This window comes from Equus asinus, chromosome 27 (genome assembly GCF_041296235.1).
Source record: "Equus asinus isolate D_3611 breed Donkey chromosome 27, EquAss-T2T_v2, whole genome shotgun sequence".
Lineage (NCBI taxonomy): Eukaryota > Metazoa > Chordata > Mammalia > Perissodactyla > Equidae > Equus > Equus asinus.
Genome location: NC_091816.1, coordinates 44,930,702 through 45,002,790, shown reverse-complemented (window position 1 = coordinate 45,002,790; position 72,089 = coordinate 44,930,702).

Genomic DNA, 72,089 nt, shown 5'->3' with positions numbered 1-72,089 from the left:
TGACACGCCGGAACCACCTCGCGGACAGACCGGAACCACCTACCAGACATGCCTGAACCACCTGCCGAGCATGCCGGAACCACCTGCCGGACACGCCAAAATCACCTGCGGGCTAGGCCAGAACCACTTGTAGGACTCTCCTGGAGCACCTGCCGGGCATGCGGGAACCACCTCTCAGACGTGCCAGAACCACGCGCGGCACATGACGGAACCCATTACCGGACAGACCGGAACCACCTGCCGGACACGCCAGAATCACCTGCCAAGAACACCGGAACCACCTGAACAGCTCGCCAGAAACACCTGCCGGACATGCCAAAATCACCTGCCGGCTACACCAGAACCTCTTGCCGGACACTCCGGAATCACCTGCCAGACATGATGCAACCAAATGTCAGACGTGCCAGAACCACGTGCCAGAGACACCGGATGCAACTGCCGAGCATGCCGGAACCTCCTGCTCAACTCGCTGTAACCACCTGCCGGGGACGCCAAAATCACCTGTCAGCTAGGCCAGAACCACGTGGCGGACTCTATGGAATCACCCGCCGGGCATGCCGGAACCAGCTCTCAGACGTGCCAGAAGCACGTGCCGGACACGCCGGAACCACCTACTAGAGAGACCGGAACCACCTGCCAGACCCGCCTGAACCACCTGCTGAGTACGCTGGAACAACCTGCTCTACTCGCTGGAGCCACCTGCTGGACACGCCAAAATCACCTGATGGCTACGCCAGCACCACTCGGCAGACAAGCCAGAATCACCTGCAGGGTATGCCGGAACCACCTCTCAGACGTGCCAGAACCCCTTGTCGGACACTCCGGAATCACCTGTCAGGCATGCCGGAACCACCTCTCGAACGTGCCAGAATGACGTGCCAGAGACACCGGATGCACCTGCCGAGCACGCCGGAACCTCCTCTTCGACTCGCCGGAACCACCAGCCAGAGACGCCAAAATCCCCTGCCAGGTAGGCCAGAATCACATGGCGGACGCTCCGGAATCTCCCGCCGGGAAGGTAGGAACCACCTCTCAAACATACTGGAAGCACGTGCCGGACATGCCGGCACCACGTACTGGACAGACCAGAAACACCTGCCGGACCTGCCTGAACCACCTGCTGAGCACACCGGAACAACTTGCTCGACTCGCTGGAGCCACCTGCTGGACACCCCAAAATCACCAGCCAGCTATGCCAGAACCACTTGCCGTACACTCCGGAATCACCTGCTGGTTACACCAGAGCCACTTGGTGGACAATCCAGAATCACCTGCCGGACATGCCAGAACCACCTGTCACACATGCCGGAACCACGTGCCTGACACGCCGGAACCACCTCGCGGACAGACCGGAACCACCTACCAGACATGCCGGAACCACCTGCCGGACACGCCAAAATCACCTGCGGGCTAGGCCAGAACCACTTGTAGGACTCTCCTGGAGCACCTGCCGGGCATGCGGGAACCACCTCTCAGACGTGCCAGAACCACGTGCGGCACATGACGGAACCCATTACCGGACAGACCGGAACCACCTGCCGGACACGCCAGAATCACCTGCCAAGAACACCGGAACCACCTGAACAGCTCGCCAGAAACACCTGCCGGACATGCCAAAATCACCTGCCGGCTACACCAGAACCTCTTGCCGGACACTCCGGAATCACCTGCCAGACATGATGCAACCAAATGTCAGACGTGCCAGAACCACGTGCCAGAGACACCGGATGCAACTGCCGAGCATGCCGGAACCTCCTGCTCAACTCGCTGTAACCACCTGCCGGGGACGCCAAAATCACCTGTCAGCTAGGCCAGAACCACGTGGCGGACTCTATGGAATCACCCGCCGGGCATGCCGGAACCAGCTCTCAGACGTGCCAGAAGCACGTGCCGGACACGCCGGAACCACCTACTAGAGAGACCGGAACCACCTGCCAGACCCGCCTGAACCACCTGCTGAGTACGCTGGAACAACCTGCTCTACTCGCTGGAGCCACCTGCTGGACACGCCCAAAATCACCTGATGGCTACGCCAGCACCACTCGGCAGACAAGCCAGAATCACCTGCAGGGTATGCCGGAACCACCTCTCAGACGTGCCAGAACCCCTTGTCGGACACTCCGGAATCACCTGTCAGGCATGCCGGAACCACCTCTCGAACGTGCCAGAATGACGTGCCAGAGACACGGATGCACCTGCCGAGCACGCCGGAACCTCCTCTTCGACTCGCCGGAACCACCAGCCAGAGACGCCAAAATCCCCTGCCAGGTAGGCCAGAATCACATGGCGGACGCTCCGGAATCTCCCGCCGGGAAGGTAGGAACCACCTCTCAAACATACTGGAAGCACGTGCCGGACATGCCGGCACCACGTACTGGACAGACCAGAAACACCTGCCGGACCTGCCTGAACCACCTGCTGAGCACACCGGAACAACTTGCTCGACTCGCTGGAGCCACCTGCTGGACACCCCAAAATCACCAGCCAGCTATGCCAGAACCACTTGCCGTACACTCCGGAATCACCTGCTGGTTACACCAGAGCCACTTGGTGGACAATCCAGAATCACCTGCCGGACATGCCAGAACCACCTGTCACACATGCCTGGAACCACGTGCCTGACACGCCGAACCACCCTCGCGGACAGACCGGAACCACCTACCAGACATGCCGGAACCACCTGCCGGACACGCCAAAATCACCTGCGGGCTAGGCCAGAACCACTTGTAGGACTCTCCTGGAGCACCTGCCGGGCATGCGGGAACCACCTCTCAGACGTGCAGAACCACGTGCGGCACATGACGGAACCCATTACCGGACAGACCGGAACCACCTGCCGGACACGCCAGAATCACCTGCCAAGAACACCGGAACCACCTGAACAGCTCGCCAGAAACACCTGCCGGACATGCGGCAAACTGACGCACTTGAGTACAGTAGGAGACCAACAAAACCCCTCACATGACCACGCCACTTGAACCGTGCTGCCTTGCACCAGGAGGCGACACATCCCCCCGATGACCATGAACGGAGAGAAACCAACGAACACTTCGGAGAACGACGGGGCCCACACTCTGGGACACTGCTGACTGGCTACTGCGAGCTAACTGCACCTAACACCCCGCTGGACAACACTGCCTCACCGGTCGCCCTCCCCAAGGAAGTCAAGGGAAAGGGCGCTCTGTACACATGCAATTCAGAGAGAATGACTCAACCGAGCTACCCACTGCCCACACGCACCTCCAGGACCCACCGCTGAACCAAAACTCCCAACCGCGGCCTGGCCCACAACGAGCGCCTGACCAGCAACCACGAACAGTCGCCTGCTCGGCGACACCCATGCCCGGCGAGAGCTGACCTGCTGCACTGATCTGAGAGCGAACACTGGGGCCCAGGAACGGCGAGGCACACACTCCGCCACACTGGCATGGCACCCCCCCCGCCACCCCCACCCGACTGTGCACACTCACTTGCGGAAACAAACGAGATCTCCAGGAACGCCCATGACACGGACACAGAGCGTGCAGGGCGCCCGACTACCCAGCTGGACCGCCCAAGCCCCTGGGCCGTATGTCAGGCTCACGCCTGTGCTGACCCCATAACGAGTGGACCAGCACTGCCCCGGACCCGGCACAACAAAAACCACCCTGGTGGTACCATGCCCTCCTCCAAGGACATGGCTGAAACCGAACACTGACAGACCTGGGCAACTACGGGGGAGCGCCAACTCACTGCACGATCATCAGACTGACTATGGCGCGCTCGCCCCACTGGAAGCCCAGCCCCTGACCCGAGAACAGCTCGCCACTGACCCACAGGGACGACCCTGGACGCGGACCAGACCTCACCCAGAGGACTTGTCAGCGGCGCCCAAAGCCCGTTCGGATGCGAGGGCAAGAGCCGGGGACATCGCTGAACTGGGCGGGAGCCGTATGCTGCTAGACCGGATAACCTGCACCAGCCCTGTCCGGAGGACCAGAAAAGTCGCACTCGGGCTCACGCACGGCCCGACTCCTCAAACCTCCACACTGACCCCCCCACATGACGAGGAAGGTGAGGATCCGAAAAACACTGACATGGCTGTCCTGCCCCAACACATCTGCTGCCCACAAAGAAGGCACACACTTACAAACTGCCCCCACCACCTCGCTGTCCCACGCGAGCTGGACCTGATGTCTCATCACCTTGACACAACATCTGCACCTATCCAGACCAAGTTGTGAATACTGAAAAGCCACTGACTGACCGTACGGCCAACATGCCAACCCCCCTGTCTGGAATGAGCGATCTCCCTAACCACCGCCCACTGGGCTACTTGCTGAGACCAATGTGGTGCTCTGGCGTTCCGAGCACTGATGAACTGCAGACAGAATACCCCCAGCTCAGTGGAACCACCGGCGGGCCTACCACCATCCACTTACGCCCACCAATAGAAACCTGACTCCCGCAGAGGGAGCGCCCTGACAAACGCCATCCCCCCACTGCAGGCCCACAACAAACGGCTGCCACCCGCGGAGTTGCCCCTGCTCCAAAGGAGTAGGCCAACTGTACGGCGGGAAAGAGCGCACCAACAGCCACAGCCAGGTGCGACCCGAGGCGAACTCCATCTGGACGTCCGCCCTGAGACCGAAACACTACCACCCAATCAAAACGGGCTCTGGCTGGACCTTGGTGAAAACCCGCAGGGGCACTCTGCTCGCATGATCGGGACTGAATGGTGGACCTCTTGAGACAGAGACTGCCACAAAGCACACGCTAGGTGGCCCGTCTCTTCAGCAACACCTGTGGGACTGACTGGGCACAACCGGGCTATGACCACTCATGCCATCTGAACAGAGGCGCCCGCAACACCTGCCACCCTGTTCCACACACAGAGCACATCCCCTGCCGCATGCCCCCGTGCGCACAACACCACTGAACCCTGCGCAGGTGGCACTTACCCACACCACCAACACAGTGCACACCCCAAAAGCGTCTGGAGCCCTCCCCAGGTCAGAACCGCGATGACCGTGACTCAGGGACCGAAGCTGTGCACAACCCCCCAGGAAGAACATGAAAACCGCGAACGCTGCCACCACTGCGATGCGAACCTCCACTCACCCCTAGACAAGCGGCCGCCATGTGAACCGCGGGGACATACCTAACCCCTCACACCCTCCACGCGAAGGCTCGCCAACCTCCCGGCCCAAGCAGACCTGCTGGCAGAATGGGATCTCACCGGAAACTCACCTCCCACCCTCGGGACACCACCCGACACACGCCAAGGACTGGCCAACACAACGCACACAGGGCTCCGAGGTGGCCACCAGGAAGAAAGATGGGCACCGGTCGACACGACTGCGGCTCTCTGACACCTGAGGCATAGACGGCTACGCATGACGTCCCCTCCGCAAAACATGCACCACTGTGAACAGAACCCTGCCCGCTCCTCACTGACCTTGCAAGACGGGGCAAATCAGCTGGACAAACCACCTGGAACCCGGCAGTGTGAGGGAGCCACACCAATTGACACGACAGCGGACCGCCACTCCCCATGCCACCCTGACCCTCGCACCAAACAAGCGGGAGGACACGGGCGTGCGTAGGAGCCCATTTGTGGAGCCCTCCACTCGACTCACTGTACAAACGCAGAGATCTAAGCCAAGGTGCACTGGAGAGCAACCGCAACCCAGACCCCTTGCTGGCTGCGGGATCAAGGGAACACTATGAGAACCCACCCACCCCCAACACGAGCTGTGGAGATCTATTGAACCGCCCTGCTGACTCCACAATGGCTACCACTGCCACACTCTGACGCACGGACCACATGCTAACATGGTACAAAACGGGGCGCACCATACTGGTCCCCCCTCAACAACAGACAGAGGCACTAGCCCGGAGCAAGACACAAAGACCCACGACCCGCTAGGGCCAGCACCACCACACACCAGGGCCTCTGGCTGACCAACCCGCCACTGGACTGCAGCATATGCCAGTGCATCACCACATACCCCCCCGCTCACCCGCCGGTGGAACACACCATATCCCCACAGACATGCCACAAGACTACACGCCTGAGCGCCTGGAGCTGACACCCATGCCTTCTCTGCAGACGTGCCCACTGCACCAGCATGAGCCACTACGCTCCGTGCAGCCACCGACCACCATGGAGAAGACCACATGACTCCCCCGCTGGGCCTAAAGACCACACACGAGGGACCGATGAAACTGGGGACAATGAAGAACCAACACACTTGCACGCCGGCCACCCACTGAATCCCCACTGACGCCAAATTGGACTACAAACCCAACCAGGGAACCCAAGCCCGAACATGCCCCACACCGGTCCAATAACAGAACCCAGAAGCAGGCGCCACCCCTCTTCTGGACAACGCACCCAAACACAGTTCGATGAGACTGGCACCCACTGGTTCCAGCCACTGCTGGCTGACCCGCGTGGTTCTGCGAATGGGGCAACCGCCAAAACGGAGAGGTGATGGAACTTGCGCCCCCAGAATGACCCAGCCGCAGGCTGGGCCCACCTCCCCACACCCTACCATGCCTCGGGCAACTGACCGACCAAGCCTCTGCCTGGCATGGACAAGGCACCCTCTGCCCCGGGAACTATGCCGGGCCACACCACGAAGCTGACCTCAGTCAAGGCAATACTGCTGAACCCACTCCTGCCAAGAGAGGGCGCAAGTGCCCCACACTCGAACCGGGCACCGGATGAGCACACCAGGTGAGACGGCGAGTACACCTACCCCTGGCGGAACCCTGTGGGCAGCATGAGGGCACTGCACCAAAATACTCGCCAACCCGATCCGCGCCTGACAACCTAACTCGAACCCAACTGCTCAGCGCAAACCTGGGTGCGCGGGAATCCACGACAGACGCGACACATGCCTTGCCTGTGAGATCACACCGGGAGTCCCCGACAGCCGACCTGACGCCCCTATGCCAGGCATCCCTGACTCAAATGGACCACGCGAGCAGGCCTCCACGCACCCACCGAACCCACCTGCTCCCTTCCTGACACCAAAGGAAATGGTGACCCCAGCCGACAGCTGACGAAACGAATGCACCCTCTGGAGGGCGATCACGACAAACCTCGCTACTCTCAGAACGGAAGGGGAACTCAACGGTCGACTTGGAACTGACCTGGGCGGGGGGGCCCGGGTAAGCGACCCGCCGACTGGAAGAAGATACTGCCCCCTCACCTGACAGGCTCTTACTCCAGCCCTGCAGATCATAGGGAACCACACACAGCAGGGAACAGAATCCAACGTCCTCCGACTGATCACTGCAACAAATCACCTGCAACCACAGCGAACCTCCCGACCTCCTGGAACACCACTCACAGATGACCAGTCCACAGAGACATGAAAGCCTGACAGCAGCGCTGACGACCCTCCAGCCTGCGACACGAGAAACCGACTGCCGACTCGGGAGCTGAGGGACGGACTCTGGCACTGGGCACGCATGTGGACCACACACAACCCTCTTCACGAACTACGGCTGTCGGAGTGCACCTCCAAGGGGCACCCGACGGACGGACCACTAAAAGCGCAAGCACTGTGTAAGGAATTCACGCTCCACTGACCTGCAAACGTAAATGCACTGGGACACGCAAAACAGACCCACCAAAGGAACACAGATCACATGTAAAAACCCCCCTCGCCCCAGGAGGCTGCCTACCCCCCGCTGACTACGCCCTGCTGGTTCATGAGGGCCCCCTCAGCACTGCCAAGCGTACACACGCTGCTCAAGAGCGCCTGGACCCGCCGTTGATGACTGGACTCCTGGCCCCAAGCGACTACCCACACAGAGACGATGTGATCGGTGCCACTCGTGTACCCGGCGGACGACGTGACAAGCGCATCAAAGCGATAGAAGCGCTCGTGCTGCAGGAAAAAAAGCATCATCGCACACAAATCCCCTGCCAGGTAGGCCAGAATCACATGGCGGACGCTCCGGAATCTCCCGCCGGGAAGGTAGGAACCACCTCTCAAACATACTGGAAGCACGTGCCGGACATGCCGCACCACGTACTGGACAGACCAGAACACCTGCGGACCTGCCTGAACCACTGCTGAGCACACCGGAACAACTTGCTCGACTCGCTGGAGCCACCTGCTGGACACCCCAAAATCACCAGCCAGCTATGCCAGAACCACTTGCCGTACACTCCGGAATCACCTGCTGGTTACACCAGAGCCACTTGGTGGGACAATCCAGAATCACCTGCCGGACATGCCAGAACCACCTGTCACACATGCCGGAACCACGTGCCTGACACGCCGGGAACCACCTCGCGGACAGACCGGAACCACTACCAGACTACCACCTCGACATGCCGGAACCACCTGCCGGACACGCCAAAATCACCTGCGGGCTAGGCCAGAACCACTTGTAGGACTCTCCTGGAGCACCTGCCGGGCATGCGGGAACCACCTCTCAGACGTGCCAGAACCACGCTGCTGCACATGACGGAACCCATTACCGGACAGACCGGAACCACCTGCCGGACACGCCAGAATCACCTGCCAAGAACACCGGAACCACCTGAACAGCTCGCCAGAAACACCTGCCGGACATGCCAAAATCACCTGCCGGCTACACCAGAACCTCTTGCCGGACACTCCGGAATCACCTGCCAGACATGATGCAACCAAATGTCAGACGTGCCAGAACCACGTGCCAGAGACACCGGATGCAACTGCCGAGCATGCCGGAACCTCCTGCTCAACTCGCTGTAACCACCTGCCGGGACGCCAAAATCACCTGTCAGCTAGGCCAGAACCACGTGGCGGACTCTATGGAATCACCCGCCGGGCATGCCGGAACCAGCTCTCAGACGTGCCAGAAGCACGTGCCGGACACGCCGGAACCACTACTAGAGAGACCGGAACCACCTGCCAGACCCGCCTGAACCACCTGCTGAGTACGCTGGAACAACCTGCTCTACTCGCTGGAGCCACCTGCTGGACACGCCAAAATCACCTGATGGCTACGCCAGCACCACTCGGCAGACAAGCCAGAATCACCTGCAGGGTATGCCGGAACCACCTCTCAGACGTGCCAGAACCCCTTGTCGGACACTCCGGAATCACCTGTCAGGCATGCCGGAACCACCTCTCGAACGTGCCAGAATGACGTGCCAGAGACACCGGATGCACCTGCCGAGCACGCCGGAACCTCCTCTTCGACTCGCCGGAACCACCAGCCAGAGACGCCAAAATCCCTGCCAGGTAGGCCAGAATCACATGGCGGACGCTCCGGAATCTCCCGCCGGGAAGGTAGGAACCACCTCTCAAACATACTGGAAGCACGTGCCGGACATGCCGGCACCACGTACTGGACAGACCAGAAACACCTGCCGGACCTGCCTGAACACCTGCTGAGCACACCGGAACAACTTGCTCGACTCGCTGGAGCCACCTGCTGGACACCCCAAAATCACCAGCAGCTATGCCAGAACCACTTGCCGTACACTCCGGAATCACCTGCTGGTTACACCAGAGCCACTTGGTGGACAATCCAGAATCACCTGCCGGACATGCCAGAACCACCTGTCACACATGCCGGAACCACGTGCCTGACACGCCGGAACCACCTCGCGGACAGACCGAACCACCTACCAGACATGCCGGAACCACCTGCCGGACACGCCAAAATCACCTGCGGGCTAGGCCAGAACCACTTGTAGGACTCTCCTGGAGCACCTGCCGGGCATGCGGGAACCACCTCTCAGACGTGCCAGAACCACGTGCAGCACATGACGGAACCCATTACCGGACAGACCGGAACCACCTGCCGGACACGCAGAATCACCTGCCAAGAACACCGGAACCACCTGAACAGCTCGCCAGAAACACCTGCCGGACATGCCAAAATCACCTGCCGGCTACACCAGAACCTCTTGCCGGACACTCCGGAATCACCTGCCAGACATGATGCAACCAAATGTCAGACGTGCCAGAACCACGTGCCAGAGACACCGGATGCAACTGCCGAGCATGCCGGAACCTCCTGCTCAACTCGCTGTAACCACCTGCCGGGGACGCCAAAATCACCTGTCAGCTAGGCCAGAACACGTGGCGGAACTCTATGGAATCACCCGCCGGGCATGCCGGAACCAGCTCTCAGACGTGCCAGAAGCACGTGCCGGACACGCCGGAACCACCTACTAGAGAGACCGGAACCACCTGCCAGACCCGCCCTGAACCACCTGCTGAGTACGCTGGAACAACCTGCTCTACTCGCTGGAGCCACCTGCTGGACACGCCAAAATCACCTGATGGCTACGCCAGCACCACTCGGCAGACAAGCCAGAATCACCTGCAGGGTATGCCGGAACCACCTCTCAGACGTGCCAGAACCCCTTGTCGGACACTCCGGAATCACCTGTCAGGCATGCCGGAACCACCTCTCGAACGTGCCAGAATGACGTGCCAGAGACACCGGATGCACCTGCCGAGCACGCCGGAACCTCCTCTTCGGACTCGCCGGAACCACCAGCCAGAGACGCCAAAATCCCCTGCCAGGTAGGCCAGAATCACATGGCGGACGCTCCGGAATCTCCCGCCGGGAAGGTAGGAACCACCTCTCAAACATACTGGAAGCACGTGCCGGACATGCCGGCACACGTACTGGACAGACCAGAAACACCTGCCGGACCTGCCTGAACCACCTGCTGAGCACACCGGAACAACTTGCTCGACTCGCTGGAGCCACCTGCTGGACACCCCAAAATCACCAGCCAGCTATGCCAGAACCACTTGCCGTACACTCCGGAATCACCTGCTGGTTACACCAGAGCCACTTGGTGGACAATCCAGAATCACCTGCCGGACATGCCAGAACCACCTGTCACACATGCCGGAACCACGTGCCTGACACGCCGGAACCACCTCGCGGACAGACCGGAACCACCTACCAGACATGCCGGAACCAGGCCTGCCGGACACGCCAAAATCACCTGCGGGCTAGGCCAGAACCACTTGTAGGACTCTCCTGGAGCACCTGCCGGCATGCGGGAACCACCTCTCAGACGTGCCAGAACCACGTGCAGCACATGACGGAACCCATTACCGGACAGACCGGAACCACCTGCCGGACACGCCAGAATCACCTGCCAAGAACACCGGAACCACCTGAACAGCTCGCCAGAAACACCTGCCGGACATGCCAAAATCACCTGCCGGCTACACCAGAACCTCTTGCCGGACACTCCGGAATCACCTGCCAGACATGATGCAACCAAATGTCAGACGTGCCAGAACCACGTGCCAGAGACACCGGATGCAACTGCCGAGCATGCCGGAACCTCCTGCTCAACTCGCTGTAACCACCTGCCGGGGACGCCAAAATCACCTGTCAGCTAGGCCAGAACCACGTGGCGGACTCTATGGAATCACCCGCCGGGCATGCCGGAACCAGCTCTCAGACGTGCCAGAAGCACGTGCCGGACACGCCGGAACCACCTACTAGAGAGACCGGAACCACCTGCCAGACCCGCCTGAACCACTGCTGAGTACGCTGGAACAACCTGCTCTACTCGCTGGAGCCACCTGCTGGACACGCCAAAATCACCTGATGGCTACGCCAGCACCACTCGGCAGACAAGCCAGAATCACCTGCAGGGTATGCCGGAACCACCTCTCAGACGTGCCAGAACCCCTTGTCGGACACTCCGGAATCACCTGTCAGGCATGCCGGAACCACCTCTCGAACGTGCCAGAATGACGTGCCAGAGACACCGGATGCACCTGCCGAGCACGCCGGAACCTCCTCTTCGACTCGCCGGAACCACCAGCCAGAGACGCCAAAATCCCCTGCCAGGTAGGCCAGAATCACATGGCGGACGCTCCGGAATCTCCCGCCGGGAAGGTAGGAACCACCTCTCAAACATACTGGAAGCACGTGCCGGGACATGCCGGCACCACGTACTGGACAGACCAGAAACACCTGCCGGACCTGCCTGAACCACCTGCTGAGCACACCGGAACAACTTGCTCGACTCGCTGGAGCCACCTGCTGGACACCCCAAAATCACCAGCCAGCTATGCCAGAACCACTTGCCGTACACTCCGGAATCACCTGCTGGTTACACCAGAGCCACTTGGTGGACAATCCAGAATCACCTGCCGGACATGCCAGAACCACCTGTCACACATGCCGGAACCACGTGCCTGACACGCCGGAACCACCTCGCGGACAGACCGGAACCACCTACCAGGACATGCCGGAACCACCTGCCGGACACGCCAAAATCACCTGCGGGCTAGGCCAGAACCACTTGTAGGACTCTCCTGGAGCACCTGCCGGGCATGCGGGGAACCACCTCTCAGACGTGCCAGAACCACGTGCGGCACATGACGGGACCCCATTACCGGACAGACCGGAACCACCTGCCGGACACGCCAGAATCACCTGCCAAGAACACCGGAACCACCTGAACAGCTCGCCAGAAACACCTGCCGGACATGCCAAATCACCTGCCGGCTACACCAGAACCTCTTGCCGGACACTCCGGAATCACCTGCCAGACATGATGCAACCAAATGTCAGACGTGCCAGAACCACGTGCCAGAGACACCGGATGCAACTGCCGAGCATGCCGGAACCTCCTGCTCAACTCGCTGTAACCACCTGCCGGGGACGCAAAATCACCTGTCAGCTAGGCCAGAACCACGTGGCGGACTCTATGGAATCACCCGCCGGGCATGCCGGAACCAGCTCTCAGACGTGCCAGAAGCACGTGCCGGACACGCCGGAACCACCTACTAGAGAGACCGGAACCACCTGCCAGACCCGCCTGAACCACCTGCTGAGTACGCTGGAACAACCTGCTCTACTCGCTGGAGCCACCTGCTGGACACGCCAAAATCACCTGATGGGCTACGCCAGCACCACTCGGCAGACAAGCCAGAATCACCTGCAGGGTATGCCGGAACCACCTCTCAGACGTGCCAGAACCCCTTGTCGGACACTCCGGAATCACCTGTCAGGCATGCCGGAACACCTCTCGAACGTGCCAGAATGACGTGCCAGAGACACCGGATGCACCTGCCGAGCACGCCGGAACCTCCTCTTCGACTCGCCGGAAACCACCAGCCAGAGACGCCAAATCCCCTGCCAGGTAGGCAGAATCACATGGCGGACGCTCCGGAATCTCCCGCCGGGAAGGTAGGAACCACCTCTCAAACATACTGGAAGCACGTGCCGGACATGCCGGCACCACGTACTGGACAGACCAGAAACACCTGCCGGACCTGCCTGAACCACCTGCTGAGCACACCGGAACAACTTGCTCGACTCGCTGGAGCCACCTGCTGGACACCCCAAAATCACCAGCCAGCTATGCCAGAACCACTTGCCGTACACTCCGGAATCACCTGCTGGTTACACCAGAGCCACTTGGTGGACAATCCAGAATCACCTGCCGGACATGCCAGAACCACCTGTCACACATGCCGGAACCACGTGCCTGACACGCCGGAACCACCTCGCGGACAGACCGGACCTACAGACAGCCGTACCAGGAGCATGCCGGAACCACCTGCCGGACACGCCAAAATCACCTGCGGGCTAGGCCAGAACCACTTGTAGGACTCTCCTGGAGCACCTGCCGGGCATGCGGGAACCACCTCTCAGACGTGCCAGAACCACGTCGCGGCACATGACGGAACCCATTACCGGACAGACCGGAACCACCTGCCGGACACGCCAGAATCACCTGCCAAGAACACCGGAACCACCTGAACAGCTCGCCAGAAACACCTGCCGGACATGCCAAAATCACCTGCCGGCTACACCAGAACCTCTTGCCGGACACTCCGGAATCACCTGCCAGACATGATGCAACCAAATGTCAGACGTGCCAGAACCACGTGCCAGAGACACCGGATGCAACTGCCGAGCATGCCGGAACCTCCTGCTCAACTCGCTGTAACCACCTGCCGGGGACGCCAAAATCACCTGTCAGCTAGGCCAGAACCACGTGGCGGACTCTATGGAATCACCCGCCGGGCATGCCGGAACCAGCTCTCAGACGTGCCAGAAGCACGTGCCGGACACGCCGGAACCACCTACTAGAGAGACCGGAACCACCTGCCAGACCCGCCTGAACCACCTGCTGAGTACGCTGGAACAACCTGCTCTACTCGCTGGAGCCACCTGCTGGACACGCCAAAATCACCTGATGGCTACGCCAGCACCACTCGGCAGACAAGCCAGAATCACCTGCAGGGTATGCCGGAACCACCTCTCAGACGTGCCAGAACCCCTTGTCGGACACTCCGGAATCACCTGTCAGGCATGCCGGAACCACCTCTCGAACGTGCCAGAATGACGTGCCAGAGACACCGGATGCACCTGCCGAGCACGCCGGAACCTCCTCTTCGACTCGCCGGAACCACCAGCCAGAGACGCCAAAATCCCCTGCCAGGTAGGCCAGAATCACATGGCGGACGCTCCGGAATCTCCCGCCGGGAAGGTAGGAACCACCTCTCAAACATACTGGAAGCACGTGCCGGACATGCCGGCACCACGTACTGGACAGACCAGAAACACCTGCCGGACCTGCCTGAACCACCTGCTGAGCACACCGGAACAACTTGCTCGACTCGCTGGAGCCACCTGCTGGACACCCCAAAATCACCAGCCAGCTATGCCAGAACCACTTGCCGTACACTCCGGAATCACCTGCTGGTTACACCAGAGCCACTTGGTGGACAATCCAGAATCACCTGCCGGACATGCCAGAACCACCTGTCACACATGCCGGAACCACGTGCCTGACACGCCGGAACCACCTCGCGGACAGACCGGAACCACCTACCAGACATGCCTGAACCACCTGCCGAGCATGCCGGAACCACCTGCCGGACACGCCAAAATCACCTGCGGGCTAGGCCAGAACCACTTGTAGGACTCTCCTGGAGCACCTGCCGGGCATGCGGGAACCACCTCTCAGACGTGCCAGAACCACGCGCGGCACATGACGGAACCCATTACCGGACAGACCGGAACCACCTGCCGGACACGCCAGAATCACCTGCCAAGAACACCGGAACCACCTGAACAGCTCGCCAGAAACACCTGCCGGACATGCCAAAATCACCTGCCGGCTACACCAGAACCTCTTGCCGGACACTCCGGAATCACCTGCCAGACATGATGCAACCAAATGTCAGACGTGCCAGAACCACGTGCCAGAGACACCGGATGCAACTGCCGAGCATGCCGGAACCTCCTGCTCAACTCGCTGTAACCACCTGCCGGGGACGCCAAAATCACCTGTCAGCTAGGCCAGAACCACGTGGCGGACTCTATGGAATCACCCGCCGGGCATGCCGGAACCAGCTCTCAGACGTGCCAGAAGCACGTGCCGGACACGCCGGAACCACCTACTAGAGAGACCGGAACCACCTGCCAGACCCGCCTGAACCACCTGCTGAGTACGCTGGAACAACCTGCTCTACTCGCTGGAGCCACCTGCTGGACACGCCAAAATCACCTGATGGCTACGCCAGCACCACTCGGCAGACAAGCCAGAATCACCTGCAGGGTATGCCGGAACCACCTCTCAGACGTGCCAGAACCCCTTGTCGGACACTCCGGAATCACCTGTCAGGCATGCCGGAACCACCTCTCGAACGTGCCAGAATGACGTGCCAGAGACACCGGATGCACCTGCCGAGCACGCCGGAACCTCCTCTTCGACTCGCCGGAACCACCAGCCAGAGACGCCAAAATCCCCTGCCAGGTAGGCCAGAATCACATGGCGGACGCTCCGGAATCTCCCGCCGGGAAGGTAGGAACCACCTCTCAAACATACTGGAAGCACGTGCCGGACATGCCGGCACCACGTACTGGACAGACCAGAAACACCTGCCGGACCTGCCTGAACCACCTGCTGAGCACACCGGAACAACTTGCTCGACTCGCTGGAGCCACCTGCTGGACACCCCAAAATCACCAGCCAGCTATGCCAGAACCACTTGCCGTACACTCCGGAATCACCTGCTGGTTACACCAGAGCCACTTGGTGGACAATCCAGAATCACCTGCCGGACATGCCAGAACCACCTGTCACACATGCCGGAACCACGTGCCTGACACGCCGGAACCACCTCGCGGACAGACCGGAACCACCTACCAGACATGCCTGAACCACCTGCCGAGCATGCCGGAACCACCTGCCGGACACGCCAAAATCACCTGCGGGCTAGGCCAGAACCACTTGTAGGACTCTCCTGGAGCACCTGCCGGGCATGCGGGAACCACCTCTCAGACGTGCCAGAACCACGCGCGGCACATGACGGAACCCATTACCGGACAGACCGGAACCACCTGCCGGACACGCCAGAATCACCTGCCAAGAACACCGGAACCACCTGAACAGCTCGCCAGAAACACCTGCCGGACATGCCAAAATCACCTGCCGGCTACACCAGAACCTCTTGCCGGACACTCCGGAATCACCTGCCAGACATGATGCAACCAAATGTCAGACGTGCCAGAACCACGTGCCAGAGACACCGGATGCAACTGCCGAGCATGCCGGAACCTCCTGCTCAACTCGCTGTAACCACCTGCCGGGGACGCCAAAATCACCTGTCAGCTAGGCCAGAACCACGTGGCGGACTCTATGGAATCACCCGCCGGGCATGCCGGAACCAGCTCTCAGACGTGCCAGAAGCACGTGCCGGACACGCCGGAACCACCTACTAGAGAGACCGGAACCACCTGCCAGACCCGCCTGAACCACCTGCTGAGTACGCTGGAACAACCTGCTCTACTCGCTGGAGCCACCTGCTGGACACGCCAAAATCACCTGATGGCTACGCCAGCACCACTCGGCAGACAAGCCAGAATCACCTGCAGGGTATGCCGGAACCACCTCTCAGACGTGCCAGAACCCCTTGTCGGACACTCCGGAATCACCTGTCAGGCATGCCGGAACCACCTCTCGAACGTGCCAGAATGACGTGCCAGAGACACCGGATGCACCTGCCGAGCACGCCGGAACCTCCTCTTCGACTCGCCGGAACCACCAGCCAGAGACGCCAAAATCCCCTGCCAGGTAGGCCAGAATCACATGGCGGACGCTCCGGAATCTCCCGCCGGGAAGGTAGGAACCACCTCTCAAACATACTGGAAGCACGTGCCGGACATGCCGGCACCACGTACTGGACAGACCAGAAACACCTGCCGGACCTGCCTGAACCACCTGCTGAGCACACCGGAACAACTTGCTCGACTCGCTGGAGCCACCTGCTGGACACCCCAAAATCACCAGCCAGCTATGCCAGAACCACTTGCCGTACACTCCGGAATCACCTGCTGGTTACACCAGAGCCACTTGGTGGACAATCCAGAATCACCTGCCGGACATGCCAGAACCACCTGTCACACATGCCGGAACCACGTGCCTGACACGCCGGAACCACCTCGCGGACAGACCGGAACCACCTACCAGACATGCCTGAACCACCTGCCGAGCATGCCGGAACCACCTGCCGGACACGCCAAAATCACCTGCGGGCTAGGCCAGAACCACTTGTAGGACTCTCCTGGAGCACCTGCCGGGCATGCGGGAACCACCTCTCAGACGTGCCAGAACCACGCGCGGCACATGACGGAACCCATTACCGGACAGACCGGAACCACCTGCCGGACACGCCAGAATCACCTGCCAAGAACACCGGAACCACCTGAACAGCTCGCCAGAAACACCTGCCGGACATGCCAAAATCACCTGCCGGCTACACCAGAACCTCTTGCCGGACACTCCGGAATCACCTGCCAGACATGATGCAACCAAATGTCAGACGTGCCAGAACCACGTGCCAGAGACACCGGATGCAACTGCCGAGCATGCCGGAACCTCCTGCTCAACTCGCTGTAACCACCTGCCGGGGACGCCAAAATCACCTGTCAGCTAGGCCAGAACCACGTGGCGGACTCTATGGAATCACCCGCCGGGCATGCCGGAACCAGCTCTCAGACGTGCCAGAAGCACGTGCCGGACACGCCGGAACCACCTACTAGAGAGACCGGAACCACCTGCCAGACCCGCCTGAACCACCTGCTGAGTACGCTGGAACAACCTGCTCTACTCGCTGGAGCCACCTGCTGGACACGCCAAAATCACCTGATGGCTACGCCAGCACCACTCGGCAGACAAGCCAGAATCACCTGCAGGGTATGCCGGAACCACCTCTCAGACGTGCCAGAACCCCTTGTCGGACACTCCGGAATCACCTGTCAGGCATGCCGGAACCACCTCTCGAACGTGCCAGAATGACGTGCCAGAGACACCGGATGCACCTGCCGAGCACGCCGGAACCTCCTCTTCGACTCGCCGGAACCACCAGCCAGAGACGCCAAAATCCCCTGCCAGGTAGGCCAGAATCACATGGCGGACGCTCCGGAATCTCCCGCCGGGAAGGTAGGAACCACCTCTCAAACATACTGGAAGCACGTGCCGGACATGCCGGCACCACGTACTGGACAGACCAGAAACACCTGCCGGACCTGCCTGAACCACCTGCTGAGCACACCGGAACAACTTGCTCGACTCGCTGGAGCCACCTGCTGGACACCCCAAAATCACCAGCCAGCTATGCCAGAACCACTTGCCGTACACTCCGGAATCACCTGCTGGTTACACCAGAGCCACTTGGTGGACAATCCAGAATCACCTGCCGGACATGCCAGAACCACCTGTCACACATGCCGGAACCACGTGCCTGACACGCCGGAACCACCTCGCGGACAGACCGGAACCACCTACCAGACATGCCGGAACCACCTGCCGGACACGCCAAAATCACCTGCGGGCTAGGCCAGAACCACTTGTAGGACTCTCCTGGAGCACCTGCCGGGCATGCGGGAACCACCTCTCAGACGTGCCAGAACCACGCGCGGCACATGACGGAACCCATTACCGGACAGACCGGAACCACCTGCCGGACACGCCAGAATCACCTGCCAAGAACACCGGAACCACCTGAACAGCTCGCCAGAAACACCTGCCGGACATGCCAAAATCACCTGCCGGCTACACCAGAACCTCTTGCCGGACACTCCGGAATCACCTGCCAGACATGATGCAACCAAATGTCAGACGTGCCAGAACCACGTGCCAGAGACACCGGATGCAACTGCCGAGCATGCCGGAACCTCCTGCTCAACTCGCTGTAACCACCTGCCGGGGACGCCAAAATCACCTGTCAGCTAGGCCAGAACCACGTGGCGGACTCTATGGAATCACCCGCCGGGCATGCCGGAACCAGCTCTCAGACGTGCCAGAAGCACGTGCCGGACACGCCGGAACCACCTACTAGAGAGACCGGAACCACCTGCCAGACCCGCCTGAACCACCTGCTGAGTACGCTGGAACAACCTGCTCTACTCGCTGGAGCCACCTGCTGGACACGCCAAAATCACCTGATGGCTACGCCAGCACCACTCGGCAGACAAGCCAGAATCACCTGCAGGGTATGCCGGAACCACCTCTCAGACGTGCCAGAACCCCTTGTCGGACACTCCGGAATCACCTGTCAGGCATGCCGGAACCACCTCTCGAACGTGCCAGAATGACGTGCCAGAGACACCGGATGCACCTGCCGAGCACGCCGGAACCTCCTCTTCGACTCGCCGGAACCACCAGCCAGAGACGCCAAAATCCCCTGCCAGGTAGGCCAGAATCACATGGCGGACGCTCCGGAATCTCCCGCCGGGAAGGTAGGAACCACCTCTCAAACATACTGGAAGCACGTGCCGGACATGCCGGCACCACGTACTGGACAGACCAGAAACACCTGCCGGACCTGCCTGAACCACCTGCTGAGCACACCGGAACAACTTGCTCGACTCGCTGGAGCCACCTGCTGGACACCCCAAAATCACCAGCCAGCTATGCCAGAACCACTTGCCGTACACTCCGGAATCACCTGCTGGTTACACCAGAGCCACTTGGTGGACAATCCAGAATCACCTGCCGGACATGCCAGAACCACCTGTCACACATGCCGGAACCACGTGCCTGACACGCCGGAACCACCTCGCGGACAGACCGGAACCACCTACCAGACATGCCTGAACCACCTGCCGAGCATGCCGGAACCACCTGCCGGACACGCCAAAATCACCTGCGGGCTAGGCCAGAACCACTTGTAGGACTCTCCTGGAGCACCTGCCGGGCATGCGGGAACCACCTCTCAGACGTGCCAGAACCACGCGCGGCACATGACGGAACCCATTACCGGACAGACCGGAACCACCTGCCGGACACGCCAGAATCACCTGCCAAGAACACCGGAACCACCTGAACAGCTCGCCAGAAACACCTGCCGGACATGCCAAAATCACCTGCCGGCTACACCAGAACCTCTTGCCGGACACTCCGGAATCACCTGCCAGACATGATGCAACCAAATGTCAGACGTGCCAGAACCACGTGCCAGAGACACCGGATGCAACTGCCGAGCATGCCGGAACCTCCTGCTCAACTCGCTGTAACCACCTGCCGGGGACGCCAAAATCACCTGTCAGCTAGGCCAGAACCACGTGGCGGACTCTATGGAATCACCCGCCGGGCATGCCGGAACCAGCTCTCAGACGTGCCAGAAGCACGTGCCGGACACGCCGGAACCACCTACTAGAGAGACCGGAACCACCTGCCAGACCCGCCTGAACCACCTGCTGAGTACGCTGGAACAACCTGCTCTACTCGCTGGAGCCACCTGCTGGACACGCCAAAATCACCTGATGGCTACGCCAGCACCACTCGGCAGACAAGCCAGAATCACCTGCAGGGTATGCCGGAACCACCTCTCAGACGTGCCAGAACCCCTTGTCGGACACTCCGGAATCACCTGTCAGGCATGCCGGAACCACCTCTCGAACGTGCCAGAATGACGTGCCAGAGACACCGGATGCACCTGCCGAGCACGCCGGAACCTCCTCTTCGACTCGCCGGAACCACCAGCCAGAGACGCCAAAATCCCCTGCCAGGTAGGCCAGAATCACATGGCGGACGCTCCGGAATCTCCCGCCGGGAAGGTAGGAACCACCTCTCAAACATACTGGAAGCACGTGCCGGACATGCCGGCACCACGTACTGGACAGACCAGAAACACCTGCCGGACCTGCCTGAACCACCTGCTGAGCACACCGGAACAACTTGCTCGACTCGCTGGAGCCACCTGCTGGACACCCCAAAATCACCAGCCAGCTATGCCAGAACCACTTGCCGTACACTCCGGAATCACCTGCTGGTTACACCAGAGCCACTTGGTGGACAATCCAGAATCACCTGCCGGACATGCCAGAACCACCTGTCACACATGCCGGAACCACGTGCCTGACACGCCGGAACCACCTCGCGGACAGACCGGAACCACCTACCAGACATGCCTGAACCACCTGCCGAGCATGCCGGAACCACCTGCCGGACACGCCAAAATCACCTGCGGGCTAGGCCAGAACCACTTGTAGGACTCTCCTGGAGCACCTGCCGGGCATGCGGGAACCACCTCTCAGACGTGCCAGAACCACGCGCGGCACATGACGGAACCCATTACCGGACAGACCGGAACCACCTGCCGGACACGCCAGAATCACCTGCCAAGAACACCGGAACCACCTGAACAGCTCGCCAGAAACACCTGCCGGACATGCCAAAATCACCTGCCGGCTACACCAGAACCTCTTGCCGGACACTCCGGAATCACCTGCCAGACATGATGCAACCAAATGTCAGACGTGCCAGAACCACGTGCCAGAGACACCGGATGCAACTGCCGAGCATGCCGGAACCTCCTGCTCAACTCGCTGTAACCACCTGCCGGGGACGCCAAAATCACCTGTCAGCTAGGCCAGAACCACGTGGCGGACTCTATGGAATCACCCGCCGGGCATGCCGGAACCAGCTCTCAGACGTGCCAGAAGCACGTGCCGGACACGCCGGAACCACCTACTAGAGAGACCGGAACCACCTGCCAGACCCGCCTGAACCACCTGCTGAGTACGCTGGAACAACCTGCTCTACTCGCTGGAGCCACCTGCTGGACACGCCAAAATCACCTGATGGCTACGCCAGCACCACTCGGCAGACAAGCCAGAATCACCTGCAGGGTATGCCGGAACCACCTCTCAGACGTGCCAGAACCCCTTGTCGGACACTCCGGAATCACCTGTCAGGCATGCCGGAACCACCTCTCGAACGTGCCAGAATGACGTGCCAGAGACACCGGATGCACCTGCCGAGCACGCCGGAACCTCCTCTTCGACTCGCCGGAACCACCAGCCAGAGACGCCAAAATCCCCTGCCAGGTAGGCCAGAATCACATGGCGGACGCTCCGGAATCTCCCGCCGGGAAGGTAGGAACCACCTCTCAAACATACTGGAAGCACGTGCCGGACATGCCGGCACCACGTACTGGACAGACCAGAAACACCTGCCGGACCTGCCTGAACCACCTGCTGAGCACACCGGAACAACTTGCTCGACTCGCTGGAGCCACCTGCTGGACACCCCAAAATCACCAGCCAGCTATGCCAGAACCACTTGCCGTACACTCCGGAATCACCTGCTGGTTACACCAGAGCCACTTGGTGGACAATCCAGAATCACCTGCCGGACATGCCAGAACCACCTGTCACACATGCCGGAACCACGTGCCTGACACGCCGGAACCACCTCGCGGACAGACCGGAACCACCTACCAGACATGCCTGAACCACCTGCCGAGCATGCCGGAACCACCTGCCGGACACGCCAAAATCACCTGCGGGCTAGGCCAGAACCACTTGTAGGACTCTCCTGGAGCACCTGCCGGGCATGCGGGAACCACCTCTCAGACGTGCCAGAACCACGCGCGGCACATGACGGAACCCATTACCGGACAGACCGGAACCACCTGCCGGACACGCCAGAATCACCTGCCAAGAACACCGGAACCACCTGAACAGCTCGCCAGAAACACCTGCCGGACATGCCAAAATCACCTGCCGGCTACACCAGAACCTCTTGCCGGACACTCCGGAATCACCTGCCAGACATGATGCAACCAAATGTCAGACGTGCCAGAACCACGTGCCAGAGACACCGGATGCAACTGCCGAGCATGCCGGAACCTCCTGCTCAACTCGCTGTAACCACCTGCCGGGGACGCCAAAATCACCTGTCAGCTAGGCCAGAACCACGTGGCGGACTCTATGGAATCACCCGCCGGGCATGCCGGAACCAGCTCTCAGACGTGCCAGAAGCACGTGCCGGACACGCCGGAACCACCTACTAGAGAGACCGGAACCACCTGCCAGACCCGCCTGAACCACCTGCTGAGTACGCTGGAACAACCTGCTCTACTCGCTGGAGCCACCTGCTGGACACGCCAAAATCACCTGATGGCTACGCCAGCACCACTCGGCAGACAAGCCAGAATCACCTGCAGGGTATGCCGGAACCACCTCTCAGACGTGCCAGAACCCCTTGTCGGACACTCCGGAATCACCTGTCAGGCATGCCGGAACCACCTCTCGAACGTGCCAGAATGACGTGCCAGAGACACCGGATGCACCTGCCGAGCACGCCGGAACCTCCTCTTCGACTCGCCGGAACCACCAGCCAGAGACGCCAAAATCCCCTGCCAGGTAGGCCAGAATCACATGGCGGACGCTCCGGAATCTCCCGCCGGGAAGGTAGGAACCACCTCTCAAACATACTGGAAGCACGTGCCGGACATGCCGGCACCACGTACTGGACAGACCAGAAACACCTGCCGGACCTGCCTGAACCACCTGCTGAGCACACCGGAACAACTTGCTCGACTCGCTGGAGCCACCTGCTGGACACCCCAAAATCACCAGCCAGCTATGCCAGAACCACTTGCCGTACACTCCGGAATCACCTGCTGGTTACACCAGAGCCACTTGGTGGACAATCCAGAATCACCTGCCGGACATGCCAGAACCACCTGTCACACATGCCGGAACCACGTGCCTGACACGCCGGAACCACCTCGCGGACAGACCGGAACCACCTACCAGACATGCCTGAACCACCTGCCGAGCATGCCGGAACCACCTGCCGGACACGCCAAAATCACCTGCGGGCTAGGCCAGAACCACTTGTAGGACTCTCCTGGAGCACCTGCCGGGCATGCGGGAACCACCTCTCAGACGTGCCAGAACCACGCGCGGCACATGACGGAACCCATTACCGGACAGACCGGAACCACCTGCCGGACACGCCAGAATCACCTGCCAAGAACACCGGAACCACCTGAACAGCTCGCCAGAAACACCTGCCGGACATGCCAAAATCACCTGCCGGCTACACCAGAACCTCTTGCCGGACACTCCGGAATCACCTGCCAGACATGATGCAACCAAATGTCAGACGTGCCAGAACCACGTGCCAGAGACACCGGATGCAACTGCCGAGCATGCCGGAACCTCCTGCTCAACTCGCTGTAACCACCTGCCGGGGACGCCAAAATCACCTGTCAGCTAGGCCAGAACCACGTGGCGGACTCTATGGAATCACCCGCCGGGCATGCCGGAACCAGCTCTCAGACGTGCCAGAAGCACGTGCCGGACACGCCGGAACCACCTACTAGAGAGACCGGAACCACCTGCCAGACCCGCCTGAACCACCTGCTGAGTACGCTGGAACAACCTGCTCTACTCGCTGGAGCCACCTGCTGGACACGCCAAAATCACCTGATGGCTACGCCAGCACCACTCGGCAGACAAGCCAGAATCACCTGCAGGGTATGCCGGAACCACCTCTCAGACGTGCCAGAACCCCTTGTCGGACACTCCGGAATCACCTGTCAGGCATGCCGGAACCACCTCTCGAACGTGCCAGAATGACGTGCCAGAGACACCGGATGCACCTGCCGAGCACGCCGGAACCTCCTCTTCGACTCGCCGGAACCACCAGCCAGAGACGCCAAAATCCCCTGCCAGGTAGGCCAGAATCACATGGCGGACGCTCCGGAATCTCCCGCCGGGAAGGTAGGAACCACCTCTCAAACATACTGGAAGCACGTGCCGGACATGCCGGCACCACGTACTGGACAGACCAGAAACACCTGCCGGACCTGCCTGAACCACCTGCTGAGCACACCGGAACAACTTGCTCGACTCGCTGGAGCCACCTGCTGGACACCCCAAAATCACCAGCCAGCTATGCCAGAACCACTTGCCGTACACTCCGGAATCACCTGCTGGTTACACCAGAGCCACTTGGTGGACAATCCAGAATCACCTGCCGGACATGCCAGAACCACCTGTCACACATGCCGGAACCACGTGCCTGACACGCCGGAACCACCTCGCGGACAGACCGGAACCACCTACCAGACATGCCTGAACCACCTGCCGAGCATGCCGGAACCACCTGCCGGACACGCCAAAATCACCTGCGGGCTAGGCCAGAACCACTTGTAGGACTCTCCTGGAGCACCTGCCGGGCATGCGGGAACCACCTCTCAGACGTGCCAGAACCACGCGCGGCACATGACGGAACCCATTACCGGACAGACCGGAACCACCTGCCGGACACGCCAGAATCACCTGCCAAGAACACCGGAACCACCTGAACAGCTCGCCAGAAACACCTGCCGGACATGCCAAAATCACCTGCCGGCTACACCAGAACCTCTTGCCGGACACTCCGGAATCACCTGCCAGACATGATGCAACCAAATGTCAGACGTGCCAGAACCACGTGCCAGAGACACCGGATGCAACTGCCGAGCATGCCGGAACCTCCTGCTCAACTCGCTGTAACCACCTGCCGGGGACGCCAAAATCACCTGTCAGCTAGGCCAGAACCACGTGGCGGACTCTATGGAATCACCCGCCGGGCATGCCGGAACCAGCTCTCAGACGTGCCAGAAGCACGTGCCGGACACGCCGGAACCACCTACTAGAGAGACCGGAACCACCTGCCAGACCCGCCTGAACCACCTGCTGAGTACGCTGGAACAACCTGCTCTACTCGCTGGAGCCACCTGCTGGACACGCCAAAATCACCTGATGGCTACGCCAGCACCACTCGGCAGACAAGCCAGAATCACCTGCAGGGTATGCCGGAACCACCTCTCAGACGTGCCAGAACCCCTTGTCGGACACTCCGGAATCACCTGTCAGGCATGCCGGAACCACCTCTCGAACGTGCCAGAATGACGTGCCAGAGACACCGGATGCACCTGCCGAGCACGCCGGAACCTCCTCTTCGACTCGCCGGAACCACCAGCCAGAGACGCCAAAATCCCCTGCCAGGTAGGCCAGAATCACATGGCGGACGCTCCGGAATCTCCCGCCGGGAAGGTAGGAACCACCTCTCAAACATACTGGAAGCACGTGCCGGACATGCCGGCACCACGTACTGGACAGACCAGAAACACCTGCCGGACCTGCCTGAACCACCTGCTGAGCACACCGGAACAACTTGCTCGACTCGCTGGAGCCACCTGCTGGACACCCCAAAATCACCAGCCAGCTATGCCAGAACCACTTGCCGTACACTCCGGAATCACCTGCTGGTTACACCAGAGCCACTTGGTGGACAATCCAGAATCACCTGCCGGACATGCCAGAACCACCTGTCACACATGCCGGAACCACGTGCCTGACACGCCGGAACCACCTCGCGGACAGACCGGAACCACCTACCAGACATGCCTGAACCACCTGCCGAGCATGCCGGAACCACCTGCCGGACACGCCAAAATCACCTGCGGGCTAGGCCAGAACCACTTGTAGGACTCTCCTGGAGCACCTGCCGGGCATGCGGGAACCACCTCTCAGACGTGCCAGAACCACGCGCGGCACATGACGGAACCCATTACCGGACAGACCGGAACCACCTGCCGGACACGCCAGAATCACCTGCCAAGAACACCGGAACCACCTGAACAGCTCGCCAGAAACACCTGCCGGACATGCCAAAATCACCTGCCGGCTACACCAGAACCTCTTGCCGGACACTCCGGAATCACCTGCCAGACATGATGCAACCAAATGTCAGACGTGCCAGAACCACGTGCCAGAGACACCGGATGCAACTGCCGAGCATGCCGGAACCTCCTGCTCAACTCGCTGTAACCACCTGCCGGGGACGCCAAAATCACCTGTCAGCTAGGCCAGAACCACGTGGCGGACTCTATGGAATCACCCGCCGGGCATGCCGGAACCAGCTCTCAGACGTGCCAGAAGCACGTGCCGGACACGCCGGAACCACCTACTAGAGAGACCGGAACCACCTGCCAGACCCGCCTGAACCACCTGCTGAGTACGCTGGAACAACCTGCTCTACTCGCTGGAGCCACCTGCTGGACACGCCAAAATCACCTGATGGCTACGCCAGCACCACTCGGCAGACAAGCCAGAATCACCTGCAGGGTATGCCGGAACCACCTCTCAGACGTGCCAGAACCCCTTGTCGGACACTCCGGAATCACCTGTCAGGCATGCCGGAACCACCTCTCGAACGTGCCAGAATGACGTGCCAGAGACACCGGATGCACCTGCCGAGCACGCCGGAACCTCCTCTTCGACTCGCCGGAACCACCAGCCAGAGACGCCAAAATCCCCTGCCAGGTAGGCCAGAATCACATGGCGGACGCTCCGGAATCTCCCGCCGGGAAGGTAGGAACCACCTCTCAAACATACTGGAAGCACGTGCCGGACATGCCGGCACCACGTACTGGACAGACCAGAAACACCTGCCGGACCTGCCTGAACCACCTGCTGAGCACACCGGAACAACTTGCTCGACTCGCTGGAGCCACCTGCTGGACACCCCAAAATCACCAGCCAGCTATGCCAGAACCACTTGCCGTACACTCCGGAATCACCTGCTGGTTACACCAGAGCCACTTGGTGGACAATCCAGAATCACCTGCCGGACATGCCAGAACCACCTGTCACACATGCCGGAACCACGTGCCTGACACGCCGGAACCACCTCGCGGACAGACCGGAACCACCTACCAGACATGCCTGAACCACCTGCCGAGCATGCCGGAACCACCTGCCGGACACGCCAAAATCACCTGCGGGCTAGGCCAGAACCACTTGTAGGACTCTCCTGGAGCACCTGCCGGGCATGCGGGAACCACCTCTCAGACGTGCCAGAACCACGCGCGGCACATGACGGAACCCATTACCGGACAGACCGGAACCACCTGCCGGACACGCCAGAATCACCTGCCAAGAACACCGGAACCACCTGAACAGCTCGCCAGAAACACCTGCCGGACATGCCAAAATCACCTGCCGGCTACACCAGAACCTCTTGCCGGACACTCCGGAATCACCTGCCAGACATGATGCAACCAAATGTCAGACGTGCCAGAACCACGTGCCAGAGACACCGGATGCAACTGCCGAGCATGCCGGAACCTCCTGCTCAACTCGCTGTAACCACCTGCCGGGGACGCCAAAATCACCTGTCAGCTAGGCCAGAACCACGTGGCGGACTCTATGGAATCACCCGCCGGGCATGCCGGAACCAGCTCTCAGACGTGCCAGAAGCACGTGCCGGACACGCCGGAACCACCTACTAGAGAGACCGGAACCACCTGCCAGACCCGCCTGAACCACCTGCTGAGTACGCTGGAACAACCTGCTCTACTCGCTGGAGCCACCTGCTGGACACGCCAAAATCACCTGATGGCTACGCCAGCACCACTCGGCAGACAAGCCAGAATCACCTGCAGGGTATGCCGGAACCACCTCTCAGACGTGCCAGAACCCCTTGTCGGACACTCCGGAATCACCTGTCAGGCATGCCGGAACCACCTCTCGAACGTGCCAGAATGACGTGCCAGAGACACCGGATGCACCTGCCGAGCACGCCGGAACCTCCTCTTCGACTCGCCGGAACCACCAGCCAGAGACGCCAAAATCCCCTGCCAGGTAGGCCAGAATCACATGGCGGACGCTCCGGAATCTCCCGCCGGGAAGGTAGGAACCACCTCTCAAACATACTGGAAGCACGTGCCGGACATGCCGGCACCACGTACTGGACAGACCAGAAACACCTGCCGGACCTGCCTGAACCACCTGCTGAGCACACCGGAACAACTTGCTCGACTCGCTGGAGCCACCTGCTGGACACCCCAAAATCACCAGCCAGCTATGCCAGAACCACTTGCCGTACACTCCGGAATCACCTGCTGGTTACACCAGAGCCACTTGGTGGACAATCCAGAATCACCTGCCGGACATGCCAGAACCACCTGTCACACATGCCGGAACCACGTGCCTGACACGCCGGAACCACCTCGCGGACAGACCGGAACCACCTACCAGACATGCCTGAACCACCTGCCGAGCATGCCGGAACCACCTGCCGGACACGCCAAAATCACCTGCGGGCTAGGCCAGAACCACTTGTAGGACTCTCCTGGAGCACCTGCCGGGCATGCGGGAACCACCTCTCAGACGTGCCAGAACCACGCGCGGCACATGACGGAACCCATTACCGGACAGACCGGAACCACCTGCCGGACACGCCAGAATCACCTGCCAAGAACACCGGAACCACCTGAACAGCTCGCCAGAAACACCTGCCGGACATGCCAAAATCACCTGCCGGCTACACCAGAACCTCTTGCCGGACACTCCGGAATCACCTGCCAGACATGATGCAACCAAATGTCAGACGTGCCAGAACCACGTGCCAGAGACACCGGATGCAACTGCCGAGCATGCCGGAACCTCCTGCTCAACTCGCTGTAACCACCTGCCGGGGACGCCAAAATCACCTGTCAGCTAGGCCAGAACCACGTGGCGGACTCTATGGAATCACCCGCCGGGCATGCCGGAACCAGCTCTCAGACGTGCCAGAAGCACGTGCCGGACACGCCGGAACCACCTACTAGAGAGACCGGAACCACCTGCCAGACCCGCCTGAACCACCTGCTGAGTACGCTGGAACAACCTGCTCTACTCGCTGGAGCCACCTGCTGGACACGCCAAAATCACCTGATGGCTACGCCAGCACCACTCGGCAGACAAGCCAGAATCACCTGCAGGGTATGCCGGAACCACCTCTCAGACGTGCCAGAACCCCTTGTCGGACACTCCGGAATCACCTGTCAGGCATGCCGGAACCACCTCTCGAACGTGCCAGAATGACGTGCCAGAGACACCGGATGCACCTGCCGAGCACGCCGGAACCTCCTCTTCGACTCGCCGGAACCACCAGCCAGAGACGCCAAAATCCCCTGCCAGGTAGGCCAGAATCACATGGCGGACGCTCCGGAATCTCCCGCCGGGAAGGTAGGAACCACCTCTCAAACATACTGGAAGCACGTGCCGGACATGCCGGCACCACGTACTGGACAGACCAGAAACACCTGCCGGACCTGCCTGAACCACCTGCTGAGCACACCGGAACAACTTGCTCGACTCGCTGGAGCCACCTGCTGGACACCCCAAAATCACCAGCCAGCTATGCCAGAACCACTTGCCGTACACTCCGGAATCACCTGCTGGTTACACCAGAGCCACTTGGTGGACAATCCAGAATCACCTGCCGGACATGCCAGAACCACCTGTCACACATGCCGGAACCACGTGCCTGACACGCCGGAACCACCTCGCGGACAGACCGGAACCACCTACCAGACATGCCTGAACCACCTGCCGAGCATGCCGGAACCACCTGCCGGACACGCCAAAATCACCTGCGGGCTAGGCCAGAACCACTTGTAGGACTCTCCTGGAGCACCTGCCGGGCATGCGGGAACCACCTCTCAGACGTGCCAGAACCACGCGCGGCACATGACGGAACCCATTACCGGACAGACCGGAACCACCTGCCGGACACGCCAGAATCACCTGCCAAGAACACCGGAACCACCTGAACAGCTCGCCAGAAACACCTGCCGGACATGCCAAAATCACCTGCCGGCTACACCAGAACCTCTTGCCGGACACTCCGGAATCACCTGCCAGACATGATGCAACCAAATGTCAGACGTGCCAGAACCACGTGCCAGAGACACCGGATGCAACTGCCGAGCATGCCGGAACCTCCTGCTCAACTCGCTGTAACCACCTGCCGGGGACGCCAAAATCACCTGTCAGCTAGGCCAGAACCACGTGGCGGACTCTATGGAATCACCCGCCGGGCATGCCGGAACCAGCTCTCAGACGTGCCAGAAGCACGTGCCGGACACGCCGGAACCACCTACTAGAGAGACCGGAACCACCTGCCAGACCCGCCTGAACCACCTGCTGAGTACGCTGGAACAACCTGCTCTACTCGCTGGAGCCACCTGCTGGACACGCCAAAATCACCTGATGGCTACGCCAGCACCACTCGGCAGACAAGCCAGAATCACCTGCAGGGTATGCCGGAACCACCTCTCAGACGTGCCAGAACCCCTTGTCGGACACTCCGGAATCACCTGTCAGGCATGCCGGAACCACCTCTCGAACGTGCCAGAATGACGTGCCAGAGACACCGGATGCACCTGCCGAGCACGCCGGAACCTCCTCTTCGACTCGCCGGAACCACCAGCCAGAGACGCCAAAATCCCCTGCCAGGTAGGCCAGAATCACATGGCGGACGCTCCGGAATCTCCCGCCGGGAAGGTAGGAACCACCTCTCAAACATACTGGAAGCACGTGCCGGACATGCCGGCACCACGTACTGGACAGACCAGAAACACCTGCCGGACCTGCCTGAACCACCTGCTGAGCACACCGGAACAACTTGCTCGACTCGCTGGAGCCACCTGCTGGACACCCCAAAATCACCAGCCAGCTATGCCAGAACCACTTGCCGTACACTCCGGAATCACCTGCTGGTTACACCAGAGCCACTTGGTGGACAATCCAGAATCACCTGCCGGACATGCCAGAACCACCTGTCACACATGCCGGAACCACGTGCCTGACACGCCGGAACCACCTCGCGGACAGACCGGAACCACCTACCAGACATGCCTGAACCACCTGCCGAGCATGCCGGAACCACCTGCCGGACACGCCAAAATCACCTGCGGGCTAGGCCAGAACCACTTGTAGGACTCTCCTGGAGCACCTGCCGGGCATGCGGGAACCACCTCTCAGACGTGCCAGAACCACGCGCGGCACATGACGGAACCCATTACCGGACAGACCGGAACCACCTGCCGGACACGCCAGAATCACCTGCCAAGAACACCGGAACCACCTGAACAGCTCGCCAGAAACACCTGCCGGACATGCCAAAATCACCTGCCGGCTACACCAGAACCTCTTGCCGGACACTCCGGAATCACCTGCCAGACATGATGCAACCAAATGTCAGACGTGCCAGAACCACGTGCCAGAGACACCGGATGCAACTGCCGAGCATGCCGGAACCTCCTGCTCAACTCGCTGTAACCACCTGCCGGGGACGCCAAAATCACCTGTCAGCTAGGCCAGAACCACGTGGCGGACTCTATGGAATCACCCGCCGGGCATGCCGGAACCAGCTCTCAGACGTGCCAGAAGCACGTGCCGGACACGCCGGAACCACCTACTAGAGAGACCGGAACCACCTGCCAGACCCGCCTGAACCACCTGCTGAGTACGCTGGAACAACCTGCTCTACTCGCTGGAGCCACCTGCTGGACACGCCAAAATCACCTGATGGCTACGCCAGCACCACTCGGCAGACAAGCCAGAATCACCTGCAGGGTATGCCGGAACCACCTCTCAGACGTGCCAGAACCCCTTGTCGGACACTCCGGAATCACCTGTCAGGCATGCCGGAACCACCTCTCGAACGTGCCAGAATGACGTGCCAGAGACACCGGATGCACCTGCCGAGCACGCCGGAACCTCCTCTTCGACTCGCCGGAACCACCAGCCAGAGACGCCAAAATCCCCTGCCAGGTAGGCCAGAATCACATGGCGGACGCTCCGGAATCTCCCGCCGGGAAGGTAGGAACCACCTCTCAAACATACTGGAAGCACGTGCCGGACATGCCGGCACCACGTACTGGACAGACCAGAAACACCTGCCGGACCTGCCTGAACCACCTGCTGAGCACACCGGAACAACTTGCTCGACTCGCTGGAGCCACCTGCTGGACACCCCAAAATCACCAGCCAGCTATGCCAGAACCACTTGCCGTACACTCCGGAATCACCTGCTGGTTACACCAGAGCCACTTGGTGGACAATCCAGAATCACCTGCCGGATATGCCAGAACCACCTGTCACACATGCCGGAACCACGTGCCTGACACGCCGGAACCACCTCGCGGACAGACCGGAACCACCTACCAGACATGCCTGAACCACCTGCCGAGCATGCCGGAACCACCTGCCGGACACGCCAAAATCACCTGCGGGCTAGGCCAGAACCACTTGTAGGACTCTCCTGGAGCACCTGCCGGGCATGCGGGAACCACCTCTCAGACGTGCCAGAACCACGCGCGGCACATGACGGAACCCATTACCGGACAGACCGGAACCACCTGCCGGACACGCCAGAATCACCTGCCAAGAACACCGGAACCACCTGAACAGCTCGCCAGAAACACCTGCCGGACATGCCAAAATCACCTGCCGGCTACACCAGAACCTCTTGCCGGACACTCCGGAATCACCTGCCAGACATGATGCAACCAAATGTCAGACGTGCCAGAACCACGTGCCAGAGACACCGGATGCAACTGCCGAGCATGCCGGAACCTCCTGCTCAACTCGCTGTAACCACCTGCCGGGGACGCCAAAATCACCTGTCAGCTAGGCCAGAACCACGTGGCGGACTCTATGGAATCACCCGCCGGGCATGCCGGAACCAGCTCTCAGACGTGCCAGAAGCACGTGCCGGACACGCCGGAACCACCTACTAGAGAGACCGGAACCACCTGCCAGACCCGCCTGAACCACCTGCTGAGTACGCTGGAACAACCTGCTCTACTCGCTGGAGCCACCTGCTGGACACGCCAAAATCACCTGATGGCTACGCCAGCACCACTCGGCAGACAAGCCAGAATCACCTGCAGGGTATGCCGGAACCACCTCTCAGACGTGCCAGAACCCCTTGTCGGACACTCCGGAATCACCTGTCAGGCATGCCGGAACCACCTCTCGAACGTGCCAGAATGACGTGCCAGAGACACCGGATGCACCTGCCGAGCACGCCGGAACCTCCTCTTCGACTCGCCGGAACCACCAGCCAGAGACGCCAAAATCCCCTGCCAGGTAGGCCAGAATCACATGGCGGACGCTCCGGAATCTCCCGCCGGGAAGGTAGGAACCACCTCTCAAACATACTGGAAGCACGTGCCGGACATGCCGGCACCACGTACTGGACAGACCAGAAACACCTGCCGGACCTGCCTGAACCACCTGCTGAGCACACCGGAACAACTTGCTCGACTCGCTGGAGCCACCTGCTGGACACCCCAAAATCACCAGCCAGCTATGCCAGAACCACTTGCCGTACACTCCGGAATCACCTGCTGGTTACACCAGAGCCACTTGGTGGACAATCCAGAATCACCTGCCGGACATGCCAGAACCACCTGTCACACATGCCGGAACCACGTGCCTGACACGCCGGAACCACCTCGCGGACAGACCGGAACCACCTACCAGACATGCCTGAACCACCTGCCGAGCATGCCGGAACCACCTGCCGGACACGCCAAAATCACCTGCGGGCTAGGCCAGAACCACTTGTAGGACTCTCCTGGAGCACCTGCCGGGCATGCGGGAACCACCTCTCAGACGTGCCAGAACCACGCGCGGCACATGACGGAACCCATTACCGGACAGACCGGAACCACCTGCCGGACACGCCAGAATCACCTGCCAAGAACACCGGAACCACCTGAACAGCTCGCCAGAAACACCTGCCGGACATGCCAAAATCACCTGCCGGCTACACCAGAACCTCTTGCCGGACACTCCGGAATCACCTGCCAGACATGATGCAACCAAATGTCAGACGTGCCAGAACCACGTGCCAGAGACACCGGATGCAACTGCCGAGCATGCCGGAACCTCCTGCTCAACTCGCTGTAACCACCTGCCGGGGACGCCAAAATCACCTGTCAGCTAGGCCAGAACCACGTGGCGGACTCTATGGAATCACCCGCCGGGCATGCCGGAACCAGCTCTCAGACGTGCCAGAAGCACGTGCCGGACACGCCGGAACCACCTACTAGAGAGACCGGAACCACCTGCCAGACCCGCCTGAACCACCTGCTGAGTACGCTGGAACAACCTGCTCTACTCGCTGGAGCCACCTGCTGGACACGCCAAAATCACCTGATGGCTACGCCAGCACCACTCGGCAGACAAGCCAGAATCACCTGCAGGGTATGCCGGAACCACCTCTCAGACGTGCCAGAACCCCTTGTCGGACACTCCGGAATCACCTGTCAGGCATGCCGGAACCACCTCTCGAACGTGCCAGAATGACGTGCCAGAGACACCGGATGCACCTGCCGAGCACGCCGGAACCTCCTCTTCGACTCGCCGGAACCACCAGCCAGAGACGCCAAAATCCCCTGCCAGGTAGGCCAGAATCACATGGCGGACGCTCTGGAATCTCCCGCCGGGAAGGTAGGAACCACCTCTCAAACATACTGGAAGCACGTGCCGGACATGCCGGCACCACGTACTGGACAGACCAGAAACACCTGCCGGACCTGCCTGAACCACCTGCTGAGCACACCGGAACAACTTGCTCGACTCGCTGGAGCCACCTGCTGGACACCCCAAAATCACCAGCCAGCTATGCCAGAACCACTTGCCGTACACTCCAGAATCACCTGCTGGTTACACCAGAGCCACTTGGTGGACAATCCAGAATCACCTGCCAGACATGCCAGAACCACCTGTCACACATGCCGGAACCACGTGCCTGACACGCCGGAACCACCTCGCGGACAGACCGGAACCACCTACCAGACATGCCTGAACCACCTGCCGAGCATGCCGGAACCACCTGCCGGACACGCCAAAATCACCTGCGGGCTAGGCCAGAACCACTTGTAGGACTCTCCTGGAGCACCTGCCGGGCATGCGGGAACCACCTCTCAGACGTCCCAGAACCACGTGCGGCACATGACGGAACCCATTACCGGACAGACCGGAACCACCTGCTGGACACGCCAGAATCACCTGGCAAGAACACCGGAACCACCTGAACAGCTCGCCAGAAACACCTGCCGGACACACCAAAATCACCTGCCAGCTACGTCAGAACCACTTGCCGGACACCCCATAATCACCTGTAGGGCATGCCGCAACCACCTCACAGACGTGGCAGAATCATGTGCATGAGACACTGGATGCACGTGCCGAGCATGCCGGGACCTCCTGCTCGACTCGCCAGAACCACCTGCCGGAGATGCGAAACTCAAATGCCGGCTAGGCCAGAACCACTTGGCGGACTGTATGGAATCACCCGCCGGGCATGCCAGAACCACCTCTCAGACGTGCCGGAAGCACGTGGCAGACACGCCAGAACCACCTACTGGACAGACCGGAACCAACTGCCGGACCCGCCTGAACCACCTGCTGAGCACGCTGGAACAACCTGCTTGACTCGCTGGAGCCACCTGCTTGACACGCCAAAATCACCAGCCAGCTATGCCAGAACCACTTGCCTGACACTCTGGAATCACCTGCAGGGCATGCCAGAACCACCTCTCAGATGTGCCAGAACCACGTGCAGGAGACGCCGGAAGCACCTGCCGAGCATGCCGGAACCACCGCCGGACACTCAAAGTCACCTGCCGGCTACGCCAGAACCACTTGGCGGACACCCAGGAATCACCTGCCGGGCATGGTGGAACCACCTCTCAGACGTACCAGAACCACGTGCGGCACACGCTGGAACCCACTACCGGACAGACCAGAACCACCTGCAGGACACACCGGAACCATCTGCTGAGCATGCCGGAACCAACTGCTCGACTCACTGTAACCAGATCCCTGACATGCCAAAATCACAGGCTGGGTATGCCAGAAGCACGTGGCTGACAGTCCGGGTTCAAATGCCGGGCATGCCGGAACCACCTGATCCACTCCCCAGAACCACCTGCCGGACATGCCAAAATCACCTGCCAGCTGCACCAGAACCACTTGGCAGACAGTCAGGAATCACATGCCGGTCATGCCGGAACCACCTCTCAAACGTGCAAGAACCACATACCGGAGACGCCGGAAGCACGTGCCGAGCGTGCCAGAACCACCTGTGGCACTCCACAGAACCGCCTGCCCGACACGCCAAAGTCACCTGCCGGCTACACCAGAACCACTTGGTGGACAATCTGGAATCACCTGCCGTGCATGCCGGAACCACCTCTCAGACGTGCCAGAAGAACGTGCCGGACACGCCGGAAACACCTACTGCACAGACCGGAACCACCTGCCAGACATGCCTGAACCATCTGCTGAGCACGCCGGAGTCTCCTGCTCGACTCGCCGGAACCACCTTCCGGACACACCAAAATCTACTGCTGGCTTTGCGAGAACCACCTGGCGGACAGTCCGGAATCACCTGCCGGGCATGCAGGAACCACCTCTCAGACGTACCAGAACCACCTGCCGGACACGCCAAAATCGCCTGCCGGCTACGCCAGAACCACTTGGCGGACACTCCAGAATTACCTGCCAGGCTTGCCAGCACAACCTCTCAGAAGAGCCAGAAGCACGTGCCGGACAGGCCGGAACCATCTCCCAGACACACCGGAACCACAGGAAACACTTGCCGGAACCATCTGCTTGACTCACCGGTCCCACCTGCCGGACATGCCAAAATCACCTGCCCGCTACACCAGAACCACTTGGCGGACAAGCCAGAATCACGTGAAGGGCATGCCGGCCCAACCTCTCAGACGTGCCAGAATCTCGTGCCGGACACCCCAGAACCACATGCCGGACAGACCGGAACCACCTGCCGGACATGCCGGAACCACCGGCTCGACTCGCCGGAACCACCGCCGGAAATGCAAAAATCACCTGCCGGCTACGCCAGAACCACTTGGCGAACACTCCGGAATCACCTCCTGGGCATGCAGGAACCACCTCTCAGACATGCCAGAACCACATGCCAATGACACCGGAAGCATCTGCCGAGCATGCCAGAACCACCTGCTCGACTCGCCAGAACCACCTGCCGGACACCCCAAAATCACCTGACGGCTACGCCACAACCAGTTGGTGAACACTTCGGAAGTACCTGCCAGGCTTGCTGGAAACACCTGCCTGTCACGCCAAAATCACCTGCCAACTACGCCAGAACGACTTGGTGGACACTCCGGAAACACCTGTCGGGCATTCCAGAACCACCTCTCAGACGTGCCAGAACCATGTGCCTGAGATGCCGGAACCACACCCCGAACAGACCAAAACCACCTGCCAGACACGCCTGAACCACCTGCCGAGCACACCGGAACCATCTGCTCAACTCGCCGGAACCACCTAGCTGACATGCCAAAATCATCTGCCGGGTATGCAAGAACAGCTTGGCGGACACTCTGCCAGACATGCCGGAACCACCTCTCAGACGTGGCGGAAGCACGTGCCCGACAAGACGGAAACACCTACCGCACAGAACGGAACCACCTGCCAGACATGAAGGAACCTCCTGCCGAGCACACCAGAGCCACCTGCTCGACGCGCAGGACCCACCTGCCGCACATGCAAAAATCACCTGCTGGCCTTGCCAAAACCACTTGCCAGACACTCTGGAATCACCTGCCAGGACTGCCGGACCCACCTCTCCAATGTGCCAAAATCAAGTGCGTGAGACGCCAGAAGCACCTGCTGAGCTACCCAGAAGCACCTGCTCGAATCGTCGGAACCACCTGTGGGCACGGCAAAATCACCTGAGGCTACGCCAGAACCACTTGGTGGACAATACAGAATCACCTGCCGGACATGCCAGAACCACTTGTCAGACGTGCCGGAACCACGTGCCGTACATGCCGGAACCACCTACTGGACGGACCAGAACCACCTACCGGACCTGCCTGAACCACCTGCCTAGCATGCCGGAACCACCTGCCGGACTCGCCAAAATCACCTCTGGGCTAGGCCAGAACCACTTGGAGGTCTCTCCAGAATCACCTGCAGGGCATGCCGGAACCACCTCTCAGACGTGCCACAACCACGTGCCGGAGAGACTGGAAGCACCTGCCGAGCTCGCCGTAACCACCTGCTGGACACGCTGGAACCACCTGCCTGACACGCCAAAATCATGTGCCGGCTATGCCAAAACCACTTGGTGGACACTCCAGAATCACCTTCCCGGCATGCCGGAACCACTTCCTGGACAGTCTGCAAACACCTGCTGGACCTGCCTGAACCAACTGCCGAGCACGCCGGAACCACGTGCTCGACTCACCAGAACCACCTGCCGGACACACCAAAAACACCTGTGGGCTATGCCAGAACCACTTGGAGGACTCTCTGGGATCACATGCTGGGCATGCTGGAACCAGCTCTAAGACATGCCAGCACCACATGCCAAAGATACCGGGAGCACCTGCTCAGCACACCGGAGCCACCTGCTCGACTTGCTGGAGCCAGCTGCTGGACACGTCCAAACCACATGCCTGCTATGCCAGAACCACTTGGCAGACTCTCTTCAATGTCCTGCCTGGCATGCTGGAACCACCTCTCAGACGTGCCGGAACCACCTCCTGGACAGACCGGAATGACCTGCCGGACCCGCCAGAACCACCTGCCCTCACGGCAGAACCACCTTCTCGACCTGCCAGAAACACCTACCTGACATGCCAATATCAATTGCCGGCTATGCCAGAACCACTTGTCGGACTCTCCCAGATCACCTGGCGGGCATGCCCGAACCACCTCTCAGACGTGCTGGAACCATGCGCCTGACACGCCGGAACCACATGCTGGAGTGACCGGAACGACCTGTTGGGCCCACCTGAACGACCTGCCGAGCACACTGAAACCACCTGCTTGACTCACCAGAACCACATACCGGACACGCCAAAATCACCAGCCAGCTATGCCAGAAACACTTGTCGGACACTCCGGAATCACCAGCAGTGTTTGCTGGAACCACCTCTCAGACGTGCCAGAACCATGTGCCGGACATGCCGGAAGCATCTACCAGAGAGAACAGAACCACATGACGGACTCGCCTGACCCCCTGCCGAGCATGCCGGAACCACCTGCTCGACTCGCAGGACCCACCTGCCGGACATGCCAAAATCAGCTGCCGGCTATGCCAGAACCACTTGCCGGACACTCCGGAATCACCTGCTTGGCATGCTGGAAGCACCTCTCAAACGTAACAGAACCGTGTGCAGGAGACGCCGGAAGCACCTGCCGAGCATGCCGGAACCACCTGATCCACTCCCCAGAACCACCTGCCGGACCCACCTGAACCACATGCCGGCTAGGCGGGAACCACTTGGCGGACACTCCGGAATCACCCGCCGTGCATGCCGGAAACACCCCTCAGACGTGCCTGAAAAACGTGCCGGACACGCCGGAACCACCATGCCGGACTGACCAGAACCACCTTCCAGACATGCCTGAACCACCTTACAAGCACGCTGGAACCAAATGCTCGACTCGCTGGAACCATCTGCCGGATATGCCAAAATCACCTGCCGGCTACGCCAGAACCACTTGGACGACACTCCGGAATAACCTGCCGTTCATGCTGGAACCGCACCACAGATGTGCCAGAAACAAATGCTGGACGCCCCCGACCACTTCCGTGAAAGATCGGAACCACCTGCTGAGCATGCCAGAAACACCTGCTTGACTCCCGGGAACTGCCTCCAGGGAAAGTGTCATAGAAATGCAGGTCAAACGGCCTTTCTTGCGAGGCCTTGACTCGCCACTTTAGAACTTCTGCTTCTGCCACAATTGCACCTTGCCAACCCGGCTCAGACGAAATGCCTACATCTTCCCCGGAAGCAACTGGGCTGAGTCCCAAAAGATTGAGCGTCCACGTGCTTGGGAGGCGATAGACTGCACGCCTTTTTCCAACCACCATTGTGCACTGCTGGAGAGAGTGTCGGAAAGCAGCTATGTCAGAAAGACCCCTTTGCTCTCAGCCGTGCTCTCCATTGCTCTAGACGTGGAATGCACAATGCACTTGCTCCACCCTTCAAGGGGCGACAAGCCATGGACCATCTTCCTTCCATCTCTTTAGGAAGCTGAGAAAGAACTCGCTTTCAACAGTGCTCTTTCGGTGGCCTGGCAACATCTCATACAAAGGCAGCTGATATGCCGTTTCTTTTCAGTGCTTAACTCGCCGATTTGGAACTTCAGCTTCTGCCAGATTTCACCTTGGCAACCTGGCTTAGACGAAATGTCTACATCTTCCCCTTCAACAACGGGGACGATGCCCAGATGATTGTGCTTCCACATGCTTAGCAGGAGCAGACAATAGGCTTTTTACAGACCGCCATTGTGCACTGGTGCAGAAAGTGTCAGAATGCTCCTATGTCAGAAAGGGCCCTTTGCTCTCAGCCGTGCCCTCCATTGCTCTAGAGGTGGAAGGCACAAAGCACTGCCTCCATCCTTCATTGGGAGACAAGCCATAAACTGTCCTGCTTCCAGCTCTTTAGGAAGCTGGGAAAGCACTCGCATTCCACAGTGCTCTTACAGCGTCCTGGGAACATCTCATACAAAGGCAGCTGAACGCCGTGTCTTTTCAGCCCTTAACTCGCCATTCTGCAACATCCGCTTCTGCTGCATTTCCACCTTGCCAACCCGGCTCAGATGAAATGCCTACATCTTTCCCTTGAGCAATGGGGACATGGCCAGGATGATTGTGGTTCCACATGCTGAAGAGGAGACAGACAATAGGCTTTTAACCAACCGCCCTTGAGTAATGGTTGGGGGAGTGTCAGAAAGCACCAATGTCAGAAAGGCCCTTTACTCTGGGCCTTGCCCTCCATTCCTCTAGAGGCAGGAGGCACCAGGCACTGGTACCACCCCTGAAGGGGATCAGAAAGCACCTATGGCAGAAAGCCCCCTTTGCTCTCAGCCATGCTCTCCATTGCTCTGCAGGTGGAAGGCACAAAGCACTGCCTCCATCCTTCAATGGGAGACAAGCCATAAAGTCTCTTGCCTCCAGCTTTTTAAGAAGCTGACAAACAACTCGCTTTTCACAGTCCTGTTACAGCATACCAGGAACCTCTCATACAAAGGCAGCTCAAATGTCATTTTTTCCCAGCCCTTAAATTGCAGATTTAGGACTTCTGCTTCTGCCACAATTCCACCTTGCCCACCCGGCTCAGACGAAATGCTTACATTGTCCCCTTAAGCAACTGGGCTGAGTCCCAAATTATTGTGAGACCATGTGCTTAGCAGGAGATAGGCAATGTGCTTTTCACCAACCACAGTTGAGCACTGGGGGAGAGAGTGTCAGGAAGCACCTATGTCCTAAAGGCCCCTTTCCTCTCGGCCTTGCCCTCCATTGCTCTAGACGTGGAATGCACAATGCATTGGCTCCACCCCTGGTGGGGCGACAAGCCACAGACCATCTTTTTTCCATCTCTTTAGGAAGCTGAGAACAAACTCACCTGACGTTTAGAAAGGAATCATGCCCCTTAGATGCCAGAAAACCCTTTGGAGACATGCCAAAAACACCCTCCACACACTCTCAAGGAACCACACCTTCATGTCAGAATGACCCACCAGGCACACCAGAAGCACCGACGTTGCATGTCAGAACCACCTGTGGAACAATGATTCTGACACTGCAGAACCGTCTCTTCAACATGCCAGCTGCACACAACAGACACGACGGAACCAGATTCCAAACGTAGCACAACGACATGCCAGACACATTGGAAACACCTGTTGGATATGCCACAAACAGGTGCCAGAAACACTGAAACCACCTGCGGAGTATGTCAGAACCAGGGGCCAGAAATGTTACAAACACCTGTCTTACAAGCCAGAGCCATGAGCCCAAAAATCAGGCAAGACCTCCGGACAGGCCAAAATAACCTGCCGGCTACGCCAGAACCACTAGGCGGACACTCTAGAAACACCTGCGGGCATGCAGGATCCACCTCTCAAACGTGCCACAACCACATGCCTGACATGCCGGAACCAACTCCCAAACAGACCGGAAGCACATGCCGAGCATGCCAGAACCACCTGCTTGACTCACTGGAACCACCTGCCAGACATGCCAGAACCACCTCCCAGCTACTCCAAAACCACATGGTGGACAGTCCGGAATCACCTGCAGGGCATGCCAGAACCACCTCTCAGACGTACCAGAACAATGTGTTGGACACGCTGAAACCACCTACAGGACAGACTGGAACCATATGCCAAGCATGCCAGAACCACCTGTTTTACTCGCCGGAACGACCTGCTGGACATGCCAAGATCACCCACTGGCATGCCAGAACCACTTGGCAGACATTACGGAATCACTTGCCAGGCATGCCAGAACCTCCTCTCAGACATGCCGGAAACACATGCCAGAGATGCTGGAAGCACATGCCGAGCATGCCAGAACCACTTCCATGACAGACCGGATTCACCTGCAGGACACGCTGGAACCACCTGCTCGACTCACCGGAACCATCACCGGACAAGCAAAATAATCTGCCGAGCATGCCGGAAACACCTGCTTGACACGCAGGTCCCACCTGCCGGAGACGCCAAAATCACCTGCTGGCTATGCTAGAACCACTTGCTGGACACTTTGGAATCACCTGCTGGGCATGCTGGAACCACCTGTCAAATGTGCCAGAACCACGCTCCGGAGATGCCAGAAACACCTCCCGGACAGACCCGAACAACCTGCTGGACCTGCCTGAACCACCTGCCGAGCATGCCGGAACTACCTGCTGGACACGCGAAAATCACATGCCGGCTACACCACAACCAGTTACCGGACACTCCATAATCACCTGCCTGGCATGCCAGCACAACCTCACAGATGTCCCAGAAGCACATGCTCGACACACTGGAACCACCTCCGTGACAGACCGGAACCACCTGTCAGACTCGCCGGAACCACCTGTTTGACTCGCTGGACGCACTTGCCGGACATGACAAAATCACCTGCTGGCTACACAAGAAACACTTGGCGAACAAGCCGGAATAACGTTCTGGGCATGCCAGCACAACCTCTAAGATGTGCCAGAAGCACGTGCCGGACATGCTGGAACCACCTCCAGGACAGACCGGAACCATCTGCCAGACACGCTGGAACCACCTGCTCAACTCGCCAGAACCACTTGATGAGCAATCCGGAATCACCTGCCAGGCATGCAGGAACCACGTCTCAGACGTGCCAGAACCATGTGCCAGAGACACCAGATGCACCTGCCAAGCACGGCGGAACCTCCTGCTCGACTCGCCGGAACCACCTGCCGGAGACGTCAAAACTACCAGCTGGCTAGGCCAGAATCACTTGGCAGAAGCTATGGAATCACCCGCCGGGTATGCCAGAACCACCTCTCAGAAATGCCGGAAGCACGTGCTGGACACGCCAGAACCACCTCTCAGAAATGCCGGAAGCACGTGCTGGACACGCCAGAACCACCTACTGGACAGACTGCAACAACTTGCCAGACCTGCCTGAACCACCTGCTGAGCATGCCAGAACAACCTGCTCGACTCGCTGGAGCCACTTGCTGGACATCCAAAATCACCAGCCAGCTATGCCAGAACCACTTGAAGGACACTCCGGAATCACCTGCAGGGCATGCCAGAACCACCTCTCAGATGTGCCAGAACCACATGCCACAGACTCAAATCACCTGCCGAGCATCCCGGAACCACCTGTCAGATGTGCCACAACCACATGCCAGTGAGACCAGAAGCACCTGCCGATCTCGCCAGAACCACCTGCTGGACACGCCGGAACCACCTGCCTGACATGCCAAAATCACGTGCCGGCTATGCCAAAACCACTTGGACACTCCAGAATCACCTTCTGGGCATGCCAGAACCACGTCATGGACAGACTGCAAACACCTGCTGCACCTACCTGAACAACCTGCCGAGCACGCCAGAACCACCTGCTCCACTCACCAGAACCACTGGCCGGACACACCAAAAACACCTGCGGGCTATGCCAGAACCACTTGGAGGACTCTCCGGGATCACCTGCCGGGCATGCCGTAACCACCTCTCAGACGTGCTAGAACCATGTGCCGGACACGCCGGAACCACCTGCCAAGTATGCCAGAACCACCTGATCCACTCCCCAGAACCACCTGCTGGACACGCCACAATCACCTGCCGGCTACGCCAGAACCACGTGGCGGACACTCTGGAATCACCTGCTGGGCATGCAGGAACCACCTCTCAGAAGTGCCAGAACCACGTGCTAGAGACACCTGAAGTACCTGCCGAGCACGCTGGAACCACCTGCCGGACATGTCAAAATCACCTGCGAGCTATGCCAGAACCACGTGATGGACAGTCCAGAATCACCTGCAGGGCATGCCGGAAACACCTCTCAGACGTACCAGAACAACGTGCTGGACACGCCGAAACCACCTACAGGACAGACCAGAACCATGTGCCAAGAATGCTGGAACCACCTCCTCAACTTGGGGGACCACCTGCCGGACACGCCAAGATCATCCGCTGGCATGCCACAACCACTTGGCAGACATTACGGAATCACTTGCCAGGCAAGCCAGAACCTCCTCTCAGACATGCCACAACCGCATGCCAGAGACGCTGGAAGCACATGACGAGCACGACAGAACCACTTCCAGGACCGACCGGAACCACCTGCAGGCCACGCTGGAACCACCGGCTCGGACTGCTGGAACCACGGCCAGACATACAAAATCACCTGTCGAACATGGAACCACCTGCACGGTCCGCAGGACCCACTGGCCGGACACGCCAAAATCACCTGCCATCTATGCCAGAATCACTTGCTGGACACTCTGGAATCACCTGCCGGGCATGCCGGATCCACCTCTCAAATGTGCCAGAACCACGTGATGGAGACGCCGGAAGCACCTGCTGAGCTCACCAGAAACACCAGTTTGAATCGCCGGAACCACATGCCGGACATGCCAAAATGACCTGCCAGCTACGCCTGAACCACTTGGTGGACAATCCGGAATCACCTGTCTGGCATGCCAGAACCACCTCTCAGATGTGCCGGAACCACGTGCCGGACATGCCGGAACCACCTCCTGGACAGACCAGAACCACCTGCCGAAACCGCCTGAACCACCTGCTGAGCATGCCGGAACCACCTGCCAGACATGCCAAAATCAACTGCCAGCTACAATACAACCAGTTGCTGGACACTCCAGAATCACTTGACGGGCATGCCAGCACAACCTCTCTGACATGCCAGAAGCACGTGTCAAACACGCCGGAACCTCCTCCAGGACAGACCGGAACCACGTGCTGCACACGCCGGAACCACCTGCTCGACTCGCTGGAACCACTTGATTGAGAATCCAGAATCACCTGCCGTGCATGCCGGAACCACCTGCTTGAAGCGCCAGAACCACCTGCCGGACATGCCAAAATCACCTCCCGGCTATGCCAGAACCACTTGGTGGACACTCCGGAAGCTCCTGGCAGGTGTGTAGGAACCACATCTACGACTTGCCAGAACTAAGTGCCAGACATGCAGGAACCACCTTCTGGAGAGACCGGAACCACCTGCCGAGCAAGCCAGAACCACCTCCTCGACTCGTCGGAACCACCTGCCGGACACACCAAAATCACCTGCCAGCTATGCCACAACCACTTGTCAGACACTCTGGAAGCTCCTGCGGGGCATCCCAGCACAACCTCTCAGACGTGCCATAAGCACGTGCCGGACATGGCGGAACCACCTCCCGGACAGACCGGAACCACCTGCCAGACTCGCCGGAACCACCTGCTCGACGCGCTGGAATCTCCGCCGGACATGCAAAATCACCTGCAGGCTATGCCAGAACCACTTGGCGGACACTCCAGAATCACCTGCCAGGCATGCAGGAACCACCTCTCAGACATGTCAGAACCACATGCCAAAGACACCGGAAGCACCTTCCCAGCATGCCAGAACCACACGCTTGACTCACCGGAAGCACCTGACGGACACGCCAAAATCACCTGCCGGTTGTGGCGAACATTTGGAATCACATGCCGGGCATGCCGGAACCACTTCTCAGAAGTGCCAGAAACATGTGCCGGACATGCCGGAATCACCTCCCGGACAGACCGGAACCACTTGCCGGACACGATTGAACCACATGCCGAGCACACCGGAACCACCTGTTGCCTATGCCAGAACAACTTGGTGGACACTCTGGAATCACCTGCTGGGCATGCTGGCACAACCTCTCAGATGTCCCAGAAGCACGAGCTGGACACTCTGGAATCACCTACAGGGAAGACCGGAACCACCTGCCAGACTAGCTAGAACCACCTGCCAGACTCGCCGGAACCACCTGCTCGACACACGGGAACCAACGCTGGACAGGCAAAATCACCTGCAGGCTACACCAGAACCACTTGGCCGACACTCTAGAATCACCTGCCGGGCACGCCGGAACCACCTCTCACACATGCCAGAACCACATGCCAAAGACACCGGAAGCACCTGCCCAAAACGCCGGAACCACCTGCTTGACTCGCCGGAAGCACCTGCTGGACATGCCCAAATCACCTGCAGGCTATTCCAGAACCACGTGGTGGACTCTCTGGAATCACCTGCCAGGCATACCAGAACCACCTCTCACACATGCCAGAACCATGTGCCGGACGTGCCAGAACCACCTGCCGATTATACCGGAATCACCTGATCCACTCCCCAGAACCACCTGCCAGACAAGCCAAAATCAGCTCCAGCTATGCCAGAACCACTTGGCGGGCACTCTGGAATGACCTTCCGGGCATTCTGGACAACCTATCAGATGTGCCAGAACCACGTGCTGGACACGCCGGAACCACCTACCGGACAGATTGGAACCGCCTGCCGGACACGCCAGAACCACCTGCCAAGCACAGCGGAACCACCTGCTCGACCCGCCAGAACCACCTACCAGACATGCCAAAATCACCTGCCAGCTATGCCAGAACCACTTGTCGGAGACTCCAGAGTCACCTGCCAGGCATGCTGGAACCATGTCTCAGATGTGCCAGAACCACATGCCAGAGACGCCTGAAGCACCTGCCAAGAAAGCCGGAAGAACCTGATCCACTCCACAGAACCACCTGCCGGACAAGCCAAAATCACCTGCCGGCTAAGCCAGAACCACTTGGTGGCCACTCCAGAATCACCTGCCGGGCATGCCGGAACCACCTCTTAGACGTGCCAGAACCACATGCTGGACATGCAGGAACCACCCACCTGACAGAACGGAACCACCTGCCAGATGCGCCTGAACCACCTGCTGAGCATGCCGGAACCACCTGTTCGACTTGACGGAACCACCGCTGGACACGCTAAATCCCCTGCCAGCTATGCCAGAACCACTTGGCGGACACACCGGAATCACCAGACGGGCATGCCGGAACCCCCTGCTTGACTCTCTGGAAGTACCTTCTGGACACACCAAAATCACCTGCCGGCTATGCCAGGACCACGTGTCAGACTCTCGGGATCACCTGGCGGGCATGCCAGAACCACCTCTCAGACGTGCCAAAGCCAAGTGCCTGACATGCCGGAACCACCTCCTGGACAGACTGGAACGACCTGCCGGAGCCGCCTGAATGACCCACCAAGCATGCCGAAACCACCTGCTTGACTCGCCAGAACCACCTGCCGGACACGCCAAAATCACCATCTGGCTATGCCAGAACCACTTATCGGACACTCCGGAGTCACCTGCCGAGCATGTGGGAACCACCTGATCCACTCCCCAGAACCACCTGCTGGACACGCTTGAACCACCTGCCAGATAGGCGGGAACCACTTGGTGGACACTCTGGAATCACCTGCCAGGCATGGCGGAACCACCTCTCAGACGTGCCAGAACCAAGAGCCAGAGACCACAGAAGCACCTACCGAGAATGCAGGAAGTACCTGCTCCACTCCACAGAAGCACATGCCGAACACCCCAAAATCACCTGCCGGCTAAGCCAGAACCACTGGTCGGACAGTCAGGAATCACCTGCCGGGCATGCTGGAACCACCTCTCAGATGTGCCAGAACCATGTGTTGGACACGCCGGAACCACCTGCCGAGCATGCCGGAACCACCTGCTGGACTCACAGGAGCCACCTGCTGCACATGCCAAAATCACCTGCCAGCTATGCCAGAACCACTTGCCAGACACTCTGGAATCACTTGCCAGGCATGCCAGAACCACCTCTCAAACCTGCCAGTACCACGTGCCTGAGACACTGGAAGCACCTGCCGAGTTCGCCGGAACCACCTGCTCGACATGCCGGAACCACCTGCCGGACAAGCCAAAATCACCAGCCAGCTACCGCCGAACGACTTAGTGGACAGTCCAGAATCACCTGCCGGGCATGCCGGAACCACCTCTGAGACGTACCAGAACCACATGCCGGACACGCCGGAACCACGACCTGGACAGACTGGAACCACCTGCCGGACACACCTGTACCACCTGCCGAACACGCCGGAAACACCTGCTTGACTCGCAGGACCCACTTACTGGACATGCCAAAATCACATGCTGGCTGCGCCAGAGCACTTGCTGGACACTCTGGAATCACCTGCCGGGCATGCCGGAACCACCTCTCAGATGTGCCAGAAACATGTGCTGCAGTCCCTGGAAGCACCTGCCTAGCACACTGGAACCACCTGCTCCACTACCAGGACCCACCTGACGGACACTCCAAAATCACCTGCCAGCTACAGCAGAACCACTTGGCGGACACTCCAGAATCACCTGCCGGGCATGCCGGAACCACCTTCCAGACGTGCATGAACCACCTGCCGAGATTGCCAGAACCACCTCATCGACTCACAGGACCCACCGGCCAGACACGCCAAAATCACATGCCAGCTATGCCAGAACCACTTGCTGGACACTCCGGAATCACCTGCCGGGTATGCCAGAACCATCTCTCAAACGTGCCAGAACCACGTGCCTGAGACGCCGGAAGCACCTGCCAAGCTCGGCCAAAACACATGCTCTACTCACCAGAACCACCTTACAGACACGGCAAAATCACCTGCCGGCTATGCCAGAACCACTTGGCATACAAGCCGGAATAAAGTTCTGGGTATTCCGGCACAACCTCTCAGACGTGCCAGAAGCACCTGCCAGACACACTGGAACCACCAGCAGGACAGACCGGAACCACCTGCTGGACACGCCGGAACCACCTGCTCAACTCGCCTGAACCACCGCCGGACACGCAAAATGACCTGCCGGCTACGAGAGAACCACGTGGCGGACACTCTGGAATCACCGTCCGGGAATGCCTGAACCAGCCCTCAGACAGGCCAGCACCACGTGCCAAAGATACCCTGAGCACCTGCCCAGCACACCGGAGCCACCAGCTCGACTCGCTGGAAGCAGCTGCCTGACACGTCCAAATCACATGCTGGCTACGACAGAACCACTTGGCGGACGATCTGGAATCACCTACTGGGCATGCTGGAACCACCTCTCAGACGTGCCAGAACCACGTGGTGGAGAACCTGGAATCACCTCCCGGAAAGACTGCAACCACCTACCGGACACGTCTGAACCACCTGCCGAGCACGCCGGAACCACCTGCTGGCTAGGCCAGAACCACTTGGCGGACACTCCAGAATCACCTGCCGGGCATGCCAGAACCACCTCTCAGACGTGCCTGGAAAACATGCCTGACACTCCGGAACCACCTCCCGGACTGACAGGAACCACGTTCCAGATACGCCTGAACGAGGTTATGAGGACGCCGGAACCATCTGCTGGACTCGCTGGAACCTCCTGCCTGATACGCCAAAATCATCTGCCAGCCACGCCAGAACCACTTGGCCCACACTCTGGAATAACTTGCTGGGCATGATGGAATGGCCCCTCAGATGTGCCAGAACCACGTGCTGGACGCCATGTACCACTTCCATGAAAGACCGGAACCACCTGCCGGATGCACCTTCTACACCTGCCAAGCATGCGGGAAACACCTGCTCGACTCCCGGGAACCACCTACAGGGAAAGTGTCATAGAAATGCAGGTCAAACGGCCTTTCTTGCCAGCCCTTAACTCGCCACTTTAGAACTTCTGCTTCTGCCAAAATTGCACCTTGCCAACCTGGCTCAGACGAAATGCCTACATCTTCCCCTGAAGCAACTGCACTGAGTCCCAAAGGACTGAAAGTCCACCTGCTTAGGAGGAGATAGACAATACGCTTTTTACAAACCACCGTTGCGCACTGGTGGAGAGAGTGTCGGAAAGCAGCTATGTCAGAAAGGCCCATTTACTCTCAGCCGTGCCCTCCATTGCTCTAGAGGTGGAAGGCACAAGGCACTGTCCCTGGATGAACCCCTCAATGGGAGACAAACCACATCTTGTCCTGCTTCCAGCTCTTTAGGAAGCTGAGAAAAAACTCCCTTTCCACAGTGCTCTTACGGTGTCCAGGGAACATCTCATACAAAGGAGGCTGAACGCCGTTTCTTTTCAGCACTGCACTCGCTGGTCTGGAACATCAGCATCCTCCACATTTCCACCTTGCCAACCCTGCTCAGACGAAATGCCCACATCTTTCCCTTCAGCAATAGGGACGAGGCCTGAATGATTGTGGTTCCACATGCTGAGGAGTAGAGAGACAATAGGCTTTTAACTAACCACGAAGTGCAATGGTTGGGAGAGTGTCAGAAAGCACCAATGGCAGAAAGACCCCTTTACTCTCAGCCGTGCCCTCCATTGCTCTAGAGGTGGAAGGCACAAAGCACTGCCTCCATTCTTCAATGGGAGACAAGCCATAAACTGTCTTGCCTCCAGCTCTTTAGAAAGCTGAGAAAGAACTCGCTTTCCACAGTGATGTTACAGCATACAAGGAAACTCTCATAAAAAGGCAGCTCAAACGCCATTTCTTCCCAGCGCTTAACTCGCCGCTTTAGGACTTCTGCTTCTGCCGCAGTTCCACCTTGCCAACCCGGCTCAGACGAAATGCCTACATCTTCCCCGGAAGCAACTGGGCTGAGTCCCAAGTGATTGAGCGTCCACGTGCTTAGGAGGCGATAGACTGTATGCCTTTTGCCAACCACCATTGTGCACCGGTGGAGAGAGTGTCGGAAAGCAGCTATGTCAGAAAGACCACTTTGCTCTCAGCCGTGCCCTCCATTGCTCTAGACGTGGAATGCACAATGCACTTGCTCCACCCCTCAAGGGGCGACAAGCCACAGACCATCTTCCTTCCATCTCTTTAGGAAGCTGAGAAAGAACTCGCTTTCAACAGTGCTCTTTCTGTGTCCTGGCAACATCTCATACAAAGGCAGCTGATATGCCGTTTCTTTTCAGCGCTTAACACACTGATTTGCAACTTCTGCTTCTGCCAGATTTCCACCTTGCCAACCCGGCTCAGACAAAAAGCCTACATATTCCCCTTCAGCATGGGGACGAGGCCCAAATGATTGTGCTTCCAGATGCTTAGCAGGAGCAGACAATAGGCTTTTTACAAACAGCCATTGTGCACTGGTGCAGAGAGTGTCAGAATGCTCCTATGTCAGAAAGGGCCCTTTGCTCTCAGCCGTGCCCTCCATTGCTCTAGAGGTGGAAGGCACAAAGCACTGCCTCCATCCTTCAATTGGATACAAGCCATAAACTGTCCTGCTTCCTGCTCTTTAGGATGCTGGGAAAGCACTCACATTCCACAGTGCTCTTACATCATCCTGGGAACATCTCATACAAAGGCAGCTGAACGCCGTGTCTTTTCAGCCCTTAACTCGCCAATCTGCAACATCCGCTTCTGCCGCATTTCCACCTTGCCAACCCGGCTCAGATGAAATGCCTACATCTTCCCCTTGAACAATGGGGACGAGGCCCGGATGATTGTGGTTCCACATGCTGAGGAGGAGACAGACAGTAGGCTTTTAACCACCCGCCCTTGAGCAATGGTTGGGGGAGTGTCACAAAGCACCAATGGCAGAAAGGGCCCTTTACTCTCAGCCGTGCCCTCCATTGCTCTGCAGGTGGAAGGCACAAAGCACTGCCTCCATCCTTCAATGGGAGACAAGCCATAAAGTGTCTTGCCTCCAGCTCTTTAGGAAGCTGACAAGCAACTCGTTTTCCACAGTCCTGTTACAGCATACCAGGAACGTTTCATACAAAGGCAGCTCAAGTGGCATTTCTTCCAAGCCCTTAACTCGCAGCTTTAGGACTTCTGCTTTTGCCACAATTCCACCTTGCCAACCCGGCTATCAGATGAAATGCCTAAAACTTCCCCTTGAGCAACTGGGCTGACTCACAAATGATTTAGTGTCCTCCTGCTTAGGAGGCAATAGACTGCACGCCTTTTTCCAACCACCAATGTGCACTGGTGGAGAGAGTGTCGGAAAACAGCTATGTCAGAAAGACCCCTTTGCTCTCAGCCGTGCCCTCCATTGCTCTAGACGTGGAATGCACAATGCACTGGCTCCACCCCTCAAGGGGCGACAAGCCACAGACCACCTTGATTCCATCTCTTTAGGAAGCTGAGGAGGAACTTGCTTTCAACAGTGATCTTACAGCATCCAGGGAACATCTCATACAAAGGCAGCCGAAATGCCATTTCTTTTCAGCCCTTAACTTGCCGATTTGGAACTTCTGTTTCTACCAATTTCCACCTTGCCAACCGGGCTCCCACGAAATGCCTACATCTTCCCCTTCAGCAAGGGGGACGATGCCCATATGACTGTGCTTCCACATGTTTAAGAGGAGACCGACAATAGGCTTTTACACATCACCATTGTGCACTGGTGGAGACAGTGTCAGAAAACACCTATGTCAGAAAGGTCCCTTTGATCTCAGCCGTGCCCTGAATTGCTCTAGAGGAGGAAGGCACAATGCACTGGCTCTGGCTCCACCCCTCATTGGCAGACGAACCACAAATCTTCTTGCGTCCAGCTCTTTAGGACACTGAGAAAGAGCTCGCATTCCACAGTGCTCTTCAAGCGTCCAGGGAACATCTCATACAAAGGCAGCTGAAAGCCGTTTCTTCCAGCACTTCACTCGCCGATCTGGAACATCTGCATGTGCCACATTTCCACCTTGCCACCCTGGCTCAGACGAAATGCCTACAACTTCCCCTTAAGCAATGGCGACGAGGCCCAAATTATTGTGGTTCCACCTGCTTAGGAGGAGAGATACAATAGGCTTTTAACTAACCACCCTTGTGCAATGGTTGGGAGAGTGTCAGAAAGCACCAATCTCAGAAAAGCCCCTTTACTCTCAGCCGTGCCCTCTGTTGCTCTAGAGGTGGAAGGCACAAAGCACTGCCTCCATCCTTCAATGGGAGACAAGCCATAAAGTCTCTTGCCTCCAGCTTTTTAAGAAGCTGACAAACAACTCGCTTTTCACAGTCCTGTTACAGCATACCAGGAACTTCTCATACAAAGGCAGCTCAAATGGCATTTCTTCCCAGCCCTTAACTCGCAGGTTTAGAACTTCTGCTTCTGCCGCAATTCCACCTTGCCAACCCGGCTCAGACAAAATGCCTACATCTTCCCCTTAAGCAACTGGGCTGAGTCCCAAATGATTGTGCAAACATGTGCCTAGCAGGAGATAGGCAATGTGCTTTTCACCAACCACAGTTGAGCACTGGTGGAGAGGGTTTCGGAAAGCACCTATGTCAGAAAGGCCCCTTTCCTCTCAGCCTTGCCCTCCATTGCTCTAGACGCGGAATGCACAATGCATTGGCTCCTCTGCTCAAAGTGTGACAAGCCACAGACCATCTTTCTTCTATCTCTTTAGGAAGCTGAGAACAAACTCACCTGATGTATAAAAATGAATCATGCCCCTTAGATGCCAGAAAACCCTGGGAGACATGCCAAAAACACCCTCTGCACACTCTCAAACAACCACACATTCATGCCAGAATCACCCAACAGGCACACGAGAAGCACCCACGTTGCATGCAAGAACCACCTGTAACCACCTGCTGGACACAGTGGAATGACGATTCTGACACTGTAGAACCATCTCTTCAACATGCCAGCTGCACACAACAGACACGATGGAACCAGATTCCAAACATAGCACAACCACATGCCAGACACATTGGAAACACCTGTTGGATATGCCACAAACAGGTGCCAGATATGCCACAAACACTGAAACCACCTGCGGAGTATGTCAGAACCGGGGGCCAGAAACACCACAAACACCTGTCTTACAAGCCAGAGCCACTAGCCCAAAAATTAGGAAAGACCTGATGGAGACGCCAAAATAACCTGCTGGTGATGCCAGAACCACTTGGCAGACACCCAGGAATCACCTGACGGGCATGCCCGAACCACCTCTCAGACGTGCCCGAACCATGTGCCAGACATGCCAGAACCACCTCCCGGATAGACCAGAACCACCATTTGGACACGCCGGAGCCACCTGCCAAGCACACCGGAATGACCTACTCAACTTGGTGGAACCACCTGCTGGACACGCCAAAATCACCTGCCGGAACCCCAGAACCACATGGTGGACACTCTAGAATCACCTGCAGGCGTGCAGGAACCACCTCTCAAACGAGCCACAACCACATGCCTGACACGCCGGAACCACCTCCCGAACAGACCGGAACCACATGCTGAGCACGCCGGAACCACATGCTTTACTTGCTGGAACCACCTGCCAGACAAGCTAAAATCACTTCTCGGTTATGCCAGAACCACTTGTCGGACACTCCGGAGCCACCTGCCAGGCATGCTGCAGCCACCTCTGACACGCCAGAACCACACGCTGCACACGCCGGAACCACCTACAGGACAGACGGGAACCACATGTCAAAAACGCCGGACCAACCTGCTCGAATCACCGGAACCACCTCCCTGACAGACTGGAACCACCTGCCGGAAACCCTGAACCACCTGCCCAGCATGCCGGAACCACCAGCTCGACTCCCTGGAACCACCAGCCTCACACGCCAAAAACACCTGCCGGATATGCCAGAACCACTTGGCGGACACTCCAGAATCACCTGATGGGCATGCTGGAACCACCTCACAGACATGCCAGAACCACATGTCAGAGACACAGGAAGTACCTGCTTAGCACGCTGGAACCACCTCCTCGACTTGCCAGAAGCACCTCTCGGACACGCCAAAATGACCTGCTATGCCAGAACCACTTGGCAGACACTCCAGGATCACATGCTGGGCATGACGAAACCACCTCTCAGATGTGCCAGAAGCAAGTGCCGGACACGCCGGAACGACCTCCCAGAAAGACCAGAACCACCTGCCAGACACGCCGTAACCACCTGCTCGACTCACCAGAACCACCAGCCGGACTCGCCAAAATCACCTGCCGGACACACCAGAACCTCTTGGCCGAAACTCCGGAATCACCTGCCGGGCATGCAGGAACCACGTTTGAGACCTGGTAGAACCACGTGCCCGAGACGCCGGAACCACCTCCCGGACAGTCTGGAACCACATGCCGACCACGCCTGAACATCCTGCCCAGCACGCCACAACCACCTGCTCCACTCACCGGAACTACTTGCCGGACACGCGAAGATCACCTGCCGGCTGCCCCAGAACAACTTGGCGGACACTGCAGAATCACCTGCCGGGCATGCTGGAACCACCTCTCACACGTGTGAGAAGCACATGCCGGACACCCTGGAACCACCTCCCATAAAGACCAGAACCACCTGCCGAACACGCCAAAATCACCTGCTGTCTATGCCAGAACCACTTGGCCGAAACTCTGGAATCACCTGCTGGACCTGCCTGAACCACCTGCCGGACACGCCAAAATCACCTGCCGGCTACACTACAACCAATTGCTGGACAATCCGGAATCACCTGCTGGGCATGCCAGCACAACCTCTCAGACGTGCCAGAAGCACATGCCAGACACGCTGGAACCACCTCCAGGACAGACCGGAACCACCTGCCACACATGCCAGAACCACCTGCTCGACTCGCTGGAACCAATAGGTTGAGAATCCAGAATCACCTGCCGTGCATGCCGGAACCACCTCTCAGACATGCCAGAAAAACGTGCCGGAGACACCGGAAACACCTGCCGAGCATGCCAAAATCACCTGCCAGCTACGCCAGAACCACTTGGCGGACACTCCGGAATCACCTGCCAGGCGTGTCGGAATCACATCTAAGACGTGCCAGAACTATGTGCCAGACACGCAGGAACCACCTCCCGGAGAGACAGGAACCACCTGCTGAGCACGCTGGAACCACCTGCTTGACTCACCGGAACCATCTGCCGGACACCCCAAAATCACCTGCCGGCTATGCCAGAACCACTTGCAGGACACTCTGGAATCACGTGCCAGGAATGCTGGGTCCACCTCTCAGACGTGTGAGAAGCACATGCCGGACACCCTGGAACTACCTCCCAGAAAGACAGGAACAACCTGCCGGACACACCAAAATCACCAGCTGCCTATGCCAGAACCACTTGGCCGAAACTCTGGAATCACCTGCCTGGCATGCTGGAACCATGTCTCAGACATGCCAGAACCACATGCCGGATATGCCGGAACCAACTCCTGGAGAGACCGGAACCACCTGCCGGACATGCCTGAACCACCTGCGAGCACGCCGGAACCACCTGCTCGACTCAAGGGAAACACCTGCCGGACACGCCAAAATCACCAGCCGAGTATGCCAGAACCACTAGGCAGACACTCCAGAATCACCTGCCGGGCATGCCAGAACCACGTTTGAGACATGCTACAACCACATGCTGGAGACTCCGGAACCACCTCCCGGACAGTCCGGAACCACCTGCCAACCATGCCTGAAACAACTGCCGAGCACGCAGGAACCACCTGCTGGACACGCCAAAATCACCGGCCAGCTACGCCAGAACCACTTGGCGGACACTCTGGAATCACCTGCCGAGCACGCTGGAACCACCTGCTCGACTCGCCAGAACCACTGTCTGGACACGCAAAAATCACCTGCTGGCTACACCAGAACCACTTGGCGGACACTGCGGAATTCACCTGCCAGGCATGCAGGAACCATGTATGAGACATGCTAGAACCACGTGCCAGAGATGCCGGAACAACCTCCCGGACAGTCCGGAACCACCTGCCGACCACGTCTGAACATCCTGCCGAGCACGCCGCAACCACCTGCTCCATTCGCTGCAGCTACCTTCCAAGCATGCTGGAACCACCTGCCGTCTATGCAAGAACCACTTGGCAGACACTCCAGAATCACCTGCCCTGCATGCTGAAGGCAAGTCTCAGATGTGCCACAACCAAATGTCACACCTGCTGGAACCAACACCTGGAGAGACAGGAACCACCTGCCACACATGCCAAAATCACCTGCAGGCTATGCCAGAACCTCTTGGCGGACACTCCAGAATCACCTGCCGGGCATGCTGGAACAACCATTCAGACGTGCCAGAACCACATGCCAAACACTCCGGAACCACCTGCCGAGCACACCAGAATGACCTGCTCGTCTTGCCAGAACCACTTGCCAGACATGCCAAAATCACCTGCTGGCTACGCCAGAACCACTAGGCAGACACTCCGGAATCCCCTGCCGGGCATGCCGGAACCACATTTGAGACATGCTACAACCACGTGCCGGACAAGCCGGAACCACCTCCCGGACTGACGGGAACCACCTGCTGGACACGCCTGAACCACTTGCTGACCATGCTGGAACCACCTGCTCGAGTCGCAGAAACCACCTGCCGGAAACACTAAAGTCACCTTCTGGCTATGCCAGAACCACTTGGCAGACACTCCGGAATCACCTGCCAGGCATGCCGGAACCACCTCCCAGACATGCCAGAAACACATGATGGACAGGCTGGAACCACCTCTCGGACAGACCGGAACCGCATGTCGGACACGCCTGAACCACCTGCCCAGCACACCGAAACCACCTGCTTGACTCGCCAGAACCACCTGACGGATACGCCAAAATCACCTGCTGGACATGCCAAAATCACCTGCCGGCTACACCAGAACCTCTTGGCAAACTCTCCAGAATGACCTGCCGGGGATGCCAGAACCACCATTCAGACATGCCGGAACCACATGCCATACACACCGGAACCACCTGCCGAGCACGCCGGAAACAGCTGCTCAACTCGCCAGAACCACTTGCCGGACAAGCCAAAATCACCTGCCGGCTACACCGGAACCTCTTAGCAGACACTCCGGAATCACCTGCCAGGCATGCAGGAACCATGTTTGAGACTTGCTAGAACCACATGCCAGAGACTCCGGAACCACCTCCCGGAGAGTCCAGAACCACCTGCCGACCACCCCTCAACCATCTGCCGAGCACACAGGAACCACCTGCCCGACTCGCCAGAAACACCTGCCAGATAACCCAAAATCACCTGGCGGCTACTCCAGAATCACTTGGCGGACACTCCGGAATCACCTGCCAGGCATGCCGGAACCACCTCTCAGACGTGTGAGAAGCACATGCCGGACACCCTGGAACCACCTCCTGGAAAGACCGGAACCACCTCCTGGACACGCCTGAACCACCAGCCGAGCACGCCAGAACCACCTGCTCGACTCGCGGTAACCACCAGCCGGGCACGCCAAAGTCACCTGCCGGCTATGCCAGAACCACTAGGCAAACACTCCGGAATCACTTGCTGGGCATGCTGGAACCAAGTTTCAGACATGCCAGAACCACATGCCGGAGATGCTGGAACCACCTGCCGACCATGCCTGAACCACCTGCTGAGCACGCCAGAACCACCTGCTGGCTGTGCGAGAACCACTTGGCGGACACTGAACAATCACCTGCCAGGCATGCCGGAAGCAACTCTCAGAATTGCCAGAACCACATGCCGGAAATGCCGGAACCAACCCCTGGAGAGACCGGAACCACCCGCTGGAGTCGCCAAAATCACCTGCCGGTTATGCCTGAACCTCTTGGCGGACACTCCGGAATCACCTGCCAGGCATGCCAGAACCACCATTCAGATGTGCCAGAACCACATGTCAGACACGCCGGAACCACCTGCCGAGCATGCCAGAATCACCTGCTCGACTCGCTGCAACCACTTTCTAGACCCGCCAAAATCACCTGCCGAGCACACCAGAACCACTTGGCGGACACTGCAGAATTCACCTGCCAGGCATGCAGGAACCATGTTTGAGACATGCTAGAACCACGTGTCAGAGACGCCGGAACAACCTCCTGGACAGTCCAGAACCACCTGCCGACCACGTCTGAATATCCTGCCAAGCACACCACAACCACCTGCTCCATTACCCGCAACTACCTGCCAAGCATGCCAGAACCACCTACGGCCTATGCGAGAACCACTTGGCGGACACTCCGGAATCACCTGCCCTGCATGCTGAAGGCAACTCTCAGATGTGCCACAACCACATGTCAGACTGCCGGAACCAACTCCTGGAGAGACCAGAACCACCTGCCGGACACGCCTGAACCACCTGCCAAGCACTCTGGAACCACCTGCTCTCTTCGCCAAAATCACCTGCCGGCTATGCCAGAACCTCTTGTTGGACACTCTGGAATCACCTGCCTGGCATGCCGGAACCAACTCCCAGACGTGCCAGAACCATGTGCCTGACACGCCATAACCAACTCCTGCACAGACCCGAACCACCCACCGGACACGCCAAAATCACCTGCCAGCTATGCCAGAACCTGGTGCCGGACACTCGGGGATCACCTGCTGGGCATGCCAGAACCACCTCTCAAACGTGACAGAAACATGTGCTGGACATGCCAGAACCACCAGCTGAGAACGCAGTAACCACCTACTCAACTCTGCCAGAACCAGCTGCCAGACATGCCAAAATCACCTGCCGGCTACGCCAGAATATCGTGGTGGAAAGTCCGGAAACAGCTGCTAGGCATACCGGAACCACCTCTCAGACGTGCCAGAACCAGAGGACGGACACGCCAGAACCACCTGCCGAATTCGCCCGAACCACCTGCTCGACTCGCCGGAACCACATGCCAGACACGCCAAAATCACCTGCCAGCTACGCTAGAACCACGTGGCGGACACTCCGGGATCACCTGCAGGGCATGCTGGAACCACCTCTCAGATGTACCAGAAACACATGCCACACACGCCAGAACCACCTCCGGGAAAGACCGAAACCACCTGCCAGACACGCCAGAACCACGTGCCGGCTATGCAAGAACCACTTGGTGGACACTCCGGAATCACCTGCCGGGCATGCCGGAGCCAACTCTCAGACGTGCCAGAACCACATGCTGGACACGCCTGAACCACCTGCCGAGCACGCCAGAATCACCTCCTCGACTCACTGGAACCACCTGCCGGACACACCAGAATCACCTGCCGGCTACGCCAGAACCACTTGGTGGACACTCCTGAATCACCAGCCGGGCATGCCAGAACCACGTTTGAGACATGCTAGAACCACGTGCCGGAGACGCAGGAACCACCTCCCGCACTGACCAGAACCACCTGCCGAGCACGCCGGAACCAACTGCTTGACTCATGAGGAACACCTGCCATACATGCCAAAATCACCTGCCGGCTGCCACAGAACCACTTGGCAGACATTCTGGAATCACCTGCTGGGCATGCTGGAACCACTTCTCAGATGTGCCAGAACCACATGCCAGACACGCTGGAACCACCTCTGGGACAAACCAGAACCACCTGCCAGACATGCCTGAACCACCTGCTGAGCACGACGGAACCACCGACTCGACTTGCCAGATCCACCTGCCGGACACTCCCAAGTTACCTGCTGGTTACGCCAGAACCTCTTGCTGGACACTCCGGAATCACCTGCCGGCATGGCAGAACCTTCTCTCAGACGTGACAGAACCACATGCCGGACACTCTGGAACCACCTGCAGGACAGGCCTGGACCTCATGCCGAGCACGCCAGAACCACCTGCTCCACTCGCCGGAACCACCTACTGGACAAGCCAAAATCACCTGCCGGCTACGCAAGAACCATTTGGCGGAGACTCTGGAATCACTTGCCGGGCATGCCGGAACCACATTTCAGACATGCCAGAACCACGTCCTGGTGCTTTTCGAGACTCTCCCCAGCAGTGCATTGTGCATTCCACGTCTAGAGCATTGGAGGGCATGGCTGAGAGCAAATCGGACTTTCTGACGAAGGTGTTTTCTGACACTCTCTCCACCAGTGCACAATGGCGATGTGTAAAAAGCCTATTGTCAGTCTCCTCCTAAGCACGTGGACGCACAATGATTTGGGACTCAGCCCAGTTGCTTAAGGGGAAGATGTAGGCATTTCGTCTGAGCCAGGTTGGCAAGGTGCAACTGCGGCAGAAGCAGAAGTCCTAAAGCGGCGAGCTAAGGGCGGGGAAGAAATGGCATTTGAGATGCCTTTGTATGCCTTTGCGTATGCTGTAACAGCACTGTGGAAAGCGAGTTCTTTCTCAGCATCCAAAGAGCTGGAAACAAGACAGTATGTGGTTTGTCTCCCATTGAAGGATGGAGGCAGTGCTTTGTGCCTTCCACCTATACAGAAATGGAGGGCACGGCCGAGAGTAAAGGGCCTTTCTGGCCTTGGCTCATTCTGACACTCCCCCAACCATTGCTCAAGGGCGGTTGGTTAAAAGCCTATTGTCTGTCTCCTCCTCAGTATGTGGAACAAGAATCATCCGATCCTCGTCCCCATTGCTCAAGGGGAAGATGTAGGCATTTCATCTCAGACGGGTTGGCAGGGTGAAAATTCAGCAGATGCAGATGTTGCAGATTGGCGAGTTAAGGGCTGAAAAGAAACGGTGTTCAGCTGTCTTTGTATGAGATGTTCCCAGGACGCTGTAAGTGTACTGTGGAATGCGACTGCTTTCCCAGCTTCCTAAAGAGCTGGAAGCAGGACGGTTTATGGCTTGTCTCCAATTGAAGAATGGAGGCAGTGCTTTGTGCCTTCCACCTCTAGAGCAATGGAGGGCACGGCTGAGAGCAAAGGGGTCTTTCTGACATAGGTGCTTTCCAACACTCTCTGCACCAGTGCACAACGGTGGTTGGAAAAAGGCGTACAGTCTATCGCCTCCTAAGCACGTGGACACTCAATTATTTTGCACTCAGCCCAGTTGCTTAAGGTGAAGATGTAGGCATTTCGTCTGAGCCGGGTTGGCAAGGTGGAAATGTGGCAGAAGCAGAAGTCCTGAAGCAGTGAGTTAAGGGCTGGGAAGAAATGGCGTTTGAGCTGCCTTTGTATGAGAGTTTCCCCGTATGCTGTAACTGCACTGTGGAAAGCGAGTTCTTTCTCAGCTTCCTAAAGAGCTGGAAACAAGACAGTTTATGGCTTGTTTCCCATTGAAGGATGGAGGCAGTGCTTTGAGCCTTCCACCTCTAGAGCAATGGAGGGCACGGCTGAGAGTAAAGGGGCCTTTCTGATATTGGTGCTTTGTGATACCCTTCAGGGGTGGTGCCAGTGCCTTGTGCCTCCTACCTCTAGAGGAATGGAGGGCATGGCCGAGAGTAAAGGGCTTTTCTGACATTGGTGCTTTCTGACACTCCCGCAAACATTGCTAAAGGGTTGTTGGTTAAAAGCCTATTGTCTGTCTCCTCCTCAGCATGTGGAACCACAATGAACCTGGTGTCTTCCCCATTGCTCAAGGGGAAGATGTTGGCATTTGGTATGAGCCTGGTGGCAAGGTGGAAGTAACCCCTGTGTCCCTGAAGCATGATGGGACAGCAGAGACACAATTATGACAAATCCTCTGACATCACAGTGGACACGAAAAACAACCTGGCCTCATCTACACAGTGCCATAGTTGGGCTCAAGTAGCATATTCAAGTCCCATTGCTCTCAACGGTAGGTTGCCAATGGAACATGAAAGGGGCCGGCTGGTGGTGCAGCAGTGAGGCCCACACCTTCTGGGTCAGGGTCCTGGGGTTGGTCGGGTGGAATCCTGGGGGTGAGCCTGCTCACCACTGCTTCAGTCATTCTGGGGCACACGTCTGAGGTAGTGTAGACGCACATGGGAAGGGACGTTAGACAGGGCCAGACTTCCACAGCAAATACAGGAGCATTGCCAGCAGATGTGAGCACAGCGATGCACTTTTGTCAAAACAAAACCAATTTAAAGTCACAAAGAGTAGAAAAACTGAAGCTAGGAAAAAAAAAACAACAGCTTGCCAGAGAGAAGAATAAGATCTCTATGAAGAACCTTAGCAAAACAGGTGAAAGCTATGTCAATCAATACGTAGCAAACGTTTGGGGAAAGAAATTCAAGAAGACACAAGAAAGAAGGGTATTCCAGGATCTAGGAATGGAAGAATTAAGACACTTGAAACGTCCATACTGGAGAAAGAAATCTCTGGATTCCATGCAATCCCAGTCAAAGTTGCAGCAATATTTGCCACAGAGATAGAAGAGAGAATCCGAAAGTTTCTACCCAGAAACAAGAGACCCTGAATAGGCAAACGAATCCTCAGGAAAACGAACAGAGCAGGACGTGTCACACTTTCTGATTTCAAAATATACAATGAAGCGCTAGGTACGGAAATGGCACAGTCTGAGCTGCAAAACAGGCACACAGACCCATGAAACAGAATCGAGAGCCAAGAGCCCAACTCAAATGTACATGGACAGCCACTTTTCGAACAGGGAGCCAAGAGGAGACAGTGGAGAAAGGAGAGTCTCTACAGTAAACGGTGCTGGGAAGCCTGCACAGCCACAGGGAACACAACAAGAGCACTTTCTGATTTCAACATATAGGACGAAGCGCTAGGTACTGAAACAGCACAGTGTGGGAGCCCTGCATTTGCTGTGGAAGTCTCGCCCTTTCGTGACTCTTGGGTATGGTCTATGAATTTGCACAGGGCACTTGTAGGAATCTTTGCTATATTAGCTTAGGTCAAACTGAGCACTTAGAAAACGTGGTCATCTGGGTTGGTTTGACATCCTGAGATCAGAAACTCCAAATTCGAGGTGGTCCTGGCAACCCCCTTCACAGACACAATGTTTCCGAGACCAATTAGACAAATCTGATGAATTCCTCTCTCCAGGAAAGATATTTTTCTGTCTCTTTTCTGGATTTGGGAAGTTTTGAACCTGACCCCTGATCCTTGAACGTTCCCCTAGATTCCGTCTAGATACGGGCTTACTTTATTTCTATAGGCTGTGCCATTTGTTGGCCTTACATCCTCAGCCCTGGCCTGTTTATTTTTCTTGAAACAGAATTGTAATGTTCTCATTTTCAGCCTACTTCCTTACCTAGGGTGTCCAAACACATAATCAATAATCCTTCTAGGGCAAGAGGTAGGGGGAGATAATTTCACTGGAGCCAAACTGAGCACTCTAGCCTGGGAGGGCAGCCTTCACAAAGGAACGAAGCCCTTTGGAAAAGGGTGCTTTTCAGCACACTTGTAGAGCCCTTGCAAACAAGGAGACATACCCCAAGCGTGACAGGGCTCCATTCCTTCAAGGCTTCCAAGACATCTCTTGGGACACATTAGCATGTACCCAGTGGGCCCCCGTGATGCCAGATCTAAGGAAAGTGAGACTGATCTGCAAAGAATGCTAGGGGCCTAGGAAACGAGGCATCGATTCTTCTCTTACGTGTCCTCAAGACATCATTCTTGACTTTGGATCATGCTTAAGGCAGAAGGACAACGTAGGTCTGATAAGGCCCAAGTCTGGCCTCTTGTTTCCAATCAAGTTTCAAGCTTGAATCAGCATGGCCTCCCCATAGACTTGAATAGATGACAAGGTTCTCCTCTCAGTGCTTGTCCCACTATTCTCGCTTCTTGCCAAGGATTCCTTTCTTATCCCTTGAATCACAGTCTGTTTCATCTCTTCCAGTTTCTGTGCCTGCTTTCTGTATGTCAAAGCTGTTTCGGGGTATCTCTGCCTTTAATAGCCCAGCCTAGGCCAATCCTCAGACTGTAACTATGCGGCCATCTTGGGGGACATGATCACCGTGATGTCATAAACAACATCAAGATTCGAAGTTGTCCTGACAACCTCCCTGCACACAGCAAATATTGCTGCTTCCTTCACTGGGATTGCATGGATTCCAGAGATTCCTTTCTCCCGTATGGACGTTTGAAGTGTGTTAATTCTTCCATTCCTAGATGCCAGAATATCCTTCTTTTTCCTTTTGTCTTTTTGAACTTCTTTCCCCAAACGATTGCTAGTTTTTGAATTAACATGGCTTTCACCTGTTTTGCTAATGTTCTTCATAGAGATCTTATTATTCGTATGGCAATCTGTTCTTTTAGGTTTTTTTTGCTCAGTTTTTCAATTTCCACATTTGAGACAAAGCGCTATGTACTGAGATGGCACAGTCATGACCCAAAAACAGGCACACAGACCCATGCAACAGAATCGAGAGCGCAGAGCCGAAGTCAAAGGTACATGGACAGCCAATTTTCGACAAGGGAACCAAGAGGAGACAGTGGAGAATCGAGAATCTCTACAATAAACTGTGCTGGGAAGCCTGCACAGCCACATGAAAGACAACGAGAGTACACCCTGATGTTAACCTGTCACACACACCACATCGAAATGGATTAAATTCTTGAATGGCACTCTTGTAACCGTGAAACTGGCAGGAGAAGACCTAGGCAGAGTGCTCTTGGCCATCTGTCTGAGCCGCCTATTTGGAAGAAGCATGTCGGACTGGGCAAGGGCAACAAAGGAAACAAGAAAACCACGGGGACCACGTCAAATGCACATGCTTCTGCTCAGTCAGGGCAACCATCCACTCAATGCAAAGACAGCACAACAACTGGGTGAGGATGTTTGCAAACCACACATCGGACAAGGGGTGAAAAGCCCAAAGATACAATCAACTTGCACCTCTCCACAAGAGAAAAAACAAGAAGCCAATGAAAACCTGGGCAAAAGATGGAAACAGAGATTTCTCCAAAGAAGATAGAAAGAGGGCCAACAGGTGCATGAAAACTTGTTCACCATCATGAAATCTCAGGCCAACACAAATCCAACTGCAAGCACACAGCAGCTCACTGTGGTCAGAATGGCTAGAAGGAAGCAGACAGGAAACAACAAGTGTCAGAGAGGAGGTGGAGAGAAGGGAAGCCTCCTGCACTGCCGGTGGGAGTGTAAACCAGTGAAGCCACTACGCCAAAAGGTGTGGAACTGCCTCAGAAATTGAAGAACCCATTTCCCTAATGATCCAGCTATTCCTGTGTGGCGTGTTCATCCAAAGAACTCGGAAACACTACTGCATAAAGACATGTGCACCGCTGAGATCACCTCAGCCTTGCTGCCACTATTGTAGAATTGGAAGCCGCCCTGGTGCCCAGCAAGGGATGAATTCAGAAGGAAGATATGCTATAGCCACACAATGGCATACCACTCAGCCAGAACAAAGGATGCAATCCAGCCATTTGTGACCACCAGAATGGCTGTGAGGGTTTTAGGGGAAGTGAATCAAGCCCCAGGGAGAAAGTCAAATACCATAGGATCTCACTTACAAGGAGAAGAATAAACAAGCACTAACCAACAGGTGGCAAGGGACATTTGATTGTGGGTTCCACAGGCAAATCGGAGCGGTGGGGTAGGATGAAAGAGATGATGAGGCACAAGTGTGTGGTGAGAGCCTGTCATTAGGCTTACGCTGGTGCAGATGATGTAAGCTACTCAGAATTCTAAATCGATGAGGATGCAAATCTGAAAGATAAAGGATGTTCTAATGCAGGGTTATGGCAATAAATTCACCAAAAATCAAAAATCCAAAAAGGAGTCCAGAATGACGGCATAAAGCTTTGGGGGCTGAAAGAGATTAGAGAAGGTGAACTTCCAAGGATGGAACATCTTCTCAAAATGCTTACTGATGCTACAGAAAGGTAGACCATTCCAAACAGATGAAGAGGAATACTACCAAGAGAACATGATCCGTCCTAAACCCACGAACCAACGGAAAATGTTACCCTCCATGATTTTACTACTAATCACCTTCACAAATAATCCAAACAGGCCCACGTCTTCCCAATTCAGGCTAAATGTTGGTCCAAAAGTACAATTCAGGGCCGTCTCTGTGGTGGAGCGGGTAAGTGCCCACATTCCGCTTGGGCGGCCTTGGCCTCACTGTTTGACATCACGGGTGCACATCACATTAGCAGTGTTAGGAAATATAGATTTCATGGTACTATGCGGACAGGGATCATAAATAAGTTGCAATTGTGAGGATACGTTATCAATACGCACCAGAAAAAGAACCATGAGAATATTACAATCTATGAACGCATTTTGTACACTTCCCCAAAGGAGAAAGGAAGGAAAACATGTGACCTTCCAAGGTGGAATTTGCAGAGTGCTAGGAGATGACACGATCATTGCGCATCAGAGGATTGCCTGGGCAACTTCAACTTGGAAAGGAGTCCAGGACTTTCTCTGGTGAAGGGCCACCCACTTGGCCATCTACCCAAGATATAAGAGATACAACCCAGGATAATCTTACAGGAAAGAAACCAGTGTCTAGAGAGAATGGAGCAGGCCTTCAAAGTTTGAGAAGAAAGTTAGAAACCGACAAGAAATCCAGAGAAAGTAAAACTATCCAACCTGGAAAGGGTGAGGAGTCAGACTGGTCTGAGGTGGCTCTGAAAGTCTGTGTGCATGGAGGTTGTCAGGACAAGTTAGAATTTTGAGGTTTTTTTATGACATCACGGTGACCATGTCCCTGTTGTTTTCTAACTTTCTCTTCTAACTTTGAAAAGTCTACTACATTCTCTCTACACACAGGTATCTTTCCTTTAAGATTATTCTTGGTTTTATCTCTTATCTTTTGTGGATATGGTTAAACTGGTGGACTTTCCCCGGAGACAGTCATGGAGGCCATCCCAAGCTGAAGTTGCCCATTCAATTGCCTGATGCACAATGATCATGTGATCTCCCGGCAGTCTGACAATTCCACCTTGGCAAGTCACATGCTTTCCTTCCTTCATCATTTGGGGAAGTGTACCTCATGCGTTCACAGATTGTAATATTCTCAAGGTTCTCTTTCTGGTGTGTATTGATAAGGTCTCCTCACCATTTCTACTTCTTTATGTTCTCTGTGCCCATCAGACCGTGTAATCTGGATTTCCTAATGCTTGTGATATGGTCTACACCCGTGATGCTAAACTTTGAAACGCGGTCAGCTCAAGCGGAACATATGCCCTTACCCGCTACACCACAGGGCTGGCCCTGAATTGGACTTTTGGACCAAACTTTGGCCTGAACTTCGGAATATGTTGGCCTGCTTCGATCATTTGTGAAGGGAATCAGTAGTAACATCATGCACGGTAACATTTTCCATTGGGTCATGAGTTTGGCTCGGACAATGTTCTCTTGCTAGTATTCCTCTTCATCTCTTTGCAAAGGTCTACCTTTCAGTAGCATCATTAAGCATTTGGAGGTGATTGCCAATCCTTGGAAGTTCATCTTCTCTAATCTCTTTTAGCCTCCAAAGCTTTAGGCCATAAATCTGCACCCCTCTTTGGAGTTTTGATTTTATGTGAATTGATTGTCATAACCCTGCATTGTAAGATCCTATAGCTTTCAGATCTACATCCTCATAGATTTAGACTTCTGTGTAAGTTACATCATCTTCACCACCGTAAGCCTAATTACAGGCCCTCATCACACACTTGTGCCTAATCAGCTCTTTCTCCCTCCGGTGGCCGCCCCCATTTCCCTCTGGGAACTACCAATCCTATGTCATGTGCTACCTGTTTGTTGGTCCATTTTTCCTCTTCTCCTTGTGCATGAGATCCTGTGGTATTTGACCTTTCCCCAGGGCTTTTTTCAGTTCCCCTAATACCCTCAGGAGCCTTTCTGGTGTTCACAAATGGCTGCACTGCCTCCGTTCCTACAACTGAGTGTTATGCCATTGTGTGGCTATAGCCCATCTTCCTTCTTCTTTCGTCACATCATGGGGACCAGGGCGGCCTCAAAGTCTTGGATATCGGGAGTAAGGCTGTGGTGAGCACAGTGGTGCACGGATCTCTATGCGTTAGTGTTTCCAAGTTCTTTGGATAAATATGCTGCCAAGGACTACCTGCAACTTATGGTAGATGGATTCTGACATTTCTGTGGGTATTCCACAGAGCTTTGCCTAGTGGCTGCACAGGTTTACACACCCACCAACAGTGCAGGAGGCTTCTCTTCTCTCCACCTCCTCCGAAACCTGTGGTTTCCTGTCTTCATCCTTATAGCCCTCTGACCACTGTGAGCTGCTGTCTCATTGCCGTTCAGATTCACATTGACCAGAGACTTAATGATGATGAGCATGTTTTCATATAGCCTGATGGCCATCTTTCTATCTTCCTGGGAGAAATGTCTGTTTCCATCTTTTTAACAGGTTGTATTGGGCTCGTTGTTTTTTTTCCTGTGGAGACATATGAGTTCATTGGATCTTTTGGCTATTCACCCCATCTCCGATGTGTAGTTTGCAAACATCCTGTCGCAGTTGTTGTGCTGTCTTTGTATTGAGCTGATGGTGTCATTGGCTGGGCAGAAGGTTCTGCGTTGGATGGAGTCCTGCTTGTTTCTTGTTTCCTTTGTTGCTATTGCTCAGTCACACATGCTTCTTCCAAACAGGCGGCCAAGCCAGATGGCAAAGAGCAAGCTGCCTGCGTTATCTCCTCAAAGTGTCACGGTTTCAAGTCTTCCATTCAAGGCCTGAATCCATTTCGAGGTGGTGTGTGTACCTGGTGTAACATCATGGTCTACTCTCATTGTGTTACATGCGGCTGTGCAGTCTACCCAGCACCGTTTCTTGTCGAGACTCTCCTTTCTCTGCTGTCTCCTCTTGGCTCCCTGGTCGTAAATGGGCTGTCCATAGATGTGAGAGTTGACTTCTGGGGTCTCGATTCTGTTGCATGGGTCTGTGTGCCTATTTTGGGGTCCAGGCTGTGCTGTTCAGGGCCTAGCTCTTTGTTCTATACGTGGCAATCAGAAAGGGTGATAATTGCTGCTTTGATCGTTTTCCTCAGGATTCATGTGTCTATTCAGTGTCCTTTGTTGCTGGATAGAAACTTTAGGATTCTCTCTCCTATTTGTGTGGGAGAGATTGCTGCAACTTTGACTGGGACTGCATGGAATCCAGACATTGCTTTGTCGTCAAAAATAATCCATAACCAATCTGTAAATGAAACTTTGGCTGAGCTTATTCTGAGCTTAAATCTGAGGATTATAACCCGGGGCCTTTCTTCCCAAAGGAAGAAAGGGCATCAAAGAAGTGGGGTGCACAGACTGGTTGTATTCCCCTCATAGAGGATGTTTCACATAGGGTTGAAATGTCCCATTTACAATAGTTGCGAGACTGCTCTGTTGGCACAGCGATTGATGGAAATAGCAGGTAGGTCTTCTGTCTCAGTGACCACAGCAGGGTGGCGGTCTGTTGTCACCAGCTGACTGGTCACAGGTGAGCTGGGTGGTCAAAGGTGAGTGCAGCAATCTGTTCATAGCCTAGGGCAAAACGCTTATCCCTAAGGAAATGTTAATGTTGGGAGAAGTTGCACCTTTATCTCAAGGGCCATAGGAAATGTCTAAGCAGATATGCAATGCATGCTAAATAGCCATAGTCAGGCCCTTTTGGAAAAAACAAAATCAGGCCGAATTAGGTTTATACCAAATGGCTTCCTCATATACTCCAATATATCCTATTGCTTTCCATTATATTTCTCAGCTTCATGAGGTATGGACGTTTCAAGTGTGTCCGTTGTTCCATGCGAAGGGCACAGAATAGCCTTGTGTTTCCTTGTGACTTGTGGAATTTCTTTCCCCAAAACTTTGCTAGTTTTTGGTTTCCATCGCTTTCTCCTGTTTGGCAAAGGTTATTCTTAGATATAATTTTCTTCTCACTGGCATGGGTTTTTTTTATTTTGAGGTTCAGCTTTTCTATTCTTTACAACTTTTAATTGGTTTTGTTTGGCAGAAGTTTATGGCTGTGCTCAAATCTGCTGATCATGCCGCTGTATTGGCTGAGGAAGAGTGGTGCTCTCTAAAGTTGCTTCCCATCTGCCTCTACATTAGGTCGCACGCCTGGCCCAGAACAGCTGGACGATCATTGAGGAGGCTGACCCCCAGGATTCCACGTGGCTGACCCTGGGCTATTGACCCA